This window comes from Rhinopithecus roxellana, chromosome 19 (assembly GCF_007565055.1).
Source record: "Rhinopithecus roxellana isolate Shanxi Qingling chromosome 19, ASM756505v1, whole genome shotgun sequence".
Classification (NCBI taxonomy): domain Eukaryota; kingdom Metazoa; phylum Chordata; class Mammalia; order Primates; family Cercopithecidae; genus Rhinopithecus; species Rhinopithecus roxellana.
The window spans coordinates 6,126,675-6,194,922 of NC_044567.1; the positions used below are offsets into that span (position 1 = coordinate 6,126,675).

Here is a 68,248-nt window from a genome sequence, read left to right on the forward strand (position 1 = left end):
GCAGTGGCTCATTCCTGTAATCCAGCACTCTGGGAAGCCAAGGCAGGAGGATCACTTAAGGCCAGGGGTGCAAGACCAGCTTGGGCAACATAGCAAGATTCCTGTCTCTATTTTAAAAAATGAGATAGATTTTATACATTCTGTTATTGAACAGTCTTCAACATATGCAACATATGGTGCTAATAAAACAAGGTGCAGAACAGTGTTTTGATTTTTTCTTTTTTAAGAAAAAGAATATGTGCTGGGCTCAGTTGCTCACATCTGTAATCTTGTCACTTTGGAAGGCCAAGGCAGGAGGATCACTTGAGCCCAAGAGTTGGAGACTAGCCTGGGCAACATAGCAAGACTCTATCTCTACACAAGAAAAAAGAAAAGGAATATTCATATTCATATACATGTATATTTGTTGGGTTTTTCTTTTCTTTTTTTTTAGACAGAGTTCTGCTCTTGCTGCCCAGGCTGGAGTGCAATGGCGCAATCTTGGCTCACGGCAACCTCCGCCTCCCAGGTTCAAGCGATTCTCCTGCCTCAGCCTCCCGAGTAGCTGGTATTACAGGCACGCACCAATACACCTGGTTAATTTTGTATTTTTACTAGGGACGGGGTTTCTCCATGTTGGTCAGGCTGGTCTGGAACTCCAGACCTCAGGTGATCCACCCACCTTGGCCTCCCAAAGTGCTGGGATTACAGGCATGAGCCACCACGCCCAGCCTTCCTTCAGGTCCTTCCTAATCTGTGGCCTCACTGTTCTCCCACTCTGCCTGATTCAGCCCTCAGTCTCAGTGCCAGGGCTGAAGCCACACTGACTCCACCTCTAGCAGAACCTAGGACTCTCCCATGCTTCAGGAGCCACTTGGGGAGGCTGGGTCTGTTCTCAAAGATGACATGGGTTGCCATCTTTACAATGTCATGAACTGTGGCTTTATGTTAATAGAAACTAGTTATTCTGGGGAAGGAAGATTACATCCTGTCTCCCTTTTCTCTCTTTTCATTAAAAAATTAGTAAATGTGGCCGGGCGCAGTGGCTCAGGCCTATAATCTCAGCACTTTGGGAGGCAGAGGTGGGTGGATTACTTGAGGCCAGGAGTTTGAGGAGACCAACCTGGCCAACATGGCGAAACTCCGTCTCTACTAAAAACACAAAAATCAAAGATGCCATGGGTTGCCATCTTTACAATGTCATGAACTGTGGCTTTATGTTAATAGAAACTAGTTATTTCATCATCAAGGTGGTGATGCACATCTGTAGTTCCAGCTACTCGGGAGGCTGAGGCAGGAGAATCACTTGAACCTAGGAGGCAGAGGTTGTAGTGAGCCGAGATCATGCCACTACACTCCAGCCTGGGCAACAGAGCCAGACTCCATCTCAAAAAAAAAGAAAGAAAGCAAGGAAGGGAAGGGGAAAGGAAAGGGAAAGGGGAAGGGGAAGGGGAAGAAAAGAAAATAGAAAGGAGAGCTAGGGAATGGAAGTAGGGAGAAGTGGAAGTAGGAAGGTGGAGTCACCTTTAATCTCACATTGGACAGAAGGAACTATCTCCTATGCATTGTCAAAGAATATCATCATGACCCTTTAGGGTGTCTACAGTAGCTTTTGAGATTTTAATTTCAATGCACTCTCACTGGTGCTCACAGAACCCTCGTAAGGAAGAAATAAACAGCAAAGCTGAGTCCAAAGATGCTACTTGAAGTCATTCAACTTCAGCCTTAATAGCTCACCCTGAAGCCATAGGAGCTTAAGGGGAGATTGGTTTGTTTCTCAAAATGGAAAATCTTTACTGTTTCTTCTGACAATATACAAGAGTTATTTTTTTTCAAGCAATATGGAAAAACAGAAAAGTCCTTATAAATTTACTCCCCAGAGATAAATTATCAACATGGCATTTCAGATTTAGGCTACCATGGTCTTGACTGCATGCAACAGAAAAGGACTGGGTACATTAAACAAGAAAAGAGATTTATTGGAGGGATGTGAGATAGCTCAGAGCACCAGAGGGAGGCTAGAAAAGCAAACTCAGGAAGATGGGCAAAGCCCAAGGGGAACTGGGCAGCCAGGACCTCAGGCAAGGTAAGGATCCTGGGCCGTGTGGTTAGAATGCCAGTTCTGCTGCCAATGGGCATGGCCTGGCTGCCCCCACTGCCCCTGGGACACTGGGTGTCACAGCCACCACTAGCAGCAGAACGAGTTCTAAAATGCCCTTGCTTGTGGGCATCAGTCTCTGGATTTTAAGTCTAATTGGCCAAGCTACGTCTCATTCTGACTGCTGGAGAGTGAGTATATCTACCTCGGGGCACAGCTGCTGTCACCCAGATCCACACAGTGTTGGCGCCCTCAAGAAAGGAAGTCAGATGTCACAAGTCAAATAAATGGTAAATGTTCATTACACACATGTATAACTTTTCTGTTTGTTTATAAGTCATGGGATATTATACATATTACTATATTTTGTTAGTGTATATTATATATGAATTAGATATTAGTATATATTAATGATGTATTTTATTTTTATATAATTGTTATATAAAATTAATAATATATACATTATTATGCACACTAATTGGTACAACACTATTATACATACAAATTGGTAAGTAGATTTTACCTACTATTATTATATTGTTATACAAATTGGTATGTACACATACTAATTGGTAAGTCGATTTTATCATTATTATACATAATAATTGGCAAGTAGTTTTGTTTGGGCCTGTATATCTTTTTATATCATTACAATAAGTTATTCCCTAAATTCTTGCACAATATTTATTGTGTAGATATTATTAACCAATTTTCACTTGGACGTTTATTTTCTGTTTTTTACTATTATTAAACAACACAGCTGAGAACATCCTGGAACATATGTCTTGGCACTTGCCTTGGTGTTTGAGTAGGTTAGTCTCAAAGGTGAAACTGCTGAGTCAAACGGCGTGTAAAAATTAGATGTAGCCAGATCGACCTGAAGAAACATCCGTTTACATAGACGCTCACTAAAATATGGGAGTCCAGAGGGGAGTGTCTTTTTCACCGATCTGATTTAATCCTAAAGTTAAGGATAATCGCCCAGCAAGGAAGGGTATCTGGGTGTTATCCCAGCAGTCCCACCTGGTGGTTTTTAATTAGGCACACAAGCAAGCAGAGGCGAAACTTTGGAACGCTTTTCCTTGAGAGCTCTAGCCACGTGAAACAGTAGGACTCGCACCGACGCGGTCAGACTGCGGGCGCAATTTCAAAGTCTCCGTTCGCGCGTCCCTGAGGCGCCTGGGGTTTATGGGGTTTGAACCGTTAGTCCCCCACATGCCAGTCCGCTTCCCTTCCCGCTTGGCCAAAACACCTCTTCTAAGGTACCCCTAACGTAAATAAACAAACAACCCAGGCTCCGTGCGCCGTGCCTCCTGCCCTGGAACTGGGGTTGGAGCAGGCTTTCCCTGGACCCAGTCCGGCCCCACATAGCCAATCCTGCCAGCCTGCTGCCTTTCCGACCTCCCAGTCCCCGGAGGAGCGCAGGAAGACAGGATAACCCCAGGACCAGAAACGCCTGGAACGCGAAGGACGCCGAAGCCCTCGCCGCGCAGCCCGTGGGGCCTCGGCCCAGGGTCCAGTCTGGCAAACGCGGACACGGCTGCCTCTCTGGGAAGACCGCCCAGAGCTCTCCTGGCTTGAGGAGACTCGCGGCCGCCTAAAGCAGCCAGCAGGTCCCATGGTGTAATGGTTAGCACTCTGGACTTTGAATCCAGCGATCCGAGTTCAAATCTCGGTGGGACCTCATCATCCCTTTTTGGTCCCACAATTCCTGTTTTGGGGACGGCTTCCGGCAGCGGCCACCTCAGGTTGTGTGGGTAGCCCCAGTGACCTGCCAGACAGCGGCTTAGGGTCCCTCCTCTTCGCTCAAGATTTTTTCATTTCAGGGCCGTCCTGACGGTGTCAGTGCGCACGCGCGAGAGTCGGGCAGAAAAATGTGTTGATGGGAGAGCAAACGCGACTTTACCCTGGAGGGAAACTTCCGAAAGAACTCGAAGGATCTGGAGGATGCTGCTTCGGGTGGGGCATAGATGCTGCTTCCGCCGGTCTAGGAGGTCCCAGGTGGCCGAGGGTGCCGGCATGTTTCTTATTGGCTACTGAGCAAGCGCGATACGTTACTGCTGCCTGAGCCGCCAACGAAGTGTCTCGACAGAACCAAGGGGCGGGGAAATGGCGCCTGCGGGACTCCAATTGGTCACGAACAATAACGAGGCTGCGGTCCCCAGAGGGGACTGGGGTTTTCTTGGGGTCTGGCATGCACCCTAGTGTGTTTGTGTTGGTTGTCCGGTGCTCAGTGACGTCGTCTGTGTCTGTCCGTCATAAAACAGTCCCTTAGGCTGTATGCGGTGGCTCACGCCTGTAATCCCAGCACTTTGAGAGGCCAGGAGTTCGAGACCAGCCTGGCCAAGATGGTGAACCCTCGTCTCAACTAAAAATACAAAAATTAGCTGGGCGTGGTGACGCGCGCCTGTAATCTCAGCTACTGGGGAGGTTGAGGCAGGAGAATGGCTTGAACCCGGGAAGTGGAGGTTGCAGTGAGCCGAGATCGCGCCAGTGAATTCCAGCCTGGGAGACAGAGCGAGACTTCATCTCAGAAAAAAAGAAAAAAAAACAAAAACGAAAGAAAGAAAACAGTCCCTTAGATGCTGCAGCTGCTGAAAGAGGAAAGGAGGGAGAGACAGAGAGAAAGAGAAGGTGGGGTGGGGGGAGAGAGAGAGAGAGAAAAAGAAAGAAAAGAAAAAAAAAGAAAAAAGAAAAGAAAAACAGCCCCTTGACTAAGGGACCGGTTCTTCAGCCCGCCAGGGCGTCTTAAGTGGGTCCTCAGCCGGACTGAGCGCGTCTCTCTGGGCGAATCTGTCCAGGATCCGTGTTTAGGGTGCTGAGCAGGCACACGTGCTTTGCGAGGAAGGGCATAACTTTAGGATTGTATGAGAGAGACGTGCGTGAAGCAGCCAGCTTCTTTGGATCAGCATCTGAGTTTTGAGAGGTGCCTGCCCCTCTAGGATAAGTGACAAGGGAGCCCGCTGACACATTTATGATCTCCCTACATGGTGATTGGCACTGTGGTTATACGTTCCCGCCGCTTGGGAGGATGCCACAGAAACAGAGAGGATCCTCATGCTGCTCTCCCACTTCTCCCCTGAGCACCCGTCCTCCCCACCCCACCCCACACGCTCCCTAAACGGTTGAATGGATCTGTGTGTATGAGCAATCCCAGCCTCAAAAATACCTAGCCATGAGAGATAGGAGGATTTGCTCCACCAGACCGTAAAGCTTATAATCAACTGCAAGCTATAGAAATTGAGGTAGTTCGGTACTGGTGCAAGGATGGGAAAACAAGCCAACGGAACAGAATAGGGAACCCAGGTTCAGCCTCATAGGTATCTGGACAATTGATTTATGACAAAGGTGGCACAACAGAGGAGTGGGGAAAAGAACTTACTTTTCCTTTCATTCTTTCTCTCTTTCTTCTCTTCCTCTTCCTCCCCCTCCTCCTACTCCCCATTCCCCCTCTCCTCCTCCTCCTTCTCTTTTTTTCTTCTTTTTGACAGGGTCTTGCTCTGTCGTCCAGGCTGGAGTGCAGTGGCACGATCACAACTTACTGCAACCTCGAACTCCTGGACTCCGATGATCCTCCCCCCTCAGCCTCCTAAGTAGCTGGAACGACAGGCACGTGCCACCATGCCCAGTTAGGACCTACTTTTTGATAAATTGTTCTGGGACAATTGAGTGTCCATATGGAAAAATATAAAATCGAATTCCTCCCTAACTTATATTAAACAGAGCAATAAGACCAGGTGCAGTGGCTTACGCCTGTAATCCCAGCACTTGGGGAGGCCGAGGCGGGTGGGTCACGAGGTCAGGAGCTCAAGACCAGCCTGGCCAACATAGTGAAACCCCCATCTCTACTAAAAATACAAAAATTAGCAGGGCATGGTGGCGCGTGCCTGTAATCCCAGCTACTTGGGAGGCTGAGGCAGGAGAATCACTTGAACCCAGGAGGTGGAGGTTGCAGGGAGCCGAGACTGTGCCACTGCACTCCAGCCTGGCAACAGAGTGAGACTCCGTCTCAAAAAAAATAAAAATAAAATAAAAAATAAACAGAGCAATAAATTCCATGTGAATTGTAGACTTCAGTGTGAAGAAAAAACAGTAAAGCTTCTGGAAGACAACACAGGAGACTATCTTCTCGACCTCAAGGTAAGGAACGTCTTCCCAAAAAAGACACAAAAGTTTCTAAAATGTTGATATACTTCACCATATCTATGTGATACTGTATGTTCTCCTTGTCAAAAGACCCTAATAAAGTGACAAGGTCAGCCACAGAATAGGAAAAGATATTTGGGTTTTTTTGTTTGTTTTGTTTTTTGAGATAGAATCTCACTTTGCCCCCAGGCTTGAGTGCAGTGGTGTGATCTCGGCTCACTGCAGCCTCAACCTCCCAGGTTCAAGCGATTCTCCTGCCTCAGCCTCCCGAGTAGCTGGGATTACAGGCCTCCAGCTGATTTTTGTACTTTTAGTAGAGACGGGGTTTGGCATGTTGGCCAGGCTGGTCTCGAACTCCTGACCTCAGGTGATCCACCCGCCTCGGCCTCCCAAAGTGTTGGGATTACAGTTGTGAGCCACTGCGCCCGGCCTAATTTTTGTATCTTTAGTAGAGACAGGGTTACACCATGTTGCCCAGACTGGTATCGAACTCCTGAGCTCAAGCGATCTGCCCACCTCGGCCTCCCAAAGTGCTGGGATTACAGGCGTGAGCTACCTCGCCCAGCCAGGAAAAGACATTTTTAATGCATAATTGACAAATAACTTAAATATAGATTACAATAGAAAAATCCAGCCAGGAGTGGTGGCTCACACCTGTAATCCCAACACTTTGGGAGGCTGAGGCAGGCATTACTTGAGCCCAGGAGTTGGAGACCAGCCTGAGCAATATGACAAAAACATATATTTACTAAAAATACACAAATTGGCTGAGTGTGGTGGTGCACACCTGTGGTCCCAGCTACTCAGGAGGCTGTGGCAGGAGGATGGCTTGAGCCCTTGGGGTCAAAGCTTCAGTGAGCCGTGATTGCGCCACTGCACTCCAACCGTGGTGACAGAGCAAGATCCTGTGTCAAAAATAAAATAAAGTAGGGGAAATACACAGTTTGGGTTTAAAAAAGAAGAAGAAGAAGAAGAAAAATCCTAAAAATCAATAAGAAAATACAATCTAATAGAAAAATAAAAGGCTTGAACTGGGCACTTCACTGAGAAAGGAAACTGAAAATAACTGATATACATATGAAAAGATGCAAGAGATCATTAGTCATCATGCAAATGCAAATTAAAAACTCAATCAGATACCACTACACACTCACCAGAATGCCAATGCTGATGTTAAGAATATGGAATAATATGAACCTTCGTAGGAGTGTAAATTGGTGGAAGACAGTTTGACATTACTAAACTTGGAGATGCTAGACCCTATGCTTTAGCAATTTCACTCTTGCCCATATATTCACAGAAATGTGTGCATATGTGCACCTAGAGACATATATAAGAATGTTAGGCTGGGCAAGGTGGTACATGCCTGCAATTCTAGCACTTTGGGAGGCCGAGGCAGGAGGATCACTTGAGGCCAGGAGTTTGAGACCAGCTTGGGCAACATAGTGAGACCCCATCTCTGTTTTAAATAAAAGAAAAGTTTGCCCACCAAGGGGAAGTCAAGATAAAGATTCTCTACTTTGGGCCAGTCAAACCACATCTGGAGGCTTGAGATCAATTCTAGGTATCACACAAAGACATTGGTAAATTTCATCCTGCCACTAACTGGCTGTGTAATTTGGGTAAGCAATTTAAGTGTCCTGAGCCTCATATGCAAAAGGATAATAATAGTACCTTTTGCATAGAGTGTTGTGAGAATTAGTAAAATAGAAATGAAAAGTCCTTATATCTATATCTGATCCATAATATAGTCAAGAATGGTAACTGCTAGAGAAACAACTAGAATAGTGAAGTCTATGGAAGCTCAGATACTTGAGAAACACAAATACTTATACCAGGAGGAAAACGAAACTTAGAGGTCACAAGATAGCTTTCTTAGTTTATTTGCCTATTTGTTCCTAGTCTGGATCACAACAGAGGTGGAGAATTAGAACTCATGGGTGGAAGCTAGAAGGGCAAAGAGGATGAACGTTCTAACAACTTGAGCTGTCCATTGGCAGAACGCTGTAATCACCCAGGGGGTTCTTCCTGCCCACTGCACAGACCAAACCAATTCACCAAGACCTCAGCATTGCATTAAAGAAAGAGTTCAACTGACATGAGGTCTGCCACGTGGGAGATGGAGTTATTTTATTTTATTTTTTTAGACAGAGTCTCATTCTGTCATCTAGGCTGGAGTGCAGTGGTGTGATCTTGGCTCACTGCAATCTCTGCCTCCTGGGTTCAAGCGATTCTCCTGCCTCAGCCTCCCAAGTAGCTGGGACTACAGGCATGCACCACCACACCCGGCTAATTTTTGTATTTTTAGTAGAGATGGAGTTTTGCCATGTTGGCTAGGCTGGTCTTGAACTCCTGACCTCAGGTAATCCGTCCGCCTCGACCTTCCAAAGTGCTGGGATTACTTACAGGCGTGAGCCACTGTGCCCAGCTTGGAGATGGAGTTATTACTCAAATCAGTCTCCCTGAAGGCTCACAAATTGGGGTTTTTACGAACAATTTGATGAGCAGGGGGCTAGGAATGGGCACTGCTGAATGGTTAGGGATTAAATCACAGGGGTGTGGAAAATGGTCCTTCTGTGCTGCATCTGCCTCTTGGTGGGGCCACAGGCCCAGCTGAGTCATGAATCACTGATCTAGGTGGGGTCTGTCAGTTGCCAGAATGCATCTCAAAAGACCAAGCCTAGGTTTTACAGTGGTGATGTTATCTACAGGGCAGGCAAATCACAAATCTTGTGACCTCTGACCACATGACCTCTGAGCAGTAAAGGATTATAGAAACTACGCCTACATTTTTGGTCCCTGAGCAAGGAGGAGGTTAGTTTTAGGGAGGGACCATTATCGTCCTTGCTTTCAAGTTAAACTATAAACCAAATTCCTCCCATGTTTAGTTTGGCCTTTGTGCAGGAATGAGCCGAAGACAGCCGTCTGTGAGGCTAGGAGCAAGATGGAGTTGGCCATGTCAGATTTCTTTTACTGTCAGAATCTTTGCAAAGGTGGTTTCAACAGGCTTGAGAAATACTGAGCTGCTGGTGCCTGAAGTCTTCCAGAGAGGCTCAAAGCTGTGTGTCAGTTGTGAGTGTAGGAAGATTTCTGCACTCAGATGGAGATTGGGCTCCACAAAAGGTACCCTGCCTTCCTCTCTGAGGCTTGGTTCGTCTGTGAATCCTCATTCCCAATTTAGGACTTTACTCACCATGAGCTTTTTCATTATTTCTCCATGACTTTCACCATTTTTTGTTTGTTTGTACTAAGACTCTCAGTAAGATATCTGTTTTTCATCAGAAACCAGTATACACATACACACATGCACAAAACTGAAATAAAGGTTTAAGAAATAATATGTACTCCACTCCCACTGCTTCACTTGACTAACCTTGTAAAAGCAAACAAACAAAAAATAGTAAATTAAACAAAAATAATATTTGACTTGGTGTGATGGCTCACACCACTTTGTGGGAGCTGAGGTGGGAGGATCACTTGAGCCCAGGAATTTGAGACCAGCCTGGGCAATGTAGTGAGACCTCACCTTTACAAAAAATTTTAAAATTAGCCAATTTGGTGGCATGTGCTCCTCTAGTCACGGTGACTGAGGAGGCTGAAGGAAGAGGATCACTTGAGCCCCATAGGTTGAAGCTGCAGTTAGCTGTCATCAGGCCACTGCACTCCAACCCGGGTGACACAGCAAGACCCTGTCTCAAACAAATAAAAAGAAATAATATTTACCCTTACACACGTAAAAGTACCCTCTATTTTTTCTTTTCTTTCCTTTTTTTTTTTTTCTTTTGAGACAAGGTCTCACTCTGTTGCCCAGGCTGGAGTTCAGTGTCGCGATCAAATGATCCTCCTACCTCAGCCTCTCCAGGAGCTGGGGCTACAGGTGTGAGTCACCACACCTGGCTAATTTTTGTATTTTTAGTAGAGACAGGGTTTCACCATGTTGGCCAGGCTGGTCTCGAACTCCTGACCTCAGGTGATCCGTCTGTCTCGGTCTCCCAAAGTGCTGGGATTACAGGCATGAGCCACCACACCTAGCCTCTGATATTTTCTATGTAGTTTATATTTTTTAAACTGGTCACAATCGACTAACTTGATTCTAGAACCCATAGTTGGTAAAACAGTTAGACACTCACTACCATCCCAGCTGGCCTTCTCCTAGCTCCAGCTTCTCTGAGACCTCCTTTACATTTCCATCTCTTTCTATGTCTAGTAGCGTAGGAAGAACCTCTCTTTCTCCTCACAGCAGTCTGAAAGCCTCTTCCAATGGTTTTATTCTGGTGAAGGGGCCCAGGGCATAGCACACTGTAGCCCCAAATTTCTGGGTTCAGGTGATCCTCCTGCCTCAGCCTTCTGAGCAGCTAGGACTACAGGTGCAGACCACTGTGTCCTGTGTAAGCCTATAAGTTATAAAATACATACAGTCTTTTTTTTTTTTTTGAGACAGGATCTCACTCCAGTGCCCAGGCTGGAGTGTAGTGATGTGATCACAGCTCACTGCAGCCTTGACCACCTGGGTTCAAGCGACCCTCCCACCTCAGCCTCCCAAGTAGCTGGGACCACAGGCATGTGCCACCACATCTAGCTAATTTTTGTATTTTTTGTAGAGATGGGATTTTGCCATGTTGCCCAGGCTGGTCTTGAGCTCCTGGGCTTAAGCGATCTGCCAGTCCTGGCCTCCGAAAGTGCTGGGATTGCAGGTGTGAGCCACTGCGCCTGGCCCACACATAGTCTTTTAACACCTATCATGCTCTTGGTGCTAGAAATACAAAATTTAAAAAAGGCTTAGCTGGCTAAGCAGTGGCTCACGCCTGTTATCCCAGCTCTTTGGGAGGCCAAGGTCAATGGATCACTTGAGGTCAGGAGTTTGAGAACAGCCTGGCCAACATGGTGAAACCCCATCACTATTAAAAATACAAAAATTAGCTGGGTGTGGTGGTGCATGCCTATAATCCCAGCTACTCAGGAGGCTGAGGCAGGAGAATTGCTTGAACCTGGGAGGCGGACGTTGCAGTGAGCTGAGGTCGTGCCACGGCACTCCAGCCTGGGCGACAGAGTGAGACTATCTCAACAAACAAACAAACAAACAAAAAGACTTGCTCCATGCCCTCAAGGAGTTTGAAATCTTGACCAACAAATCAAAGACTAAAGTACAGTGTAAAATGAAAAGCAAGGCTCAGGAGTATATGTGGATGAAATGTAAGTGAAATACAGGTGTAGGTAAGGTATAAAAAGAAATCCAGACGAAAGCTCGGAATAGCATGGGAGTGCTACCATTTGTGTAAAAAGGGGAGAACATTTATATGGCTTGTGTGTGCATAAAATATCTCTGCAAGGCTGCACGAGAAACTGGAACATTGATTTCTCCAGGAATGAAACCAGAGAGAGAAAAGGAGGGAGAGACTGTTCACTGTACCCTTTTACACCTCTTGAATTTTGAACTCCCTAATTTTTCATTACTTCTTCATTCAGTCACAAAGTCTCTAGGGACTCAAGAAGCCAGAGAAAGCTTAAAGTGATGTTTAAACCTAGTTGTGACTTACTATCCAGATTAGCTAGATGAAGAAGCAGCAGCAGGCTGGGGGGATGTTTCAAGCCCTGCATAAACTGGTCAAGGAATAAAAGAAGCTCCATATTGATGCGTGGAGCCTAGGGGGCCAGGGTAGGGGTTGGGGGTGAGTAGGAGGCAGAGCTGAGGCCCCAGAGGTATAAGGGCCCCTCATGTGGAAGGGCCTTGGTGGCTTTGGTGCCCAGGAGTCTAGATTTGGTCTCACGGGAGGTGGAGAGTGAAGAAGGGCCTTAAGCAAGGGAGCTGCAGAGAACCCACTAGCAGCCGAGGGCAGAGTGGGCTGCAGCCAGGCTAGGAAGGTGGGGAGTTTCGCAGGAGACTGTGGAATCATCAGGGTAAAAGGTGACCAAGCTTTAACTGAGGACCAGGCAGAGGCAGTAAAGCGATAAACAGATGAACATGTGAGAGCTTTAGAGGGTGGCTCCATCAGGAATTAGCTTGCTTAGGAATTAGTGTGATTAGATGGGCTGCTGGTGCGGAGGAGCAGGGGAGCGGCAAGGCCGTTCGTACATGGTTCTTCTTCCTTCTCTCTCCTCTCCCGGCTTCCCTGGTCCCTGTTTCCTCAGTTCTGATGCTGCAGGCGATGAGTCCCCCACCTCTCCCATTTCCGTGGTCTGGTAGAGAATAAGAAAATCAGAGGGGCTAAGGGGACGATGAGTAACTGCTCCAAAGTCACCTCCCTGCCCCTCTCCTACCCCAGCTTCTGTCAGAAATGAGGGAGGAGGGAGAGGAGGGCAGGGAGCAAGATATTTTTGGTGCTTAATTCAAACCCTGCCTGCAACTCTGCCCCTGCATGAATATCCTACCTCTTCCACAGACCAGGGCCTCTGTCTCCCTACACAGGACCAGCCATAGAATGTGTGGAGCCCAGTGTAAAATGAAAATGTGTAGGTCTTGTTAAAAAATTATTAAGAATTTCAAGATGAGGACAGCAGAGTGTTAAATCTAGCATGCGCCCTTCTAAGCAGGAGACCCTGTGTGACAGTAGAGGTCGAATGCCTATAAAGCTGGTTCTGTCCCCAGGCCTCAAGGTCAAGTAGGGAATTGTGTGTGGGCGGGGGTGGGGGGGGGATGGGGGGGTGTGGTGTTGGGAGGCAAGAGGCTGTAACTTACTTTTCCAGAGGTACTAAGGTCATGGTGGGGTAATCCCTGTCCCCACCTCACTCCTTGCTGGCTTCATGGGTAAGATCCGGAAGGCCCAAGGGTGGGTGGGGCGGGGCTGTCTAACCTACTAGGAAGGATTTCTAGCTGCTGCCAGCTCCAGGAGCTGAGGCCACATTAGCCAGTCCGCTGTTCCCCCTCCCCGCCTTGTAAGGCCGAGGAATCCCATCCTGGGAGTCTCTGGTGCAGTGTGGAAGGAGGGTGATATAGAATTGGAAACTTGAGAATGATTCAGTTCCATGTTACTTAACCAGGAAATCAAGGCGTTCAAGAGCATTCCCTTTCGCTTACTCCCTTTTCCTGGCTTGGCATCTTTTTACTGCTCAGGACCATTGGAATCTCAATTATGTGGTTTCTGCCAACAGCCTCACACGTCTGACCCTCTGTGCTTGGTCTTCTTCACACTCCTCTTTACCCACCCCAGCCTGAGTTTCTGGAGTTCCTCCAAACTCTATTCTTGACCCTCCTTCTCTCAATCCACACAGTCCTCTTGGTCAATCTCGCCCACTTTTGTTGTATCAGCTACTACCTCTCAGTGATCCTCAACAGGTGTGCAAAGGGAGGAGGAGAAGCCTATGGAGTCACGTGGGATCACCTGGTGGGGAGGGCTTTCCAACTGGTGACACCACCATTCACCTAGTCATCCACAGAGGAAACCAGAAGTCATCCTTGATAATTTCTTCTCCATCCTTCCAACATTCAATCAATCTCTAGGTCCTGAAAATTCTACTTCTTCACTACCTCTCCAGTTCATCTCCTCTCCATTCTTACCCTTCCTCCCCAATTCAGTTCCTAATCACTTTGGGTGGCTGGATCATAGTGATTCTCCTTTCTCTGGAAACTGACGTTCTGAGGGTGGCCCTGAAAGTCAGCAGAGAAAGGAATTTCTTCCTCTCTGATTCTTGGGAAGCAATTAAGGTCTGATTCAGATGATCAAGATCTTGGAGTATAAGTGAATTGAAGACAAGGAGATCTGGGGAGAGCTTTGTGGCTGGACCTCTTTGGGTGAACCTGGAAACTGAAAATCCATGTCACAAACAGGTTTACCAGAAGGCTCCCTGCAAAAGAGACTTTTCACAAGCCATAGACAGGGACCAAGGGGCTGTCTAGAGCTCATGAAACAAAGCAGACAGAGAAGCAGGAATAGAGGCTATGCCTGGGTGGAACAGCATGGACTTCTCTTCATCAAGGCCAGTGTAGCTCCACTACTGCCCAATGAGCTGGCAACGGTGAAACCCTGAGCCCCTCATACAGTACCAGACCTCAAGGCAACCATCCAGTTCTCTGGTGGCAGGTCAATGGAAGGGACACAGAATTGTCCTCACTGGAATAGGCACTTATTCAGGAATTGAGTTTGCATTCCCTGCCAACACCACCATCTATGGACTCGTGGGATGTCTTCTAGGCAGCTATGGTGTCCTAGACCAGGCTAGCTCGAACCAAGAAGCTCTTCCCAGCAAAAGAAGTAAGGCATTAAATGCAATGTGGGTCCTGTAACAGAAAAATGGCATTAATGAAAAAGCTAGGAAAATACAAATAAAGTCTGGAGTTCAGTTAACAGTGTTACACAAATGCTAATTTTTAATTTTAAAAGTACCATGGTTATGAAGATGTTAACATTAGGGGAACCTGGGTTAAGGGAACTCTCAGTACTAACTTGGCAACTCCTCTGTAAATCTAAAATTCTTCAAAATAAAACTACCAAAGAAACAAAAAGAAATAAGGTTGGGGCTAATGTCAACAGGATTTGCTGATCTCACCATGTGTCTGTTATCTAGAAGCAAGTGGCTTTACAGAGTGATAGGCTGTTCTAGTAAAGACCCAGGGTGGTGCCAGGTAGGTGGACACCACTTTGCAAAGACTAAGTGATGTCAGAAAGGTTGCTGGCTGTGCTGTGAATGAAACCAGAAACAACTTACAATGTTTTCCCTTCGTGACTAAAAAATTCAAGGATCTCTAGGCTAGAGGAGGGAAAGGATGGCTCAGATGGCATCAATGACCCACTCTCAGAATGATCATTCTTGTTCTCCTAATCAACAGTGTGAAGGTCTGGGCATGCGAGAAAGGAATGCTACGCACTGGGCGCAGTGGCGCACACCTGTAATCCCAGCACTTTGGGAAGCCACGGCAGTCAGATCACCTGAAGTCGGGAGTTCGAGACCAGCCTGACCAACATGGAGAAACCCCACCTCTACTAAAAATACAAAATTAGCCGGGCATGGTGGTGCATGCCTGTTATCCCAACTACTTGGGAAAACTGAGGCAGGAGAATCACTTGAACCCAGGAGGTGGAGGCTGCAGTGAGCCAAGATCAGGCCATTGTACACCAGCCTGGGCAACAAGAGCAAAACTCTGTCTCAGAAAAAAAGAAGAAAAAAAGAAAAAGAAAGAAAGAAGGAAAGAAGGAAGCAAGGAAGGAAGGAAAGAAAAAGAAAGAGAGAAAGAGAAAGAAAGAGAATGAAAGAAAGAAAGAGAAAGAGAGAGAAGGAGGGAGGGAGGGAAGGAAGGAAGCCACAGGGCACAATGTCATAATCCCTTTATAAGCTGAGATTTCTACCCTGCCATTTGAGGCTCCCTATGGCATTAGGAAGAGACAGAAAAGGGGGTCAGAGTGTCAGGCTGATGATTGACCCTAAGATTCAGGGAGTCCTATGATTGTTACCACACCCTGTGGTGGCCAGGAAAGGTACAGGAGGAACCAGAGAACACCTGGGGCACATTGTGCCCTGTGGAATGGTGGGCTGAAGAAACTGCTACTCTAATCAGAGTCCCACCAAGGGTTCAAGAGCCTCAGGAACAGAGATTAGAGTTGTCGCTCTGGATCCAGAACCCCAACCAGTGAGAGCCTGCCTGAAGACAGGAGAATAAGGAATGGGCAGGTGGAAGAAGGAAGCTGTAGCCACATGGCCAATGGCCGCATGACTGGCGCTCCTATCTTTTTTCCCTTCCTTACTGTTGGAGTCCTATGGAATATTTACCTTTCCCTGTTTTTTTGAAGGAAGAATTACTGTCTTTAATGTTTTCTCTTTCTCATTCCTCATCTTTTCCTTCTCTTGAGCAGACTATATGGAGAGTGGTTGAATTGACACCAGCTTGCAGAATGGTGAGATGGAGTCAGGATGGAATTGGGAATTGGAGATCCTGGATTTTGACCACAGAGGCCCTGTGACCTCACCCTTGGCATTTGGGCTGTGACCAGCTGGGGAAGGGAGGCTGCAGCTGTAGTATGTAGGATGACTATTAGATTAGGTTTATTTTCAGAGACTTGCTTTCATTTCTATCTAGTAAACCCTACAAGCCAGAAACTTGGATGCCATCCTTGACAACTCATTCTCTTTCACTCATAACTCAAAGAAATGTCAAGATCTGAAAACTTGATTTCCCAAAGAACTCATCAACTTACCTACTGCCCCCAAGACTTACAGCCACTGCCCTAATTCAGGTCTTCCTCACCTCACCCCTGATGGAACAATCACCTCCTTAACTGCCTCTCTGCCTTCACTCTTTCCCTGTTCAATCTTGTCAAAAGCAAATTTCCAGCCAGGCTTGGTAGCTCACGCCTATAATCTCAGCACTTTGGGAGACCAAGGCAGGAGAATTGCTTGAGGCCAGGAGTTCAAGATCAGCCTGTGCAATATAGTGAGACCCTGCCGCTACAAAAAAATTTAAAAATTAGCCAAGCGTGGTGGCACACACCTGTAGTCCCAGCTACTTGGGAGGCTGGTGTGGGAGGATTGCTTGAGCCCAGGAGGCAGAGGCTGCAGTGAGCCATGATTGTGCCCCTGCACTCCAACCTGGGCGACAGAGCAAGACTTTGTCACCCTCCCTACCAGAAAAGCAAATTTCCTTCTAACATTACCAAGTCACTCCCAGCAAATAAGTTTGTTTAGTTCAGCAAGCCAGACCCCACAAGTCACCTCCAAGCCCTCTCTAGCACAGATCCTACGGATCTAGACCTCTTGACATTCCCACTCCAACATGATTGGTGCTCCCATTCAAACCATGGTCCTTTCTCATATCATGCCTCTGTTTATACTGGCCCACCAGAAGTGCCATCCATCCACCCATTGACAACTTAACCCTTTAGAACTCAGCTCGAGATATCATCTCCTTCTAAAGACCTTTCCTGTCTTTCTTCCAAGGACTCAACGCACCCCTTCAGCAAGATTAGGTAGCCCTCCTATGGGATTCCATCATATCCCTCGCAGACCTCTCTGATGTTGCACTGAGCTCATTGTATCATGAGTGCTGGTTTGTCTGCAGCTCCTTCAGTCCTTTCCGTGCCGGCAAGGCCCAGGAATTGGTCTGATCCATCACTACATTCCCAGTCCTTAGCAGGATCCAGCCTCCCTTCTGCTAACTAGAATCTGCCTAAATACCTTCCTAGGCTTCCTATTGCCCTTAGGATGAAGAACAAAGTTCCTAACTGAGTTCACCGAAAGGTCCTTCAAGACTTGACCTCAATCTCCTTCTCTAGCCTCATGCTTTTCCAGCCCCCATTCTGCGCCCCTCGACAGCATTTACATTGACATTTCTCGTTGCCCTGAATGTCTTTCTGCTGTGTGTTCCTACACGGCCCTTGACTCTCCCCATTGTAGCGTTTATGGACTTATTGTAAATTGTTTCATGTCTTCTCCACTAAATTCCATGAAAATAGGAGCCATGTTCGTCTTGCTCACTCTTCCATCCATAGTGCCCAGCACTAATAGACTACTTGACAATATTAAATAAATCATGAAATCATAACTTCACAAACTCCTGTTGTCATCAGGCCATCTGGGGTGATCTAAATGACTAGGAACAGGATCACAGGGTAGGACATGATATGGGGGGACAGGACCGCCCCAACCCTGGCCCCCAGCCTAAACTAATCTGGTGTGGAAATGCTTTCTTCCTAGGAAGAGAGTGGAGGGAAAAGACGGAGGGGTTCTAAGGTGGTGTAAATGCTTCCTAAGGACTGCCCTCTGGGGTCTCGTGGTATCTCAGGCTCCTCACACCCCACCACCCCTGGGGCCAACCGCTTGGCCAGCCACACTGTCCTCAGAGTGTTCCCAGCAAAGTCAGCAGAGACCCAGCAGATGGAGGAAATAATGGGAGAAAAGAGTGGAAAGTGGGAGTGGGGAATGGGTTCACAATGCATTTGTTCAGGGATCTTTACTCATTCTGTGATGAAGAGAAGGTGACACCTCATTGGCTCACTGGGGGTCTAGGAGACTTGGGCTCAGCTGAAGAGGGACAGACACTCAGGGTGGGGCTCCGTGCCATCAGCTTATCAGACAGCCGCCTTTCTCTTTGAAGGGGTTCTTGTCCTCAGGGATCCCTTTGAGAAAAGGGTCGTTTCCTGCTTGGGCCTCCACATACTCCTTGATTTCCTTTCCCGCTTTGGAAATCTGTGAGAACACAAAAAATGTTTTAGGTCCTTGTTACTTTCTCTGGATCCATGATTTGGTCAGTGCTGGAAAAACAGGCTTCTGGGCAGGGCAGAGACAGAGGCCAAAGAGGAGAAAGACAGGGGACAGACAGGTGTTCGGGGGTGTGAGTTCCTCAATCTGACCCACAACACTGACCTTGACCTTCATGGGCTGCTTGGCCAGAGCCAGCCCAGACGCAGGGCTGGACACGCTGAGCTCTCCAAGGCCCTGAGGCTCTCTCTTGTGCTGAGGGAGGCTGGCGCCTTCACGGAGTCAACCCCAGCCTTTCTCTGCATCCTACCCCATCCCAGAGGTACCTCCTGCTGCTTCTGCGGCCCTGGAACAGTCCCACCACCCTTTCCGGTCACTTCCTCCTTCCTGGGGCTCATTAGGAACAGGAAGGGAAGAGCAGGGATGGGGCGAGGAGGCTCACCGGAATTCTTGTGTTTTTCACTTCCTTCTTTAGCTGCTCCACCTCCATCTTCAACAGATCCTTCTCGCTGAGATCCTGGGCCATCCTGCCCTAGACAGACCCAATCCTGGAAAGGATTCAGCAGCCAGGATCATAAATCTCATCAGCTCTTCCAGCTCCCTCCACACCTCAACTTCTAGCATCTCCCCTGCCATATCCCTCAGTTCAGGCCCCTCATCATTCAACAGATATTCACTCCATCCTTGCACGCCCTGCCTCTTCAAGAGTCTGGGCTCAGGAGGGGAGGAAGCTCCCAGTCTGATGGGAAAGGGACAATTTTTGCCTTTGGATTGACTGTCTACGGAGGAAATCTGGATTGTCTGTCTACAGAGCCATCTGTCTGTCTATCTACAGAGGAAACAGAGAAGAAAGGAGAAGGAGTTTCTTTCAGAGAGGAAGATCTGGGAAGCAATATTATTGTTTCATATAGTGACTCAGAGTTTTCCTCTTTCTCTCCAAGTCCAGCAAGGGAGAGTATACAATAATGTTCAAGAGAAGGGGGTCTTGGCCAGGCATGGTGGCTCACCCCTATAATCCCAGCACTTTGAGAGGCCGAGGTGGGAGGATCGCTTGAGCCCAGGAGTTCAAGATCAGCCTGGCCAACATGGCGAAACCTCATCTCTATAAAAGATAGAAAAATTAGCCAGGGTTGGTGGTGAGTACCTGTAATCCCAGGTACTCAGAAGGCTGAGGTACGAGAATCTCTTGAACCCAGGAGGCGAAAGTTGCAGTGAGCTGAGATCACTGTACTCCAGCCTGGGTGACAGAGTGCAACTGTCTCAAAAAATAAAAAAAGATCCCGGGTGCAGTGGCTCGTGCCTGTAATCCCAGCACTTTGGGAGGCCAAGACAGGCAGATCACCTGAGGTTGAAGGTTTGAGACCAGCCTCGCCAACATGGTGAAACCCCATCTCTACTAAAAACACAACAAATAGGCAGGCGTGGTGGCAGGCACCTGCAATCCCAGCTACTCAGGAGGCTGAGGCAGAAGAATTGCTTGAACCCAGAAGACGGAGGTTGCAGTGAGCCAAGATGACACCGCTGCACTCCAGCTTAGGCAACAAGAGTGAGACTCTATCTCAAAAAAAAAAAAAAAGAGAGACGAGGGGGTCTGGAGCTTGCCAGACTCCAACTCTGATCCCAGCTCTGCTGCTTCCTTACTGCTTCCTTAGTGTGGCCTTAGGGAAGTCACTCAACCTCTTTGAGTATTAGTTTCCCCAGCTGCAGATGGGTATTAAAAAAACCTACCACATGCGGCTGGGCGCGGTGGCTCCAGCCTGTAATCCCAGCACTTTGGGAGGCCAAGACGGACGGATCACGAGGTCAGGAAATTGAGACCATCCTGGCTAACACGGTGAAACCCCGTCTCTACTAAAAAATACAAAAAACTAGCCGGGGGAGGTGGCAGGCGCCTGTAGTCCCAGCTACTCGGGAGGCTGAGGCAGGAGAATGGCATAAACCCGGGAGGCGCAGCTTGCAGTGAGCTGAGATCTGGCCACTGCACTCCAGCCTGGGCGACAGAGCGAGACTCCGTCTCAAAAAAAAAAAAAAAAAAACCTACCACATGCAGTTATTGTGGGTACTAAGAAAATAATGTCTACAAAATATTATAATATACTACCTGGCACATAATGAACACTTAGTACACTTATTATCACTAATAATGCTATTGTTATTATTATCACTGCAGGGTTATCAGGAAGGCCTGCCTGGTGCCTAGCCCCAGTGATACTAAGAGTAGATCCCAGCCCAGTGCAACCTCAGCACCTCTCACCTGCCACAGAAGAGCACGCTTTCCAAGTCACTTGTCCTGGACTCAGGTAAGATAGTGTTTGAGCCTCCTAGTTCTTCATCAGCTGAAAATCTTCAGATAAAGCAGATGGCCTGGAAACCAAAATCTCTGATGCCTAAGCTGATCATAGGCTCAAAGTTCTAAGCCCATCACCCGCCTGAGCCTTCAAGCCCTCACTGCTGCAGAGCAGAGACAGACATTCTCCCCACAAAAACAAACTCAAAAACAGAAGCCACCTTTTCACCACCTTGTCCTGTGTTAGCCTCACTCTTTTGGTGACCTCACTAGCTTAGAGCCTGCAGCGCTTCTATTTCCCCACCTCCACATCGCAGCCCCACCTGCCCCCCTTTGCTTGCTTTCTCCTCCTTCCCTTCCCACCTCTGAGCATGCTCTGAGGCTGTCCTTCCTCCTGCGGCAAGTCCTAGACCAGCCCCTAACCTCCCTAAGCAAGGTGCCTTGTGCGCCCATTGGAACCCCACTGTTTCACCTTACAAAGTTCTGCTAGCTCACTCTTCATCCACTCATTCAATAAATATGTACTTGCTCACCATGCTGTGCCACTTAGTACTTGGGGCATGGCAACCTCTAATGCCTCTGTTCAAGCTTCTTTGCTGCCACACCTCCCTCTGAGTCCTGAATGTGGGTTCCTGAGCACAGGACCCACATCCTGTTTTTTTCCTTGCTCTCCCTCCAGGACCACCCAAGGGCTATGCCATTTAACAGACATTGAGCTCCTGCTCTGGCTGACACCCATCCAATGACAAGAGACCCGCTGAAGGAGCAAAAGTTAAGGGACCAATATGGTCGGTGGGAGGTCCTCTTATTCTCCTGTCTCTAGGATGACAGGCTTGGTGGTAGGAGGGGCAGAGAGGAGGCCCGCGGTTCATCCTAACTTCCCTGCTCCAGGACCCAGTCCAACTCTCAGCTGGGAGCTCTAAGAGTTTGAAATCAGGACAGGATCCTGGAGGTCGTCTGGTCCAACTGTCCTGTTAATGCATGAACTACAGCCCATACCTCCTAGGCAGGCTCAGTGCTCTGTCCACCGCTGCTTCCTAAAATCAATAAGTTGATCTGGAATTTGAACCTGGTGCTTCTCAAATCCAAGTCCTTCCTGTTGTCTAATCTGAGTTCCTCACATTACACTTGGTCAATTTCATCTTGTCCTGCCTTCATCAGCACAGAGCATGTAGGGCAGATCTTCATCCCACGCAACCCTTCACAGGCTTGCTAACACCCCTCTGGGACCTCTCTGGTCGTGTCTTCCCGGTGTCCAACCCTGACCCCTCTTGCTGCCACATCGGCTGTTTTCTATTTTTGCTGTGCTGCCGTCCCACAGTCCTCTCCGGTATGACCAGTCTCCATATCCTATCCACCCTCCACTCCCCTGTCCCTTGGTGACTCATCCCCGAGCTTCCCAAGGAAGCCCCCACCCTCTGCCCTTTCCTCCCGCCTTCCATGAGTGGAAAATCCACCTCCACCCCCTATAGCAGGCCAGCCCCCTTCCTCCCCAGTCTCCCACCCCATCCCCCCACCGACCAGTTTCCTCTCCAGGACCAGGGAGCAATCACAGCTGCCCCGACCTTGGCTTCCTCTGCTGGGTGGGATTGGGGGCTGGGCCCCCAAATGGGCCCCTGGCTTCCCCCTTCCTCTAGGGCAGGGGACAGAGAGGCACAGGCTCGGGGAGCAGGACTGACTTCCTCTTGTCCCGGAATGAGCATGCCTGCCCTTTGCAAGCAGGTTTGGGTCTCACGCAGAGGAAACCAAAAGCAGTAAGAGGGAGGGAAGGCAGAGCAACCAATCAAGGGCAGGGTGAGACTCAAAACGAGCGGGCTCCCTGGGGAGCCAGACAGAGGCTGGGGGTGATGGCGGAGCTACAGCAGCTGCAGGAGTTTGAGATCCCCATGGGCCGGGAGGCTCTGAGGGGCAACCACAGTGCCCTGCTGCGGGTTGCTGACTACTGCGAGGACAACTATGTGCAGGTAGGTAGAGTGGGCGGAGGACTGACACCCCAGCCCCCGGAGAGGGGACCCTGAGCCCAGCCCCAAGTGGGGCCCTGGGAGCCATCCTGACAGTGCTTGTCTTGGGCCTTGGCTGAGAAATCCTCTCACTCCAGACTTCAGCTTCATCCCAGACCCCAATACTTAACCCTGACCCCATACTACCCAAGCCCTCGCTGTGCCCTTTCTGTCTCGCCTCAGAGATGTCTGGGACAGACAGTGCGATTCCATCCTATTCTCAGGCATCACTGCAGGTTCATCCTTCTGAGTCCCCCCAGGTCGATCCAGAGACCCAAAGCCTCCGTCCTCACGCAGATGCTAGCGATCATTCTATTTCCAGGCCGGCTCTGGGTGAGGCTTCAGAAGAACTTCCCAAACAGCACAGTGAACCTGAGATGGATCCTGAGTTTGGGAAAGGAGAGTGGGGATAAGGCAGAGTAGGCTGGGCTAAAGAGAGGGGATCTCATGCAGAGGGAGGGGGATGGCCCACATGACTGCTGGGAGCAGGCTACTAGCAAAAGATAGGGAGGTGGCATTGTAGAACAGTTTTTAAATTGTATGGTTGTCCTGGGGCTGAGAGCATAGATTCCTGGATTCAGGGAGGAGAGGCAAGGCAACTTAGCCGTGATGGAAATCACTTGTTATTTCATTAATCTGTACAACTACCTTGTGAGACACGTATTATAATTCCTATTTTATACATATGGAAACAGTAGCTCAGGGAGGTGAGGTGACTTGTCCAAGGCCGCACAGCTCCAAACAGCAGAGCCAGGCATTTATTTTTGCTCTTGTTGCCCAGGCTGGAGTGCAATGGCTCGATCTCGACTCACTACAACCTCCGCCTGCTGGGTTCAAGAGATTCTCCTGCCTCAGCCTCCTGAGTAGCTGGAATTACAGGCATGCACCACCATGCCTGGCTAATTTTATATTTTTAGTAGAGACAGGGTTTTGCCATGTTGGTCAGGCTGGTCTTGAACTCCTGACACCTCAGGTGATCCACCCGCCTCGGCCTCCCAAAGTTCTGGGATTACAGGAGTGAGCTACCATGCCCGGCTAGTCTTTTTTTTTTTTTTTTTTTTTTTTAGAGACAGGGTCTCATCTGTCACTCAGGCTGGAGTGCTATGGCATGATCGTAGCTCACATAGCTTCACTGCAGCCTTGAACTCCTAGGCTCAAGCAATCCTCCCACCTCAGCCTTCTGAGTAGCTAGGACTACAGGCGCATGCCACCATGCCTGGCTACGTTTTTTTATTTTGTTTTGTAAAGACAGGGTCTCAATATGTAGCCCAGGCTGGTCTTGAACTCCTGGCCTCAAGTGATCTGCCCACCTTGGCCTCCCAAAGTTCTGGGATTACAGGCGTAAGCCACCACATTTGGGCTTACCTGACTTCTGACGCCAAGCCCTTTCCTCTCCATCTTTCTGCCTCCCTACACGCTATGTGACTTTACGACAGTTTATTTGCACTCTCTGTACCCGGTTTCCTCTGCTCCCTGAAGAGCTGCAGGCTAACCTTGTTACCCCTTGGGCAAAACTTTAATTTTCTAACCTGTACTAACCGAACTATGAGAACAGGCATAGAGACCTCGTAGCATAGTAAGAATGTTGAAAAAAGAAATAAATGAGGAACAAGTGCTCATGGGAAATGACAGATTAAAGAGAGTCAGTGATGACAGCAGTTAAAACTCTCTGGACCCTTCCTTTGGGCCAGGCATGTTACCAGCATGGCCTCCCTTCATCCTCATCTGAAGTCCAGTGAGGCGAGTCCCATTCTCACTTCACAATGAGGAAGCTGAGGTTTGGAAAGGTTAAGTCACTTTCCCAGAGGTCTCCTAGCTAGTGTCAGAGCCCGAATTCAAACCCAGAAATCTGATTCCAGAGCCCACTCCCTATGCCACTAACTGAAAATGCTACTCTGGGTATCATTTCGGTCTGTATAGATGTTGAATGACCACCTGCAGATGAGACAGAATGAGGCTTGCAAACCAGCGCATTCTCCTAGCACAGAAAGGCATGTTCCCTCTATGGACAAGGATCCAAGCAGTCCTTTCCATTCCTTCCATAACTTCTGCACACCTCAAAGAGCTTCCGCAGGGCTCTCATTTGCACACACAGTGTTCACACACAATTTGGGGTCACAAAGACCTAAGTCCAGTTTCCAGCTCTGCCACCTACCAACTACAGGAACTGTGGCAAGTTCCTCCTCTGATTCTCGTGCCTGCCTTCAGGGGTGGCTCCATGGGTTCAATATAAAAATGTATCAAAGCATTTAGCCTAGTGCCACCTCCTTCAGAAGAGCAGGATAAATGGCAGCTCTTACCATGACTGTCATCATCATTATCATTCATTGGAAGGATGGATAATAAGAATCAGTTCTAGGGAGGAGAAGCTGTCCTTGCAAAAATACGTGGGGCGTGAGAAGCCTTGACCCAACTTGGAATCCTTGGATTCCTGCTTCTTTCATGCAGAACAATAACTACTAGAACACACAACCTGTTACCTTTCCTGGCCTTTCTGAGGATCTTTGTCTAGGCAAATGCCTAGGAAGGTTCTGGATCTCAGAACTGCTGTTACCTAAGGCCTGATTCCCCTACCCTCCATCCCCATCTGCAGCCCCTCTCTCCCCACACCACCCAGATGCTAGGAAACCCATGGGGAATTAGGGAAGGCAGACCAGGGTCACCTGCAGAGTTCTCCGCCAGGGTTGACTGACTTTACAGACAGGGTAATTTGCATGACGAACAAGCACTCAGCTGCAGAGATGGATCTCAGATGCTTGTCCCCGCAGACCTAACTTTGGGCCAGGAGCAAAGCCAGGGGTCAGTAAGTGTTCAGGCTCCAGGTGCCCAGAGCTGGGCCCAAGCAGACACTTTTCCTGTTTGGGCCAACAATTCCACATGTCAGTTTGGGGAGGAAACTATACAGGAGAAGGCAGGCAAGCTAAGAAATCTGGGTGGAGATGGAGGAGTAGTCACTGCTCAGTTCTGGGCCTGTTTCCTCATTTGGTAAAGGAAGGTCCTGAACTAAATCAAGACCTGCTATCCTGTCTGGTTTTAATATCCTGGGTTGATTTCTTTGCCTTTTCAAGATTCTTGGTGACATATGCTGAGAAGATGTAAGTTTTGTTGCATACGCTGATGAGATGTAAATAAACATGCAAATGAGCATCTCTTTCCTGCTGTTGGAAAAGAAAGACAGGGAGGAGACAGCCACCGCATGGGCTTCCGGGGAGGTTCTGGCTCAGGCTCCATTAGAGGCTCCCAGGTGTCTCTCAGACCTTGCTCTGAGAGTTTGTAGGTCTGCTCTCCATTGACAGGCCCTGAGGGGCACCTGAGGGCTCAAGCAAGGGGACCCCAGTGTGTACCCTTGCCTGTTGGCCCACTGGCTCTACCCCAGATTCACCCTGGACTTGCCCCCTACCTGTGTTAGAAAGGTACAGGCTAGAGTATGGCAACTCCATGACCCAACAAGAGATGAGGAAGCTGCCTGGGGAACCAAAAGACCAGAGGTTTTGCCCTAGCCCCCACTGCCTGATCTGGGACCAAAAAAAAATTTCTTGGCCGGGCACGGTGGCTCACGCCTATAATCCCAGCACTTTGGGAGGCCAAGGTGGGCAGATCACCTGAGGTCGGGAGTTTGAGATTAGCCTGAACAACATGGAGAAACCCCATCTCTACTAAAAATACAAAAAATTAGCTGGGTGTGGTGGTGCATGCCTGTAATCCCAGCTACTCGCGAGGCTGAGGCAGGAGAATCGCTTGAGCCTGGGAGGCGGAGGTTGCAGTGAGCTGAGATCGTGCCATTACACTCCAGCCTGGGCAACAAGAGCGAAACTCCATCTCAAAAAACAAACGAACAAACAAAAAAACTTCTTGCCTTCAGCCACTGCCTGCTTACCCCTCCTGCACTGACTGGCAGTGTGACCCTGGCCAGTGCCTGGCACAGTGCCTAGAATACAATGACAATGTGCCCAGAGAATGTTTGGGATCCCATTCGATCTGCTAATTAACTCACAAGTGCATATTTATGAAGAATCTTTTGCCTGTTGGGTGTGATTCCATGACGGGATATAGGATGAAACAGACAAGCTCCCTGTTCTCATGACACTTCTATTTAAGGAAGGGTGGGTAGATAATGAAAAAAAAATACATAGATAATGTTTGATAGTGCTAAATGCCATGAAGAAAAGAGAACAAGGTAAATATGATAAAGAGGCAGTGAAGGCGTGGGCTGAGGGAAATCTTAGTGTGGTGAAGGAAGGTGTCTCTGGGAAACTGAGGCCTGCTAATAAGGATTCTGAAAATAAGTACAGCATGTGTCAAGGCCCAGAGGCAGAAACAGTTCAGCTTGTTCAGGAACAGAAACCCAATGGCCAATGTGGCTGGAGGGGAGAGTGGGAGAGGGGGAGTGATGAAGAGAAAGGCAGGAGCCAGACCTGGAGGGGCTATACGTAGGCCACGGTTGGAAGCTTGAATTTTATCCTCAGGGTATTAGAAAGCTATTAGAGGGAATGAATGAATAAAGTCCCTCTGTTCTGGGCCTCAGTTTCCTTATTTGAGTTCCCAAACACCAATCTGCAGACTGGAGCTAAACAAAGAGTCACATGGAAAGCTTTTTTTTGGTTTGTTTTTGAGACAGGGTCTCACTCTGTCACCCAGGCTGGAGAGAAGTGATGTGATTTTGGCTCACTGCAACCTCCGCCTCCTGGGTTCAAATGATTCTTATGCCTCAGCCTCCTGAGTAGCTGGGATTACAGGCACGCACCACCATGCCTGGCTGATTTTTGTATTTTTAGTAGAGACGAGATTTTGCCATTGTAGCCAGGCTGGTCTCAAACTCCCGACCTCAAGTGATTTGCCTGCCTGGGCCTCCCAAAGTAGTGGGATTATAGGCAGTGAGCCACCGCGCCTGACATGGTTTGTTGTGTTTAAGAACGTCGACTGGGCGCGGTGGCTCACGCCTGTAATCCCAGCACTTCAGGAGGCCGAGGCGGGCAAATCACCTGAGGTCGAGAATTTGAGACCACCAGCCTGATCAACATGGAGAAACCCTGTCTCTACTTAAAAAAAAATACAAAATAAGCCGAGCATGGTGGTGCATGCCTACAATTCCAACTACTTGGGTGGCTGAGGCAGGAGAATCGTTTGAACCCGGAAGGCGGAGGTTGCGGTGAGCCGAGATCGCACCACTGCACTCCAGCCTGGGCAACAAGAGCGAAACTCCGTCTCAGAAAAAAAAAAAAAAATAGAATGTCTGCTCTAGCCAGTGTTGCCTTCCTCTTTCCTTTCTACTATTCACCCCCACTCCAACCCCTAAAAGGACAGCCTGTTACTTAAATCTTCAGGAGGGTCGTACCATCATCTGTACTCAGTCCTCAGCTTGACTATTTGAGAATGGATATCTTTCCCTCCCTTTGCATCTGTTCCGCAAGGCTGCAGATTCACTTTTTTTAAAGTGAATTTAAAGTGATGTTGTAGCTAGTCCCTCTTGCTACAACATAATTCTGCTGAGAGCCACCTCAAACATCTAAGGGTTGTGGCTCTGTCCCAATCCAGCGCCTATTTTCCCTAAATCCTCTCCCATCCCACCCCAGCCAGCCAAGGACCCAGTGGAAGATGCTGGCCCTTAGGCCGGGGCTGTGTGTATTTCAGGCCACAGACAAGCGGAAGGCGCTGGAGGAGACCATGGCCTTCACTACCCAGGCACTGGCCAGTGTGGCCTACCAGGTGGGCAACCTGGCCGGGCACACACTGCGCATGTTGGACCTGCAGGGGGCCGCCCTGCGGCAGGTGGAAGCCCGTGTAAGCATGCTGGGCCAGGTAAGGGGCGTGGGGCGTGGGAAGGCATCTTGCGCCAGGCCTCAACTCTTCAGCCCGACTCAGACATTTTCTACGTCAAAAGTTCCTTCCTGCTTTCCCCCATGTCCAAATGCCCAACTCTACAGCAGAAGGTTGGCACTTTCCAAGCTTTTTGGACCTCCTTATCTCTGTGGCTATGCTACAAATTCCCCGAAGGCAGAGCTTTTTCTTTCTTGGAATTCTATCCTGGACATTAGAAAGTGGTATCTACCAATCAGAGCAGCGGCACATACAGGAAAGAAGCAAATAAACCCTGTTTGCATCTAAATACAAGCAGTGCCTTAATAAATATCCTAGACCCAGGGTGCTAGCTTGACAAGGTCATCTTCAGCCCTGGAAGCACTGCCAACACCATACAGTATACACCCTCCACCCCGCCACAGTGTTCTAGCGCACACACCCTCCTTCCTTCCTGGATCCTTGACCGAGGAATTGCCCCATAAAGCACATGCACAGACCCAGCCACACATTCAGCCTGGCCTGTGCATCACCCACATGTTCAGTGGGTGGGGTGTGTCTTTTCCTCTCCCCCCACAGACCAGAGTTCCCACCCTTTCGAACTGTAGGCTTTCTCCACGGAACATTCTGAGAGGAAGTCAATTCACTTATTTGTCCCCCAAAGCTGATCAAGCCACCATTCTCTGCCACCTCCATATTCTCCCCCTCTGCTCCCAAGCCAGCCCAGTGCTTGTCTCTTCCCGGCATCCCCAGGGATGTTGTGTTTTCTCTTTTCCTCCTGTTCCTGCTCAGCTAATAATAACCCTTACTCTCTTTCCACCAGGAAGTTTCTCCAAAGTGGCTTCATCCTTTCCTGCCACTTTTCCCAATTGCTATGTAGCCTGGTGGGGGAGCAGGGGGAGGGGAAGGGCCCTCTTTTTCTAGACCTCGTTGCCTCCCATGGTGCCTCCCCCAGCCCAGAGTCTATCTTCTTCCTCCTTAGGGGAAGGGCAGTGGACACAGACCACCCCTCTCTGTCACCTTGAACCCTGTCATGCAGATGGTGAACATGCACATGGAGAAGGTGGCCCGAAGGGAGATCGGCACCTTAGCCACTGTCCAGCGGCTGCCCCCGGGCCAGAAGGTCATTGCCCCAGAGAGCCTACCCCCTCTCACACCCTACTGCAGGAGACCCCTCAACTTTGGCTGCCTGGATGACATTGGCCATGGGATCAAGGTAGACAGAGGACCCTCTTCTTTCCCTCCAACCCACCCTCTCATGCCTTGTGGCCCCTTTCCCTCCAGACCCCCAGTTCTCCTGCACATTTTGTCCCAACTTGCCACTCCTTTCTTTCCCCGCTCCCTGAAGCCACCACTCTGAGCTCTTCTCCCTCTCCCTAGATTTTGTAATCCCTCCCTCCAAAACTGGTCTGTACCGTCCTCAGAGGATCTGCTGAGTGTGAGATCCTGAGCACCCCTCGCCCCCCCGCCCCGCCCCTGTGGGCACCGGGCATGTGGGAAGGGGAAGAGGGGGAAGGGAGGATGTCAGGGTGTGCATGAGAATGGCTCCCAGCCACATGAGAACAGCAACTTCCTCTGTCTGGGGGTTTGAGGTCACTGCACTGAGCAGTCACCCCACAGCTGCTTTGGTGAGAAGAAGCGGGGATGCAGCCACACAAAGGGGACTTGGTGAAGAGAGGGGAGCATGGCGCTGGCGTCTTCTCAGCCCATGTCCTTCTGCGAGGTCGGAGAGGGCATGCACTCACACCGGTCCCGTCTTCAATTCCTGTCTCCACACCTTGACATTTCTGTATTGAAATGAACCCCTTGATATCCTGAACTTATCAGCCCCCCTTAAAGGGGAAACCACACTCTCCCCTTCAACCACCACCAGGCCTCCTCCCCACCAGTAAGGTCTCTGTTGTCCAACTTATATTCTTTTTTTTTTTTTTTTTTTGAGATGGAGTTTCACTCTTGTTGTCCAGGTTGGATTGCAATGGCGCGATCTTGGCTCACTGCAACCTCCACCTCCTGGGTTCAAGTGATTCTCCTGCCTCAGCCTCCCGAGTAGCTGGGATTACAGGTGCCCACCACCATGCCCAGCTATTTTTTTTTTTTGTATTTTTAGTAGAGATGGAGTTTCTCCATGTTGGCCAGGCTGGTTTTGAACTCCTGAACTCAGGTGGTCTGCTTGCCTCAGCCACCCAAAGTGCTGGGATTATAGGTGTGAACCACCGCTCCCAGCCCAACTTACATTCTTTGTGCTTCAGCTCAAATCCCTTTCGTCTTGCCCCTAGTGAAGCCTATGAGGTAACACTGTCCCCACCCCTTGGGGAAGTCCCATTGGTAACAGAAGTTCCCTCTTTCATGTGGGTGTGCGCCCTGTCATTTGCGCATCCCCTCTAAGTGGCCTGGGTCGTGCTCCTCTCTGCCCTAACTCCCCAAAGCCAATTCCACAAATCTTCGAAAATGACAGGTGGGACACTTCTAAGTGTGATGTGTCCTCTCCTTTCCCCACCGCCTCCTCAGCCCAATCAAAGTTAGGGACCACTAAGCCAGGGCCTCAGCTTCCTGGGCTCTGAGATGGTCTGGGGGAGGGACAGGGGTGCTGGGCCCACTCAACCCGCTGTGGCTGTGCAGAGGAAGTGGCTGTCGGCTTTGGTAGAATTGAGTCCCAGAACCCAGGCAATGACAAGGGGGTAGGGTGGGGGAAGTGTAGGAGAGGGGCCTGAGAAGTGGAAGTGGGAACTGGCTATGCTGGGCTCTCCCTCCCGGTTCTCGTCCGCCCCTCCTCCATTTCCTCTTGGGGATGAGGGTGGGGAGCGGCCTCTCACCCCAAATGTCAGCCCTACCTCCCGCTCCCTGGCAGGACCTCAGCACGCAGCTGTCAAGGACAGGCACCCTGTCTCGAAAGAGCGTCAAGGCCCCTGCCACACCCGCCTCCGCCACGTTGGGGTGAGACCTCGCCGCGACGCCAACTAGCCTAGCCCTACCCCGTGCGACCCTGAAACTCTCCTCCCCCAGCCTCGCCACCCACCCCTGGCGCCCGGGTGCTCAGGCCGTCATGCTGGATGCCTGGCGCCAAACCTCTCCCTCGGCCACCTGCCTTTCCTGCTCACACCCGACCCCTGCTGGCCAGAAGCCTTCCTCCTTCCTCCTAATACCTACTCCCCGCCCCCCGCCAGGAGACCACCCCGGATTCCCGAGCCAGTGCACCTCCCGGTCGTGCCCGACGGCAGACTCTCCGCTGCCTCCTCCGCCTCTTCCCTGGCCTCGGCAGGGTGAGACCTACAAGCCCCCGTGGGAGGGTGAGGGGTGGGAGGTGGCTTTCGAGAGGGGCCTCCTGCCAGTGGTCATAGTGACTCCTGGGCTTGAAAGGACCCAGTTAGTCCTGGGTCACACGTGCAGAGCTGGGTTCAGGATTGGAGGGGTGGGGCCAGCTGGGGATGCTGCATTAGGAAAGGCGTGTCGCCAACCGGGCCGAGCCCTGCTTTCTCTGGTGTTCAGCAGCGCCGAAGGTGTCGGTGGGGCCTCCATGCCCAAGGGGCAGGCAGCAACTCCAGCCCCACCTCTTCCCAACTCCTTGGACCCACCTCCTCCACCAGCAACCGTCGAGGTGTTCCAGCGGCCTCCCCCGCTAGAGGAGTTGTCCCCACCCCCACTGGGTAAGGAGCTCCGCCCCCTTCTCCTTCCCAACGGTGGGGTCGCTTTTCCGCCTCCTGCCACTCCCCAGCCCACCTCTCTTGGATCTGCCCCGGCCAGCCTCAGTGAATGCCTCCTCCATGGAGCGCAGCACGGGAGCGAAAGGAGGCGGAGGAAGTTAACTAACATAACTTAGCGCCTGCTGTATACCAGACCCTGTGTTCGAAGCTTCTCATCCATTTTCTTATTTAAACTTAATCCTGGCCGGGCGCGATGGCTCATGCCTGTAAACCCAGCACTTTGGGAGGCCGAGGCAGGCGGATTACCTGAGGTCGGGAGTTCGAGACCAGCCTGACCAAAATGGAGAAACCTGGGCTCTACTAAAAATTAGCCGGGCGTGATGGCACATGCGTGTAATTCCAGCTACTTGGGAGACAGAGGCAGGAGAATCGCTTGAACCCGGTAGGCAGAGGTTGCGGTGAGTGGAGATCCGGCCATTGCACTCCAGCCTGGGCAACAAGAGTGAAACTCCGTCTCAAAAATAATAATAATAAACTTAATCCTAAGGGCCAGGCGGGGTGGCTAACGGCCATAATCCCAGCACTTTGGGGGGCTGTGGAGGGCAGATCACTTGAGGTCAAGAGTTTGAGACCAACCTGGCCAACACGGCTAAAAATACAAAAATTAGCCTGGCTGGTGGCGCATGCCTGTAATTCCAGCTACTCAGGAGGCTGAGGCAGGAGGATCACTTGAACCCAGGAGGCAGAGGCTGCAGTGAGCTGAGATCACCCCACTGCACTCCAATCTGGGTGACAGAGCGAGATTCCCTTTCAAAAAAATAAAATAAAACAAAATAAACTTAATCATGAGAGGGTCTTTAGCACTCTTCCTTAATAGATGAAGACACTGAAGCTGAGGTTCAGTGACTTGCCCAAGAGCCACCCAGCTAATAAGAGGTAGAGTCTGACTGTCCTCTACTGCTGGATCTTTCAGGGTTTACTGAGCACTTACTATGTGCTAGTAGCACTATGGGAGGACCAGGACAGCAGAGGGCTGGAGGAAGATTGCATGAGATGGGTGCATTCTTTTTCTTTTCTTTTCTTTTGAGATGGAGTCTCACTCTGTCATCCAGGTTGGATGGAGTGCATTGGCAAGATCTCAGCTCACTGCAACCTCCACCTCCTGGGTTAAGCCATCCTCCTGCCTCAGTCTCCTGAGTAGTTGGAATTACAGGCGTGTGCCACTACGTCCAGCTAATTTCTGTATTTTTAGTAGAGACGGGGTTTCACATGTTGGCCAGGCTGGTCTCGAACTCCTGACCTCAGGTGATCTGCTCACCTTGGCCTCCCAACGCGCCTCGAGCAGCTCTCTCTGGGGCCCAGCTCGAGCAGATCCCTGACACACTGAAGGAGCTTCTTGTGCCACACTTACAGCCTTTCTGCTTTTCCCCCAAGATGAAGAGCTGCCCCTGCCACTGGACCTGCCTCCTCCTCCACCCCTGGATGGAGATGAATTGGGGCTACCTCCACCCCCACCAGGCTTTGGGCCTGATGAGCCCAGCTGGGTGCCTGCCTCATACTTGGAGAAAGGTACCTGACTTCTGGGACTGAGGGGCACCGGATCCCACTTCCCAGCTTCTGCGTCTGTTGCCCTGACCCCCATTCTCCTCCCTCTGCAAAGGTGTGAATCTATCCCCCGGGCTCCCCACACAATTTTTCTGATGAACTGAGTTCAGAACAGAACTGGGGAGAGGGCAGCTGGCTTGGTATTAAATATTAACTAAGCTGGGGAGGGGTCCTGAAGGCTTGGAAGCCCCTCAAGATGGTCCCTAGAGTCTAGTACTTGAGACCCTGCATCCCCATGGCATTGGGGGGGGGAGGGCAAGAGGCATATCTCACAGCACCCTTTTCTCTTGCCCTGCAGTGGTGACACTGTACCCATACACCGGCCAGAAGGACAATGAACTCTCCTTCTCTGAGGGCACTGTCATCTGTGTCACTCGCCGCTACTCCGATGGCTGGTGCGAGGGCATCAGCTCAGAGGGGACTGGATTCTTCCCCGGGAACTATGTGGAGCCCAGCTGCTGACAGCCCAGGGCTCTCTGGGCAGCTGATGTCTGCACTGAGTGGGTTTCATGAGCCCCAGGCCAAAACCAGCTCCAGTCACGGCTGGACTGGGTCTGCCCAGCTCTTGGGCTCCCTCCTCCCATCGTGGAGGCAAGGGGTCCTGGGGAGAGAGAACTTACCCAGAGGCCTGTTGCAGATGGGGAAGAGCTGGAAACCAAGAAGTTTGTCAACAGAGGACCCCTACTCCATGCAGGGCAGAGTCTCCTGCTGCAAGTTCCAACTTTGAATAAAATGGATGACATCCTGTGACCGCCCCACGGAGATAAGGGGCCAGGAGGGATTGAAAGGCATCCCAGTTCTAAGGCTGCTGCTAATTACAGCCCCCAACCTTCAACCCCCCAGCTGCCCCAGAAGCAGCATCTCCCCGTTCCCTCAGTACCCACAAAGTGCAGCCCACATTGGACCCCAGACATCCCTCTGCAGCCATTGACTGCAACTTGTTCTTTTGCCCATTTCTTGCTGTGTGTGTGATGTGTTCATATGTGGCTGGGCACTTGCCCAAGAGTGGGAACCATCTCCCTGACTTAAGCGGGGCTCTCCGAGAGCACCTCACTCTCAACTCAGACTGACGCGCCAGAGATCTCAGTCATTTCTTCCCCCTTTACCTCCTTTATAGTTGTAAAACACCAGAGGAAGGAGGGGCTTGGGTTTCGCTGGTTCTGCTTAAAAACATCATGGCTTTCTGTTCCATGGGGGTGGGGAGGGGAATGCATGGAGGGCCCAGCCTGCAAGGGTGACTTTGGTGAAGTGCCTGGTCTCTTGCTGCATAGATGAGGCTGGGGTGCAAGGAGACACCGTCACACGCTGCGAGGTTATTGGCTGGCAGGACCTGGGCCGGACGGTGCGCTACCTCGTACCACCACCAGGAGGCGATTGTTCCCTCTGGCTTTTCCGTTGGGGGTGCTAGAAAGGAGTGCGGGGGTCGGGAGGCAAGAGGGTGTAGACAGCACAGAAATAGTGTGGGGTCGCGTAGGGTGAAGCAAGATCGCAAAGGCCTAGGGCCATAGGTGGAGACCCTCTTCTGTCCGTGGGGAGTCCTTGTGGCCAGGAGAATTTCAGGATCCTGGGTTCCCTCCACAGCAGACTGGAGGCGGGGGCGGTCACGCAGCCCGAGGCAACAGTTACAGCGGCGGGAGATGTTCCTTCTCTCACCTGCCAGGGAGCCCCTTCCTCCCAGTTGGTAGGACCAGGAAACACTGCTGCCTTCCAAGGTTTGCGCGCCACCCCCGCGATGGGTCAGACTCCAGAACTCAACCGTGCGCAGTGGAGCGGGGGAGGCGGCCGAGGTGGGTTAACTGCATAGATAGGGACGGCTCTGAACCCCCTTCCCCAAGCCCCTAAAGACGAGATTCCAGAAATTCCCAGAGGGACATAGCAAAGCCAAAGGGAAAAGGGAGTAGTAAAACTAACTTTGTCTTTCCCGAATCCCCCTTCCCCGCCCCCTCCGCCGTTGGCCGGGGTGCCCCCCTGCAGGCGGCCAGACTCAGCACGACTTCAGCACCTGTTGCAGGTGGAGGCGCACGTCGGCGGCCGTTTCCCAGGGCACCACGCTGGCACGGAACGAGCTGGGCTCGGCCTTCTGGGCCTCCTGAATGAGGCGGTGCATGGGGTAGCCGCGGCGTGGGAAGGCCACGTCGCCGCCCGCCAGCAGCCCCATGGGGCAGAAGTCGTTGGCGCCGTCGCCCACGTAGAAGAGGCGCTCGAAGTGCACGCCGTCGTGGGCCCGTTCGCGCAGGTAGTCGCTGAGCACCTTGTGCTTGCACATGTTGGCGGGGCATCGCGTGCAGCTGTGTGTGTGGAACGGCCGCAGAGCCAGCAGTCCCCGCGCATCCGGCCCCGATGGGTTGCTGAGGATACGGCGGAACAGGCTGTGGTGGCCGGTGGCGCGCAGCGCGCTCTCCACGCCAAAGGTGTTGGCATCGGAGATGAGAATCACCTCGAAGCAGGCGCCCTGTTTAGCCACAAACTGCAGCAGGTCGCCCATGCCTGGCGACAAAGGGATGGCTTCGTAGATGGCACGCAGGTCCCGCGGTCGCACACCCTGCTCGCCCAGGTACTTGAAGACGCGCTGCATGTACTCGTTGTAGAAGCCCTCGCGGTAGGTGGCTCGCAGGCTCTCCGGGAGCCGCTGGCCCGGCGCGGCGCGCACAATGGAATCGTCGCTGTTTTCGTCCACGATAGTCTCGTCGAAGTCGAAGGTCAGGAGGAAGCGCGGCGCGCCCTGCGCAGCCATCCCGCCGTCCTGGGAGCAGGGGGGAGAGCAGCAGGAGGAGGAGGAGGAGGGAGCAAGCGAGAGGGGGCGCGGCAGGAGCCCGCCCGGGAGAGGCTGGTTAGCGGGCCACGGCCAGAGGCGCTGGCACATCCAAGACCTGAGGAGGACCCAAGTCTGGTTAAGCTGGGAGGAGTACCCAATGCCACCACCTCTATCCCCAGCCTTCCCTGACTACCCCAGTGGCACCTCTTAGTTAACTGCACCGGGGTTTATGCCCAGAGGGCTTCCTGGCACCTGTTTTCGGTACTCTCATCAGGGGCCAATGGGGCTTAACAAGGGTCAAAAGAAGGGAAGAGCAGCTTCCAAGGATCACCACTTTGGGGAAGTTTCTGGACTGGACTGTTTTGGAGACTTCCAGTGGCCCCTGTTGTTGGTGTGGATCAAGAGAGGGTGGTGGGAACTCTCCCCTTCCTCATTCCCTGAGGCAGAGTCAAGGGAAACCACCCATCCACCCAACTGGACCAGCTTCCCCATTCAACTTTTGGGCTGTGGGGAATCTATGGCTCTCTGGGAGCTGCTTCCAGCCCAATGGCACTGGACAGGGGTCTAGGGATGGGGCACAGCTTCTCCAGGGACTTTGAGGGCCCTGTGCTGACAGCTCATCACTAATCACTTGCCAATTCCCCAGGAGGAACGTGTCAGCGGGTGGGGTTTCTGCCAGAGTCCGAAGCAAGCGGGCAGCAGGAGAAGCAGTGGGGCTTGGGGAGGTAAGAGCCTCCCGCACCAGGCCACGACATACCTGGGAGACAGGTAAGGGAGAAGAGAGAGAGCAGCAGTGGCTGAAAAGGCAGAGGAGTGGGAAGGGCCAGGTAGTGGGGACTTGAGGGGTGTGGAAGAGAGGGCTGAGAGGAAATCATGCTAGGGGATCTTGGAGACAGACTGCTGGACAGGAAGACAGAGTAGGGGCAGGGATAGGGGAGTTCCAGGAAGTGGAGACCTTGGGCCAGAGTCATGTTGGAGGGGAGGGTGGTAGGCAGCAAGGGAGAGGACAGAGGACAACAGGGGACATGTCAGGGCACAAGGAAAGGCAAGCAATGGAGGCAGCAAGAGCCCTCAGCAGCAAGTCTCCATCACCTTTGCCTGCCAGTGTGTGAGAGGCGCAGAGGGGCAGTAGGCAGGTGACGTGCAGCTTCCAGATCCCCACACACTGCTTTTCTCCCACCCAGCTCCCACCCCAGTTAATTGAGATGGGATTGTTCCTCTTTCTGGTTTCTTCCTAAACCTCTCTCTCATATTCCTGGGGTGCTTATGGCCTGGCACAGCTTGTGAAACAGAAGCCCAAGCTCCTCATTTCAGAGCTGGGATTTCGATTGGCTATCTGCCACCCCAACCAAGCTGTCCCTTCCACCTCATCCCGAGAGTCACCCTATGGTCTCATCAACATGCCGTGGGCATTTCAGTGGCCTAGGATCCTTCAAATTGCAGATATAAAGCATCAGGACCCCACACCTGGGATGGAAGCTTCTAGGAAATCATGAAGCTCCAGTAGAGATGAGGGTAAACCTAAAATGGGCTGGATAGCCCTATGGAAGGCCCTATGGAAAGGTGATGGAAAACTGGGGGCTGAGGCCTCATCCTAGGAGACCCCCAGAGGGACCCACTTACCCTAGATAGGCAGCGGAGGCCAGAAACTGGAAAACAGCCACTCATTGTTGGTGCATTACCGTGGGCACCACCTGTAGGGACTCTGTTGGCCTCCAGCCGTCGTCAGACGTTCCTGACAACCACAAAAGTTCATTTGAGGGTGCCCAGTCAGCTGCCTTTGCTTCCACCAGGAATACCCACCTGGCCCTGATCCTTCTGCTGAGCCACAGGAGGCACTCCCAGGGTCTTAGCAAAAACAACCCCTCAAATAGGCCCAGCACCTACAACTCTAGAGAGGTTTCAGATGGTATCGGAGACCCAGAGAAGTTAACTGACTTTCCAAAAAGTCACCCACTCTAAATGGCAGACCGATCTCAAACCCACATCTGAGCCTGAGTCCAGTGTTTTTTCTCTAGTATCATCATTGTCCCTTAAATGTGTTTGACACATCATAGTTTACAAACCACCTTTACTCATATTCTCTCACTACTCATCAGTCATAAATTCAGCCAATGAGAAGGGCTCAGAGAGGTTAACTAACCAGCCACGCTGTTTACATGGGGCATAGACTGCTTCTTGAACGCTTGACCGCAGCTTTGCCTTCCTCGTGCCCTCAAAAAGGAAGATGACCAAAGCTTACTATACCATAGCTGGGGTCTGGGACCCCCAGTCAGGTCTCACAGGTGATCTGGGAATGGCCTCCCTGGTGCTCTCAGGGGTCCGGTGGTCAGACAGGAGAGTCAGGTTGAAATCTCGGCTAGACTTTGGTGTGGCTTTGGGGACTGGGTTTAACCTCTTGGGGACTTCACTAAGAGAGCAGCAAAGGATACCACCTACAACTTCCAGTGCCTCTCTACTCTCCCACCTGTGCTCCTGGGGTTGAGTGAGACCAGAGGCATTTGGGACAAGATTTGGAAAGATACAGAGAGCCAGGAGACAAGACCTGGAGAGGAGCTAAGGTCTGGCTGGCTGCTGCCCTCTGCTGGTGACAATGGTGACTGTAAACCCCTCTGTCAAGGTGACACTCTTCCCTGACTATCCAGGAGGGAGAAGCAATTGCCCCAGGACAGAGACAGGGACATCCCAGGAGCAGGGCACAGGCTCTAGCACTATCCATCTTGTAGTACCCCCTCCCTCACAACACCTGGACCACACATGTATTAAATCCTTCTGCAGGGATGGAATGCAGCTCTCAGTTTTTTCCAAGAACTTCTAATCTAGGAATTGGGAGAGGTGGTCAAAGCTGAATGAAGCAGTGGGCAAAGAGAGGGTGAGGGATGGGAGAGAAGAGAGGTTAAGGAAGAGGTGGGAGAGAAGGGGAGGGTTGCATGAGGGACAAGGAAATGGCATGGGTTGGAGCTGTCCCCAGTCCTATCTGGAGGGACTTCCAACCTTCCAGATTCCCAGCTGATATCACATGTCCAACCTCAGCCAGGCGATTTATAAGAGAAAGGTCAGGGATGCCACTCCCCTTGTAAAAGCAAACAGGACAGGCACATGCAGCACGTGGAGAAGCAAGGGGCAGATACAAAGATTCCAAAGGGGCACCAGCAGCTACCCAGGGACCAGCTTTCATCTCATAGAGAAGGGTCTCATTACTTTGCCCTCTTTCTTTCTTTCTTTCTTTCTTTCTTTCTTTCTTTCTTTCTTTCTTTCTTTCTTTCTTTCTTTCTTTCTTTCTTTCTTTCTTTCTTTCTTTCTCTCTCTCTCTCTCTCTCTCTCTCTCTCTCTCTCTCTCTCTCTCTCTCTTTCTTTCTTTCTTCTTTTTCTTTTCCTTCCTTCTCTCCTTCCTTCCTTCCTTCCTACCTTCTTTCCTTCCTTCCTTCCTTTGTTCTATTCTATTGACCATTAATTATGGTCAAAACTTCTCATTTTTTCAGCCAGGCAGGGTGGCTTAAGCCTGTAATCCCAACACTTTGGGAGGCCGAGGCAGGCAGATCACTTAAGTCCAGGAGTTTGAGACCAGACTGGGTGACATGGCAAAATCCTGTCTCTTTAAAAACAAAAATGAGGTGGGAATGGTGGCTTGTGCCCATAGTCCCAGATACTTGGGAGGCTGAGGCACGAGGATCACTTGAACCCAGGAGACAGAGGTTGTAGTGAGCTGTGATGGTACCACTGCACTCCAGCCTGGGTGACAGAGGGAATAACCCCATCCCCAAAACACACACACACACACACACACACACACACACACACACAAATTCCTCATATGTCATCATAAAAGACAGTTACATTTTTCTGCTAATAATAGTATCTAGGGGATTCAGTTAAACACTTATTGTTTGGTGAGTTGCCTTTGTTTCTTTTAGTCTCCAAGGCAGAAAGTCAGGCATCTTGGGTTTCTTCCCCTGAAAACTGAGAAGACCATGCCGTGACACCTCGTCCCCACCCCACAGGAGTCAGAGGGACCCCTTCCCCTGTTGGAATTTGGCTCCTGTGATGTTCCAAAAGGTCTCTCACCTCTGACACCTTTGTTCTGAGTCATCAAATCCTTTTGTGGTCACCAAACAGAGTCCCTCAGAGTAGGGGGCAGGATCTGAGCTTCTCTAACAGGCTAGAGAAGGGAGAAGGGTTTCTAGGGGGTTGCAGGGAATCCATATTCTAGTCCCACCTAAAAGTAGTGCCTACCTCCTTAATTCTGCACCGAGTCAGATTCCTGCCTGCTTCTCCTGCCTTTCACACAAATGCTCTTAGATTAAATATGTGGGAAGGGGGTGGGGAGGGAAACAGGCCCCTCTCTGATACAGGCCCTAAGTTTGAAATTCCCTTCTTACTGGGTGGATGGAGTTCCTAGAAAAGTTTTGGGATAGTTTTCCACAGGAAATGTGCAGAATGAGGATGGGGAGGCGAGGACTCCAGAAAGACCACAGTAACAAGCCCTCTCTGTCCAAAAACAAGTCTCCTTGTATCAGTCACTAGAAATCAGATCCAAAAACTAAGCTAGAATTTCCTCCCTCTCCCGGACAGTGCTCCCAAACATGACCATCTTCCTTGCTCACCACGCCTGAACAGCAGATAGGAAAAACAGAGGCCCAGAGAGGTCAAGCTAACATCCTGGGAGTCACACAGCATCGGAACCGAGATTAGAACTCAGGAGTCTCTGGCGCCTCTTGGGAAAATTGCAGCTGGAGCTCCCCCTTGGCCCTGGAGACTCCCGTGGGCTGAGAGCTTGCGGTCCTGACCAGCTGGCGGTGGTGGCCCTGCGCCCTGGTGCCAGTGAGGCGTCTGGGTCTAGCAGTCACCTCTGGGCACTGCCTGGCTGGGAGGACATTCTGGGAGGGGATCTTAGGGGCAGGGGCAGGGAGGTGGCAGCTGCCGGTAGGGTTGGGGGAGAGATATTTTTAGAGGTGACTAGGAAGCCAGCACTCTGGCGCACCCCCAGCTGGCGGGCGCTGGGCTCCAATGCGGGCGGGGGGTGCGCGGCTGGGGAGGGGTATTGTGGGTGGCAGGGAGCAAGGGGACACCAATTCCTTGGCTTTGCCAGAGTCAGGGACGGAGGGATACCCCAGCACTATGTTCCTGGGTAGGAGAGAGAAGGGCACTCACCCCTGAGCTCCAGAACTCCCCCACTGCCACGCGCGTGAAGGAGCGCCTTCAAACTCCACAGCCCCCACCCCGCGCCGGGACCCCAGCCCTCCCCTATCTCCCGGAGCCCAGGACTCACGTGGGGGCGGCGGCGGCAGAGGTCTGTCCCGGCTGAGTTTGGTGTGTAAGAAGTGGGGAAGGGGGCTAGCTGAGGTATTGGGGCGCCGGATGGAGCAAGGGGTGCTTACGGGAATTGGAGGGGACGCGGTGTCTTATCCACCCCCGGATTTCTGGGCTCCGGCTCACGAGTCCCTCCAGTCCCGAGGGACTGAGGACGATGTGCGTCTGAGCCGTCCCCTCCACTTGCCCCCCATCCCCCCGGGCAGCCGCCGCGTCCCCTTTAAATGCCCGGGAGCCGGAGCCGGAGCCGGAGCCGCGGCCGGCGCTGCGGCTGCTGCAGCAGCGGAGCCCACCGCAGTCCCCACACGTCACAAGCGACTGTCCAATCACAGAGGCGTCGGCGCACATCAAAGGGGCGGGCCGCCCGAGGCCACGCCTCCCTCCTCCCCCGGAGGCACCCGGAGCGCCAGCCAAGGTGGGATTGGGCGCTCGGGGAAAGGGTAGCAGGGTGGCGATGGAGCGCTGCCCTTCCGAGGTGCTTGGGTGGGGGCACCCTCACTAGAGCGGCTGTGGATATACGCTAAATCCCTGCCCACACACTCCAAATTGCCAGGGCTGTGGACTTTCTCATCCGCCGCCTCCAGGGCTGTGGACTTTCTCATCCGCCGCCTCCAGGGCTCCGGTTCCTGAGATTTGCAGAAGTGCACCTCCACCTCCTGCCCATTCCGCTCTCGGGTCCTAAACCCAGCGGCGCAGCGTCCTGGCCCGGCTCTCGGGACCCTTTCCCCAGGTTATAGGTTACTGAGGGTTGCGGGGGGTAGCGGGGGAGTGACTCCCCCTCCTCCGCCCGTAAAGTTGGTGGAGGGGGTGGTGACAGACAGTTTGCCCCTTTTGCAAATGGCACTATAAATGAAAAACGCACTTTCTCCCCTTTTTCCTAAGAGTCTGTGTCTCCCCAACCCTAATCTCCTCCTTTTGGCCCTCCCAGCCTGCTAGTGAGGAGAAGGAGAAGATTGTGTTTAGAGAGGAAAGACGTGAAACTGGTATTTACTGAGAACATATGATGAATTGGGCATTCGGGTTAGGTCGCTGCGTTTATGGCCGAATGTTCACAACACTCGATAAATTATTTGCCTAGCCGTTCAAACCTGGACACACCTGACTCCAATGGGTCACAAAGAGGTATGTAGGTGGGGAGAATGCACTTTGGAAGGCCAAGGTGGGAGGGTCGCTTGAGCCTCGGAGTTCGAGACCAGCCTGGACAACATAGGGAGACCCCATCTCTACAAAAAATTAAGAAATTAGCTGGGCATTGTGGCATGCACCTGTAGTCTCAGCTCTACTTGGGAGGCTGAGGTGGGAGGATTGCTTGAGCCTGGAAGGTCAAGGCTGCAGTAAACTGTGATCACACCACCACACTCTAGCCTAGGTGAAAGAGTGAGACCCTGTCTCAAAACAAACAACAACAACAACAACAACAACAAAAGTGAGCTTGTCTGGGGTCACCCAGGTGGTAGGGCTGGGGTATGAACCTGGTTGCCTTATTCATCACCCCACACTGTCCCTCTCATTGTCTGTCATCCCTCCTCTCCTGTAAGCAACGTGAGGACCATGTTTGTCTTATTGATATACCCCGATCCCCTAGCATAGACAGCCTGGCTGGTACACAGTGGGCCTTGGATGTTTGTTGAGTGAGGCCAGGTGCAGTGGCTTATGCCTGTAATCTCAGCACTTTGGGAGGCCGAGGCAGGTGGATCATTAGAGATGAGGAGTTTGGGACCAGCCTGGCCAACATGATGAAACCCCATGGCTACTAAAAATACAAAAAGAAAAAAAAAGAAAAAAAGAAAAAGCCAGGCATGGTGGCATGCAATCATAATCCCAGCTACTCGGTACTCGGGAGGCTGAGGCAGGAGAATCACTTGAACCCAGGAGGCAGAGGTTGCAGTGAGCCGAAATCATGCCACTGCACTCCAGCCTAGACGACAGAGCAACACTCCATCTAAAAAAAAAAAAAAAAAAAAAAAACAAAAGAAGATGTTGAATGAAACAAGTCCCCTGCTGTATTTAGCTCCAGGTTAGTACTCCATTTGTGCTCCTTTACTTTTTCTTCACAATAACAGATTGTTCCAGTGTTATTCCATTTTATTTTATTTTATTTTATTTTATTTTATTTATTTATTTTGAGAAACAGTCTCTCTGTGTCACCCAGGCTGGAGTGCAGTGGTGTGATCTCGGCTCACTGCAACCTCTGCCTCCTGGGTTCAAGCGATTCTCCTGCCTCAGCCTCCCAAGCAGCTGGGATTATGGGTACCTGCCCCCATGCCCAGCTAATTTTTGTGTTTTTAATAGAGACGGGGTTTTACCATGTTTGCCAGGCTGGTCTCGAACTCCTGACCTCAGGTGATCAACTCTCCTCGGCCTCCCAAAGTGTTGGGATGTTGGGATTACAGGTGTGAGCCACCATGCCCAGCCCTGTCCATCCCCACTTTTTTTTTCTTTTTTGAGACGGAGTTTCACTCTTGTTGCCCAGGCTGGAGTGCAATGGCACAATCTCCAGCTCACCACGACCTCCGCCTCCCGGGTTCAAATGATTCTTCTGCCTCAGCCTCCCGGTAGCTGGGATTACAGACATGTGCCACCATACCCGGTTAATTTTGTGTTTTTAGTAGAGACAGGGTTTCTCCATGTTGGTCAGGGTGGTCTCAAACTCCCAGCCTCAGGTGATCCACCCACCTTGGCTTCCCAAAGTGCTGGGATTACAGGCGTGAGCCACCATGCCCAGCCTATCCATCCCCATTTTATAAAGAAATTGAGACTCAGAGATAAAAAGGACTTTTTCAAGGTCACACAAGTGCCCTGGAGGCAACTGATTCCAATCCTAACCTTTTGAGGCAATTAGCAGCAGTTTCAACCTGGTTTCCTAATTCACTGATGGGGTTAGGGAGGGTAGGCAGATGACTTCCTGTGGCCACTGGTGGTTTCAAGTTTTTACTGCCGAGTTCTGCCTTCAGCCAGGTGGTGGGAGTGCCAAAGCTCGTGGGTGCTATCTACAAACCACCTTTATGAAAAAGCTGTAGAAACTCCTAAAAGCCAGCCGGATGCGGTGGCTCATGCCTACAATTCCAGCACTTTGGGAGGCCAAGGTGGGTGGATCTCGAGGTCGGGAGTTCAAGACCAGCCTGGCCAACATGATGAACCCTTGTCTCTACTAAAAATACAAAAATTAACTGGGTGTGGTGGTGTGCGCCTATAATCCCAGCTATTTGGGAGGCTGAGGCAGAAGAATTGCTTGAACCTGGGAGGCGAAGGTTGCAGTGAGCAGAGATCATGCAGTCAGGCCTCTGAGCCCAAGCTAAGCCATCATATCCCAGTGACCTGCATGTAGACATGCAAATGGCCTGAAGCAACTGAAGATCCACAGAAGTGAAAATAGATTACCCGATGACATTCCATTCCATTGTGCTTTGTTTCTACCCCACCCTAACTGATCAATGTTCTTTATAATCTCCCCCACCCGTAAGAATTTTCTTTGTAATTCTCCCCACCCTTGAGAATGTACTTTGTGAGATCCACCCCCTGCCCCCAAAACATTGTTCTTAACTCCACTGCCTATCCCAAAACCTGTAAGAACTCATGATAGCCGGGCGCGGTGGCTCAAGCCTGTAATCCCAGCACTTTGGGAGGCTGAGATGGGCGGATCACGAGGTCAGGAGATTGAGCCATCCTGGCTAACACGGTGAAACCCCGTCTCTACTAAAAAATACAGAAAACTAGCCGGGCGAGGTGGCGGGCGCCTGTAGTCCCAGCTATTCGGGAGGCTGAGGCAGGAGAATGGCGTGAACCCGGGAGGCGGAGCTTGCAGTGAGCTGAGATCCGGCCACTGCACTCCAGCCTGGGCGACAGAGCGAGACTCCGTCTCAAAAAAAAAAAAAAAAAACTCATGATAATCCCACCACCCTTGCTGACTGCTTTTTCGGACTCAGCCCACCTGCACCCTGGTAAAATAAACAGCCTTGTTGATCACACAAAGCCTGTTTGGGGGTCTCTTCACATGGATGCATGAGACATTTGGTCCCGAAAAAGAACTATCAAGCCGATTCCCCAGGTGTGCCTAGGCGAGATTACATGGTTTCCTGCCTAGTTGAAGGGCTTAAAAAGGCATCTTACAAAGCTGTTAATTATGACAAACAAAACTACCCAAGGTAAAGAACCCAGCCCAGTTCATGGCCCGTTTGGCAACAACCCATAGACACTTTACCACCCTAGACCCAGAGGGGCCAGAAGGCTGCCTTATTCTTAATATGCATTTTATCACCCAGTCAACTCCTGACATTAGAAAAAAACTCCAAAAGTTAATTTCCAGCCCTCAAACCCCACAACAGGACTCAATTAACCTTGCCTTCAAGGTGTACAATAATAGAGTAGAGGCAACGTATTTCTGAGTTGCAATTACTTGCCTCCACTGTGAGAGAAACCCCAGCCACATCTCCAGCACACAAGAACTTCCAAACGCCTGAACCGCAGCGGCCAGGTGTTCCTTCAGGACCTCCTTCCCCAGGATCTTGCTTCAAGTGCCAGAAATCTGACCACTGGGCCAAGGAATGCCCACAGCCCGGGATTCCTTCTAAGCCATGTCCCATCTGTGCGGGAACTCACTGGAAATTGGACTGTCCAACTGGCCCAAGGCTCTGACTGATTCCTTCCCAGATCTTCTCGGCTTAGCAGCTGAAGACTGACACTGCCCGATCGCCTCGGAAGCCTCCTGGACCATCACAGATGCTTTGGGTAGCTCTTACAGTAGAGGGTAAGTCCATCCCCTTCTTAATTAATACAGAGGTACCCACTCCATTACCTTCTTTTCAAAGTCCTTTTTCCTTTGCCTCCATAACTGTTGTGGGTATTGACGGCCAGGCTTCTAAACCTCTTAAAACTCCCCGACTCTGGTGCCAACTTAGACAATACTCTTTTAAGCACTCCTTTTTAGTTATCCCCACCTGCCCAGCTCCCTTATTAGGTCGAGACATTTTAACTAAATTATCTGCTTCCCTGACTATTCCTGGGCTACAGCCACACCTCATTGCCACCTTTTCCCCCAGTTCAAAGCCTCCTTCACATCCTCTCCTTGTATGTCCCCACCTTAATCCACAAGTATAGGATACCTCTAGTCCCTCCTTGGTGACAAATGATGCACCCCTTACCATCCCCTTAAAACCTAATCACACTTACCCTGCTCAACGCCAGTATCCCATCCCACAGCACGCTTTAAAAGGATTAAAGCCTGTTATCACTTGCCTGTTAAAGCATGGCCTTTTAAAGCCTGTAAACTCTCCTTATAATTCCCCCGTTTTACCTGTCCAAAAACCGGACAAGCCTTACAGGTTAGTTCAGGATCTGTGCCTTATCAACCAAATTGTCTTGCCTATCCACCCCATGGTGCCAAAGCCATCCTATCCTCTGCTATCCTCAATACCTCCCTCCACAACCCCTCTGTAACCCATTATTCTGTTCTGGATCTCAAACATGCTTTCTTTACTGTTCCTTGCACCCTTCATCCCAACCTCGCTTTGCTTTCACTTGGACTAACCCTGACACCCATCAGGCTCAGCAAATTACCTGGGCTGTACTGCCACAAGGCTTCACAGATAGCCCCCATTACTTCAGTCAAGCCCAAATTTCTTCCTCATCCATTACCTATTTCGGCATAATTCTTTATGAAAACAGACATGCTTTCCCTGCTGATCGTGTCTGGCTAATCTCCCAAACCCCTTCCTTCCTAGGCATGGTTAGGTACGTCCACCTTTGGATACCTAGTTTTACCATCCTGACTAAACCATTATGTAAACTCACAAAACCATACCTAGCCGACCCCATAGATCCTAAATCCTTTCGCCACTCCTCTTTCCGTTCCTTAAAAACAGCCCTAGAAGCTGCCCCCACACTAGCTCTCCCTAACTCATCCCAACCCTTTTCATTACACACAGCCAAAGTGCAGGGCTGTGCGGTTTGAGTTCTTACACAAAAGCCAGTACCGCGCCCTGCAGCCTTTCTGTCCAACAACTTGACCTTACTGTTTTAGCCTAGCCCTCATGTTTGTGTGTAGTGGCTGCTGCCGCCCTAGTACTTTCAGAGGCCCTCAAAATCACAAACTATGCTCAACTCACTCTCTACAGTTCTCATAACTTCCAAAATCTGTTTTCTTCCTCACACCTGACGCATATACTTTCTGTTCCCCGGCTCCTTCAGCTATACTCACTCTTTGTTGAGTCTCGCACAATTACCATTGTTCCTGGCCCAGACTTCAGTCTGGCCTCCCACATTATTCTGGCTACCACACCTGACCCCCATGACTGTATCTCTCCAATCCACCTGACATTCACCCCGTTTCCCCATATTTCTTTCTTTCCTGTTCCTCACCCTGATCACATGTGGTTTACTGATGGCAGTTCCACCAGGCTTAATCGCCACACACCAGCAAAGGCAGGCTATGCTATAGTATCTTCCACATCTATCGTTGAGGCTACTGCTCTGCCCCCTTCCACTACCTCTCAGGAAGCCAAACTCATTGCCTTAATTCGGGCCCTCACTCTTGCAAAGGGACTACGCGTCAATATTTATACTGACCCCATATCCTCCACCACCGTGCTGTTTTATGGGCTGAAAGGTTTCCTCACTACGCAAGGGTCCTCTGTCATTAATGCCTCTTTAATAAAAACTCTTCTCCAGGCTGCTTTGCTTCCAAAGGAAGTTGGAGTCATACACTGCAAGGGCCATCAAAACGCATCAGATCCCATCGCTCAGGGCAATGCTTATGCTGATAAGGTAGCTAAAAAAGCAGCTAGCCTTCCAACTTCTGTCCCTCAACGGCAGTTTTTCTCCTTCTCATCTGGTCACTCCCACCTACTTCCCCACTGAAACTTCCACTTATCAATCTCTTCCCACACAAGGTGAATGGTTCTTAGACCAAGGAAAATATCTCCTTCCAGCCTCACAGGCCCATTCTATTCTATTGTCATTTCATAACCTCTTGCATGTAGGTTACAAGCCGCTAGCCCACCTCTTAGAACCTCTCATTTCCTTTCCATTGTGGAAATCTATCCTCAAGGAACTCACTTCTCAGTGTTCCATCTGCTGTTCTACTACTCCTCAGGGATTGTTCACGCCCCCTCCCTTCCCTACACATCAAGGTCGGGGATTTGCCCCTGCCCAGGTCTGGCAAATTGACTTTACTCACGTGCCTCGAGTCAGGAAACTAAAATACCTCTTGGTCTAGGTAGACACTTTCACTGGATGGGTAGAGGCCTTTCCCACGGGGTCTGAGAAGGCCACCGAGCTCATTTCTTCCCTTTTGTCAGACATAATTCCTCGGTTTGGCCTTCCCACCTCAGTTTCTTAGGTTCTTGGTATTCAGTGGCGCCTGGTTTTACCTCAAACTGCCACGCTTAAGTCTCTCTTTAAGTGGATAGAAGATCTTCAGTGACAAAGTACACTCCAATACTTTCACCCTGATGAAGTCCTATACTTTACTTTTATACTTACTCTTATTCTCGTTCCTGTTCTTATGCCACCCTCTACCTCTCCCCAGCTATCTCCACCACACTATCAATCCCAGTCACTCTCTCCCAGCCGTTTCTAATTCTTCTTTAACAAACAATTGCTGGCTTTGCATTTCTCTTTCCTCCAAAACCACCAAGGCCTCGACTTACAAACTGCTGAAAAAAAGAGGACTCTGTATATTTTAAAATGAAGAGTGCTGTTTTTACCTAAACTAATCTGGCATGGTATATGACAACATAAAAAAACTCAAGGATAGAGCTTAAACTTCTGCCAACCAAGCAAGTAATGACGCTGAACCCCCTTCAACACTCTGTAATTGGAGGTCCTGGGTACTCCCAGTTCTTGGTCCTTTAATACCTGTTTTTCTCCTTCTTTTATTCTGACCTTGTGTCTTTCATTTAGTTTCTCAATTCATAGAAAACCGCGTCCAGTCCATAACCAGTAATTCTATACGACAAATGCTCCTTCTAGCAACCCCACAATATCACCCCTTACCCCAAAACCTTTCTTCAGTTGAATCTCTCCCACTGTAGGTTCCCACACCGCCCCTAATCCTGCTGGAAGCAGCCCTGAGAAACATCACCCATTATCTCTCCATACCACCCCCAAACTTTTTCGCCACCTCAACACTTCACCACCATTTTGTTTTATTTTTCTTATTAATATAAGAAGACAGGAATGTCAGGCCTCTGAGCCCAAGCTAAGCCATCATATCCCAGTGACCTGCACGTAGACATTCAGATGGCCTGAAGCAACTGAAGATCCACAGAAGTGAAAATAGATTACCCGATGACATTCCATTCCATTGTGATTTGTTTCTACCCCACCCTAACTGATCAATGTTCTTTATAATCTCCCCCACCCGTAAGAATTTTCTTTGTAATTCTCCCCACCCTTGAGAATGTACTTTGTGAGATCCACCCCATGCCCACAAAACATTGCTCTTAACTCCACTGCCTATCCCAAAACCTGTAAGAACTCAGGATAATCCCACCACCCTTGCTGACTCCTTTTTTGGACTCAGCCCACCTGGACCCTGGTGAAATAAACAGCTTTGTTGCTCACACAAAGCCTGTTTGGGGGTCTCTTCACATGGATGCATGAGACATGCCACTGCTCTCCAGTCTGGGCAACAGAGCAACACTCTGTTCCAGGGGGGAAAAAAAAAAAAAACCTCCTAAATGCCAAAAGCATCAGGACACAATCCTATCTCTCTTTCAGCTTTCTTTCTTTTTTTTTTTTGGAGACGGAATCTCGCTCTGTCGCCCAGGCTGAAGTGTAGTGGCGTGATCTTGGCTCACTGCAAGCTCCACCTCCCGGGTTCATGCCATTCTCCTGCCTCAGCCTCCCGAGTAGCTGGGACTACAGGCGCCCGCCACCACACCCGGCTAATTTTTTTGTATTTTTTAGTAGAGACGGGGTTTCACCATGTTAGCCAGGATGGTCTCGATCTCCTGACCTTGTGATCCACCCGCCTTGGCCTCCCAAAGTGCTGGGATTACCACCCAGCACTGAGCCACCTCGCCCGGCCCTTTTCAGCTTTCTTTACTTTCCCTTTTCCTTGTACCAGTGAGTTGGATGATCAGTCATGTATGTACCTAAATATGGGGATAGAAAGGGAATGGGAAACCCATCCCCCATTCAGTTAAGACCTCTGCCCAGCACATGGGCTGCAGATCCTCTTCTCGTGTGAGTTTCACCTTAGGACTCAAGTCAGCCAATCTGGCAGAGCTAGTGAACAGGAGTCATCTTAGGTGACAGTGTAACCGCCCAAGGGGTTTGCCTTGTCCGCTGCCTAGGATAGCCGATTTATCAAGACAGGGTAATTATAATAGAGAAAGATTAATTCACGCAGAGCCAGCTGTGCCGGAGACTGGAGTTTTATTATTACTCAAATCAGTCTTCCTCAAAACTCTTTTATTATTGCTCAAATCCGTCTCCCCGAACACTCAGGGATCAGAATTTTTCAGGATAATTTGGTGGGTAGGGGCCAGTGAATCGGGAGTTCTGATTGGTTGGCACAGGGATGAACTCATGGGGAGTGGAAGTTGTTCTCTTCTGCTGAGTCAGTTCCTGGGTGGGGGCCACAGAACTGGTTGGCAGGTCCAGATGGGGCCCTCTGGTTGTTAGAAATGCAAAAACCTGAAAAGACATCTCAAAAGGCTGATCTTAGATTCACAATAGTGATGTTACCTTCAAGAGTAATTTAGGGAAGTTGCAAATCTCATAACCTCCGGAATAATGGCTGGTAATATTTAGAATTCCAGCCCCTTTCATCTTGACTTGGTGACTGGTGGTCTTTCGTTAGTTTTACCAGAACAGTTTAGCCTTTTGGGAAGGGCTATTATATAAACTACACACTAAATTTCTTTCCAAAGCTAGTTCGGCCTATGCTTAGGAATGAACAAGGACAGTTTAGAGGTTAGAAACAAGATGCGGTCAATTAGGTCTGATAACTTTTGCTATCATAATTTTCTCAGTTACGATTTTTGCAAAGGTGGTTTCAATAGGGCTCACTTGAGTTCCTGGTGAACCCTGACTCAGGCTGCCAGGGACAGCTCAATCCACCTGGTCTTCACAAAGAGGGTGTGTCACTTGCCCAAGGTTTCAGTGCTAGAGCCAAAGAGGCCAAGAGTCCAAGAATGTGGCCTCGTGCTCTCCAATAGGCCTCCTTCCTGGTGGTGGGAAATGCAAAGGTGAGAGGGAGGGGCAGATGGGCATGAGTTCAACCCGCACACTCCACCTGGAAAGGATGAACGAGTTTTGGGAATCGACTAGGTGCCAGGCACATGATCCCCCCACCACCCTGGAAATGGGGTCTCAGTGCAGCATTCCCATCTTCACACATGAAAAAAGCAGAAGCTCTGGGGCATTAAGAAAGCGCCTTGTGGGGAGCGGAGAGGAGGGGCCAAGGTTGAAAACCCATGTATTGGGTACTGTGTGCTCACTTCCTGAGTGACAGGTTTAGTCATACGCCAAACCTCAGCATAACACAATATAGCTTTGTGTTGTTGTTTGTTGTTGTTTTTGAGACGGAGTCTCGCTATGTTGCCAGGCTGGAGTGCAGTGGGGTGATCTCGGCTCCCTGTATACCTTTATAATCTGCATGTGTATCCCTGGAATCTAAAATAAAAGCTGAAAGACAAACACAAAACAAACAAACAAAAAAAAAACAAAGAAAGCGTCTTGCCCAACGGCTCCGTGTAGCAAGTGGTGGTCAGGCTGGATGGTGCAGTTCTGCACTGTTCTATCTGCCCCCAGAAAGCAAAAGGACAGGGCCCTCAGTGATCTGAGGACTGATGAGGGTGGGCTTAGGAGGAAGAGGCCACCGAGGGTGTCCTCGTGCTGGCAATTCTGTAAGATGTGCTGCAGGGCATTCTGCGACTAAAGCCTTGTGCTGGGGGTTAGTGACCAGGGCTGACTAGACCCCTTTCTTGGCTTCATGGTTCCTTTCCAAGACAACAAAAAGTACTGCATGCTCAGCACTAACAGGCTCCACTTACTTCATTCTCACATCAGCCCTGTAATCTACTCATTCTCCCATTTTACAGATGAGAAACAGGAGGAACAGGATGTATGTAATTTGCCCAAGGTCACAGAGCCAAGAGGTGGCTGAAGCCAGATTTGAACCGAGGCATTCAGCTAAGAAACTGCATTCTTTTTTTTTTTTTTTTTTTTTTGAGAAGGAGTCTCGCTCTGTCACCCAGGCTGGAGTGCAGTGGCCAGATCTCAGCTCACTGCAAACTCCGCCTCCCGGGTTTACGCCATTCTCCTGCCTCAGCCTCCCGAGTAGCTGGGACTACAGGCACCCGCCACCTCGCCCGGCTAGTTTTTTGTATTTTTTTAGTAGAGACGGGGTTTCACCGTGTTAGGCAGGATGGTCTCGATCTCCTGACCTCGTGATCCGCCCGCCTCGGCCTCCCAAAGTGCTGGGATTACAGGCTTGAGCCACCGCGCCCGGCCGAAACTGCATTCTTTTTTTTTTTTTTTTTGAGGCGGAGTCTCGCTCTGTCGCCCGGACTGGAGTGCAGTGGCCAGATCTCAGCTCACTGCAAGCTCCGCCTCCCGAGTTTACGCCATTCTCCTGCCTCAGCCTCCCGAGTAGCTGGGACTACAGGCGCCCGCCACTTCGCCCGGCTAGTTTTTGTATTTTTAGTAGAGACGGGGTTTCACCGTGTTAGCCAGGATGGTCTCGATCTCCTGACCTCGTGATCCGCCCGCCTCGGCCTCCCAAAGTGCTGGGATTACAGGCTTGAGCCACCGCGCCCGTCCCGAAACTGTATTCTTAAGCAAAACATCACAACATCACAAGACCTGCCCTAAAGAAAGTGTTCCTGCCTCCTAGGAGGCAAGGTGATGCCCTGGGGGAAAGGAAGGAGGAGAAAGGCTTGTGTTCTTAAATTAAGTATTTTCTTTAGGGATCGCACCTTTTCACCGACTAAGGTTGAGAATTCCTTGAGTTGTGGCTTAGAGAACAGTCTGACTTGCAATCAGGATAGCTGAGTTTGAACTTGTGTGACTTGAAACAAGCTCTTTTGTTTGGTTTATTTATTTATTTATTTATTTATTTATTTATTTATTTAGACAGAGTTCTCATTCTGTCACCCAGGCTGGAGTGGAGTGGCGTGATCCTGGCTCACTGCAACCTCCGCCTCCCAGGTTCAAGCCATTCTTATGTCTCAGCCTCCTGAGTAGCTGGGATTACAGGGGTGCACCACCACACCCAGCTAATTTTTGTATATATATATATTTTTTTTGTAGAGACGAGGTATCACCATGTTGGCCAGGCTGGTCTTGAACCCCTGAACTAAGGTGATCTGCCTGACTCGGCCTCCCAAAGTGCTGGGATTACAGGCATGAGCCACCGCGCCCAGCCATAGACAAGTTGCTTCCCTTTGGACCTCATCTCCCTACTTGGGCAGAAGCTTGTCAAGATCTGACCGGTTTTGAGGATCCTCTGTGATTTAAAGAGACTAGAGAGGGAGTCCTGGTTGGCTTCCCCTGCTCCACAGCATAGTAGAAGTGAAACTGCCTCCAAGAACCCTCATTTCCAAACCAGAGCTAACCCCAGCCTTCTCTCTCCTCACAGCCCTGGAAGAGGTCCAAAGGGCAGGGCCAGAGCAAGGACAGGGGCTAGAGGGATCTCAGGCAGTACAGGAGGAGCTGGGGGCAGAAACATGTCTGCTCCCCTCTCTGCACAGGCAGCAGCCTGCCTGGTCGCCTGGGTCCCCAGCCCAAGGACGGCTTGGTAATAAACACTTTTGAAATATTCCGGCCTGAGTCCTTGAGTTCACTCAAAGGCGCAGAAACCTGTCTGCTTTCCCTGTGGCACTCGGGCATTCCCCACATCTGCCTCCCACCCGCTTCCCTCTAGAGAAAGGCTTAGTTTTATTTTCCAAACTCGGGCTGTGAATCGGTCCTCCAAAGTCTAGTAACTGGCTCCCATATCACCCTGTGGCTCCGGCTAGCCTGCTAAACCTGAGTTTTGAATTGACCTTTAATTGTTCTAAATGGGCTACCCCACCCCACCCCATCCTGGGAAGATTCTGGCAGTGATATAGATCAAGGCTTAGATCTTTTTTCTTTTTTTTTTTTTTGAGATGGAGTCTCGCTCTTGTCCCCCAGGCGGGAGAGCAGTGGCATGATCTTGGCTCACTGCAACCTCTGCCTCCTGGACTCAAGCGATTCTCCTGCCTCAGCCTCCTGAGTAGCTAGGATTATAGGCGCCTGCCAGCACGCCTAGCTAGTTTTTTTATTTTTAGTAGAGACGGGATTTCACCATGTTGGCCAGGCTTGTCTCAAACTCCTGACCTCAAGTGATCCGCCCACCTCGGCCTCCCAAAGTGCTGGGATTACAGGTGTGAGCCACTGCACCCAGCCAAGGCTCAGATCTTTGGAGCCAGATCCTGCAGGTAGTGGTGGACAGTCTATATTCTCCTGCTCTCCCAGGCATCCCTACAACATGGCATTCATTTGTTTGTGCTCTCATTCATTCAATGAATATAATGAAGTTAACTGCATCCAACCCTGGGAGATAATGATATTGAACAAGACATAGATCCTGCCCTCTAGAAGCCTGTTTTTTTTTTTTTTTTTTTTTTTGACAGGATCTCACTCTGTTGCCCAGGCTGGAGTTCAGAGGTGCGTGCAGTCATGTCTTACTGCAGCCTTGAAAGACTCAAGCTATTCTCACACCTCAGCCTCCCGAGTAGCTGGGACTACGGGTGTACGTCACTATGACAAAAATTTGTTTGTATTTTTTGTAGAGATGGGGTTTCACCATGTTGCCTAGGATGATCTTGAACTCCCGAGCTCAAGTGATCCTCCTACCTTGGCCTCCCAAAGTGCTGAGATTACAGGTGTGAGCCACCTTGCCTGGCCTCAGAAGCTTATAGTCTAGAGAAGAGACCTGGCAAGCAAACAGCCCTTCCCAAACAAGTGTCAGGGAAGAACAACTGGCAGATCTGCTGTGCCCACCAAGGGAATTCTGTCCTGTCTCATCCTTTTCTTTTTTTTTTTTTTTTGAGACAGAATCTCACTCTGTCTCCCAGGCTGGAGTGCAATGGCACAATCTTGGCTCACTGCAATCTCCGCCTCCCGGGTTCAAGCAATTCTCATTCCTCACCTTCCCGAGTAGCTGGGATTACAGGCGTCCACCATCATGCCCAGCTAATTTTTGTATTTTTAGTAGAGACGGGGGTTTCACCATGTTGGCCAGGCTGGTCTCTAACTCCTGACCTTAAGTGATCCGCCCGCCTTGGCCTCCCAAAGTGCTGGGATTATAGGCGTGAGCCACTGCACCTGGCTTGTCCCATCCACTTCTTGTTATTGGTTGCTGTGGGTGGCCCCTCCTCTCACCCCTCCACCTGCCCTTGGCAGCTTAGAGATGATACCCCATCTACATCCCTCTTTCCTTGCCTTCCCCAGTCCCAGGCCCCTCTCCCTACAACAGACTCACCCTGACAGAGCTGTCCACTGTCCTCCTCACTTAGCAGCAATAATGGGGGGAACATGGCAAGGGGAACAGGACAGAGAAGTGAATAAACAAATGAACCCACTTTCTGCCACCCAGCAGATACCCACGACAGGTGAAGGAGAGAAAGCAGTCCCACAGACACCCCTCTCTGCCGGAAAGTCCTTTCTATCTGACTCCAGTCCCACTTGCTGGAGGAGTTCCCCTCATTTCGTTTCTGAGACAGCCTCCTTCTGTGTAACAACTATTCAGAGACTTGAAATCTGCCTCTCTGGTTTCTTCTGTCTTTGCAAATGTCACATTAAAGAGAACAAGGTAATTTGGTCTTTGCCTGCTTCATGTTAATTCTCTAACCATGTCTGTGTCCCAGTCTCCCTCACTCTGCCCTTTAACCACACACACCTTCTTTCCAATTTTATTTTATTTTTTTTTGAGACTGACTGTTGCTCTGTTGCCCAGGCTGGAGTGCAGTGGTGCGATCTCGGCTCACTGCAAACTCCGCCTCCTGGGTTCAAGCGATTCTCCTGCCTCAGCCTCTCGAGTAGCTGGGATTACAGGCACCCATGACCATGCCTGGCTAATTTCTGTATTTTTAGTAGAGACAGGGTTTTATCATGTTGGCCAGGCAGGTCTCAAACTCCTGACCTCAAGTGATCCACCCACCTCGGCCTCCCAAAGTGCTGGTATTACAAGCGTGAGCCACCGTGCCCAACCTCTTTCCTAGTTTCAAAAGAAAACCACGGGCCCTTTGCACGTGCTATAGCCTCTGCCCAGGGTACTTCCCAGCCCATCCATGGTTCCTCACTGAGCTCAGGGCTGAGCTACAAGGAAGCTTGTCCTGCTTTCCCCATCCCTCCCAACCCCAAGATCAGGAGCTCCCAAATTACACAGCTCCATAGCACCTTGCATTTCTCCTGGGTGATTAATTAATGTCTTTCTCCTGTCAGCTTCGAGAGGACAGGGATCACAGTAGCTTTGTTCCCATAGTGCCTAGCATAGGCCTTGGCCCATAGTCGCTGCACAAATAAATATTTGTTGCTTGAATGTCTGTAGGGTTCTCAATCTAGTCAACTTGTATAGGCTGTTGTCTTAGACCTGGAATGAGACCAAAGCAAGCTGGCCCAACCTTGGTTGTGTCCTAATTTGGCCATCTGACTATGAATATGCTAACAAATGACGGGCTTAGCATCCAGCATTTCCATTCCTTCCCCAGAGCAAGCTCCTCTACCAGCAATCCTCCCAGCCCTAAGGCAGGTCTGTGTTGATGGGGGCTAGAGGCCAGATGACTGGTTGATCTGATCACTCAATTCCTTCTGCCTAACTTCAGAAGCTTCTTCCAAAATACTCGAGACCTTTTTTGGGGAGGGATTTTTTTTTTTTTTTTTAAGATAGAGTCTTGCGCTGTCGCCCAGGCTGGAGTGCAGTGGCACGATCTGCTCACTGCAACCTCTGCCTCCTGGGCTCAAGCTATTCTCCTGCCTCAGCCTCCTAAGTAGCTGGGACTACAGATGCATGACACCACACCCGACTATTTTATTATTATTATTATTATTATTATTTGTATGTTTAGTAGAGACAGGGTTTCACCATGTTGGCCATGGCTGGTCTTGAAATCCTCACCTCAACTCTGCTCCCGGCAGAGACCTTTATGTTTTTAATGGGTTGTGTAGCCCACAAAACACTCTTTGCCATTCACACTATTTTTCTGATGAGGAAAATGAGACTGAGGGAGATGAGGTGACAAGTCCAAGGTCGTACAGTTAGGAAGGTAGCTAAGGCAACACTTGAAGTCTTGTGAAGCCAGCGGTTTTCTGAAGGGGATGTGCCAACCAGCAAAGATTCTCAGATTCTGGGCTTTTTGGCAGTTGTTTGATTCTTTTTTTCCATTCATTCATTCATTCATTCACTAATTTGTGTAGGACATATGCGCTCCAGTCATTGCCTTCAGGGAGGTCAAAGTCTCAGTCTCAGGCTGGCATTTTGAATCCAAGGTCTGGTAATGGCCTGAAATGATTTTATATGGGTATATATATTTATTTGTTTGTTTTATTATTATTATTTTTTGATAAGGAACCTCACTCTGTCACCCCGGCTGGAGTGCAGTGGCACAATCTTGGCTCACTGCAACCTCTGCCTCCCGGGTTCAAGCAATTCTTCTGCCTCAGCCTCCCGAGTAGCTGGGATTACAGGCTTCTGCCACCGCACCCAGGTAATTTTTGTATTTTTAGTAGAGACTGGTTTTACCATCTTGGCCAGGCTGGTCTTGAACTCCTGACCTCTTGATCCACCCGCCTAGGCCTCCCAAAGTGCTGGGATTACAGGCATGAGCCACCACGCCCAGCTGATTATATATATATTTTAGTGTTTATGTACGTATGTGCATTTTTCTTGCAAACTTTCTTTTTTCTTTTTTAATTGCTTGGCAGAACATTGAACTTGCAAACTTTCAGAGGGTTCCATGACACCCAGTCCCCTGACCTCCCTTCATTGCAAAAAGGTTAAGAACTGCTGGTATAACACATGCTATGCAGTGTAAACAGATGGCAGCCCATGTGCTCATCAGTATTTCCTGCCTGTTTGGGTGACTGAGGCCCCGTCATGTGACCATCTCTGGCCCAAGTGAGATAACCTGGGTGTCTGCACCACGGGACCCATCCACGGCACTGCTGACCTGTGACAATTCCTCTCAGAAGATCAAACACATAGAAATGCACACACACACACACTGACTCCAACACCCCCAGATCCACAACTGCTCCTGAATCCAGGGAGACCCTGTAACCGTCTAATGGTTCACCTCGCCCGTTGCCTAGACAGAGCCAATTCCTCAAGACAGGGAAATTGCAATAAAGAAAGAGTGATTTACACACAGTTATGAGGGAGGCCGGAGTTTCTTTATTACTCAAATCAGTCTCCTTGAGCATTTGGGGAGTAGAGTTTTTAACAACAACTTTTGGGGGGTCGGGGAAGGGGGAAGCCAGTGAGCCAGGAGTGCTGATGGGTCAGTGATGGAATCATAGGCAGTCAAAGCTGTCTTCTCGCTCTTAGTCAGTTCCCCCATGAGGGCCACAAGATCCGATGAGCCCGTTTATTGACCTGGGTGGTGCCAGCTGATCCATCAAGTGCAGGGTCTGCAAAGTATCTCAAGCACTGATCTTAGGAACAGTTTAGGGAGGGTTAGAACTTTGTAACCTCCAGCTGCATGACTCCTAAACCATCATTTCTAATCTTGTGGCTAATGTTAGTCCTACAAAGGTAATCTAGTCCCCAAGCAAGAAGGAGGTCTGCTTTGGGAAAGGGCTGTTATCATCTTTGATTTCAGTTATAAACTATAAACTGAGTTTCTCCCAAAGTTAATTCAGCCTATGCCCCGGAATGAACAAGGACAGCTTGGAGGTTAGAAGCAAGATGGAGGTGGCTGGTTGCGGTGGCTCACGCCTGTAATCCCAGCACTTCCGGAGGCTGAGGCGGGTGGATCACTTCAGGTGGGGAGTTCGAGACCAGCCTGACCAACATGGAGAAACCCCGTCTCTACTAAAAATACAAAATTAGCCAGGATTGCACCATTGCACTCCAGTCTGGACAACAAGAGCAAAACTCTGTCTCAAGAAAAAAAAAAGAAGCAAGATGGAATCCATTGAGTCGATTAAGTTAGATCTCCTTTACTGTTTCAGTCATAATTTTTTTTTTGTTGTTGTTGAGACGGAGTCTCGCTCTGTCGCCCAGGCTGGAGTGCAGTGGCCGGATCTCAGCTCACTGCAAGCTCCGCCTCCCGGGTTTACGCCATTCTCCTGCCTCAGCCTCCCGAGTAGCTGGGACTACAGGCGCCCGCCACCTCGCCCAGCTAGTTTTTTGTATTTTTAGTAGAGACGGGGTTTCACCGTGTTAGCCAGGATGGTCTCGATCTCCTGACCTCGTGATCCGCCCGTCTCGGCCTCCCAAAGTGCTGGGATTACAGGCTTGAGCCACCGCGCCCGGCTCAGTCATAATTTTCAAAGGCGCTTTCAATCCCTTGATCTTTCTCTTTCTCTGCAGTGTTAGTGACACACAAAGCATTACCCATGATGGCTACACACACACACACACACACACACACACACACACACACACACACACATATATATATATTTTTTAGCCAGAGTCTTGCTGTGTTACCCAGGCTGGAGTGCAGTAGCATGATCTCGGCTCACTGCAATCTCCACCTTCTGGGTCAAGGGTTTCTCTTGCCTCAGCCTTCTGAGTAGCTGGGCCTATAGGTGTGTCCCACCACACCTGGCTCATTTTTGTATTTTTAGTAGAGATGAGATTTCACAGGCTGGTTTTGAACTCCTGACCTCAAGTGATCTGCCTGCCTTGGCCTCCCAAAGTGCTGGGATTACAGACATGAGCCACTGTACCTGGCCCGTGATGGCTACATATTGAAGGCTTGTGTGTGTCAGATCCAATGATCCTTACACCTTCATGTCTTATTTTTTCTATTTTTTTTAAATTAAAAGTGTTCATAGTAGTACTAACTCGCTCTCAAGTTTCTAAATGTTTTGTATGCTTTTTAAATTTGTTTTTCTTTTGAGACAGAGTCTCGCTCTGTCGCCCAGGTTGGAGTGCAGTGGTGCAATGTTGGCTCACTGCAACCTCTGCCTCCTGGGTTGAAGCAATTCTCCCATTTCAGCCTCTGAGTAGCTGGGACTATAGGTGAGCGCCATCATGCCCAGCTGATTTGTTTTTGAATTTTTAGTAGAGATGGGTTTCCTCATGTTAGCCAGGCTGGTCTGTAACTCCTGGCCTCAAGTAATTCACCTGTCTTGGCTTCCCAAAGTGCTGGGATTACCCGCATGAATCACCAAGGTTGGGCTCTCATGTTATATATATATATATATATATTTTAGATGGAGTTTTGCTCTTGTTGCCCAGGCTGGAGTGCTAATGGCACAATCTCAGCTCACTGTACCCTCCACCTCCCGGGTTCAAGCTATTCTCCCGCCTTAGCCTCCCAAGTAGCTGGCAATTACAGGTGTGTGCCACCACGCCTGGCTATTTTTGTATTTTTAGTGGAGACGGGGTTTCACCATGTTGGTCAGGCTGGTCTTGAACTCCTGACCTCAGGTGATCTGCCCACCTCAGCCTCCCAAAGGGCTGGGATGACAGGCGTGAGCCACCACGCCCAGCCCCTTCATGTCTTTTAATCCCCACAACAGGCCTGTGAGTTTTGGAACTTGCCCCAGTCACATGGCTGGGAAGAGATGGAGGTGAATGGTAAGAGAGCATTGTGGGGTTCAGTGGGGGTGTGAAGAAACCTGAATGTGTTTCAGATCCTTCAGGGACAGACCCAACTATTCACTGTGCCAAAATCATTCCTGTCTTCATTCTTTCATTCTACTGCTATTTCTTGTTTTTGTTTTTGTTTTTGTTTTGTTGTGTTTTGTTTTTGAGACAAAGTCTTGCTCTGTCGCCCAGGCTGGAGTGCAATGACGCGATCTCAGCTCACTGCAGCCTCTGCCTCCTGGGTTCAAGCGATTCTCCTGCCTCAGCTTCCGAGTAGCTGGGATTACAGGTGCGCGCCACCACGCCTGGCTAATTTTTTGTATTTTTAGTAGAGATGGGGTTTCACCATGTTGGCCAGGCTGGTCTTAAACTTCTGACCCCAAGTGATCCGCCCGCCTCGGCCTCCCAAAGTGCTGGGATTACAGGCGTGAGCCACCGTGCCCTGCAATGTTTCTTGAGAATCTTCTATGTGCCAGGTGTGTGTAGGGGACTGTGGTGAACAGCTTCCAAGATGGCCTGATGCTGCCCACCTCCTGATGTCTGCATCCTTGCGTAGTCCCCTGCTGGCAGGACCGGGAAGCAAAGGACCATTACTTCCAACGTTAGGTTATGAGAGACTGCGGCTTCTGTCTTGGATGCTGTCTCACTCTCTTGCCCTCCCTCTTCTTTGGTTGCCTGCTCTGGGGGAAACAAGCTGCCACGGTGTGTTTGCAGCCCTATAGAGAGGCCCACATGGGAAGGAGCCAAAGCCCCTGCCAATAGCCAGTGAGGAACTTGGGCCTGCCAACCACCACATGAGTGAGCCTGGACACAGCCTGATCAGGCTCCAGCCCTGGTCAGGTCAACATGTGAGCCTGGACACAGCCAGGTCAACCCTCCAGCCCTGATCAGGCCTTGAGATGACTGCAACCTCATGAGGACCCTGCCTGCAGAAACTGTGGGAGATAATAAATGCTTAGTGTTGTAGGCTGCTAAGTTTTGAGGGTAATTTGTTACATAGAAATAGAAAACTAGCCAGGTATGGTGGCTCATGCCTGTGAGTCCCCAAATCCCAGCACTTTGAGAGACTGAGGCTAGAGGATCACTTAAGCCCAGGAGCTCGAGACCAGCTTGGGCAACACAGTGAGACCCTCCATCTCTGTAAAAAAGTTTTTTAAAAATTAGGAGTGCAGGCCGGGCACAGTGGCTCACGACTGTAACCCCAGCCTTTGGGAGGCCGAGGCGGGCGGATCACCTGAGGTCAGGAGGTTGAGACCAGCCTGGCCAACATGGTGAAACCTCATCTCTACTGAAAATACAAAATTTAGCTGGGTGTGGTGACAGGCGCCTGTAATCCCAGCTACCTGGGAGGCTGAGGCAGGAGAATCACTTGAACCCAGGAGGTAGAGATCGCGCCACTGCACTCTAGCCTGGGCGACAAGAGCAAAACTCTGTCTCAAAAAAAGGAAAGAAAAGAAAAAAAAAAACTAAATCAGGGATATATCAGTAAACAAAATTGACAGGGCTTATGGAGGAGGCAGACAGTGAACACAAGAAGTAAGTTAAAAAAAAACCCAGCAGGGCACGGTGGCTTGCGCCTGTAATCCCAGCACTTTGGGAGGCTGAGGTGGACAGATCACCTGAGGTCAGGAGTTTGAGACCAACCTGACCAACATGGAGAAACCCCGTCTCTACTAAAAATACAAAATTAGCCAGGTGTGGTGGTGCATGCCTGTACACTGGAAACTGAGGCAGAAGAATCGCTTGAAAAGGAGGCCGAGGTTGCGGTGAGCCAAGATCGCGCCATTGCACTCCAGCCTGGGCAATGAAAGCAAAACTCCATCTCAAGAAAACAAAACACAACAAAACCCTTGGCCGGGCATCGTGGCTCACGCCTGTAATCCCAGCACTTAGGGAGGCTGAGGCGGGAAGGTCAGGAGTTCAAGATCAGCCTGGCCAACATGGTAAAACCCCATCTCTACTAAAAATACAAAAATTAGCATACAAAAATTAGCCAGGCGTTATGGCAGGCATCTGTAATCCCAGCTACTCGGGAGACTGAGGCAGAAGAATTGCTTCAACCCGGGAGGTGGAGGTTGCAGTGAGCTGAGATCGTGCCACTTCACTCCAGCCTGGGCAACAGAGCAAGACTCCATCTCGCAAAAAAAAAAGAAAAAGAAAAAAAAACCCTACAAAAACCCCAGTGTTTTAGAGAGCAGTAAGTGTTTTGGAGAAAATTAAAGCAGGGAAATGAGGTAGACATGAGGGAGGCTTTATTTATTTATTTATTTATTATTTATTTATTTATTTATTTTTGAGACAGGGTCTTACTTTGTCACCCAGGCTGCAGTGCAGTGGCTCAATCTTGGCTCACTGCACCCTCCACCTCACAGGCTTAAGCCATCCTCTCCTGCCTCAGCCCCCCAAGTATCTGGGACTACAGGCACACGCCACCACGCTGAGTTAATTTTTTATTTATTTTTATTTTTATTTTTTGAGATGGAATCTTACTCAGTTGCCCAGGCTAGAGTGCAGTGGTGCCATCTTGGCTCACTGCAACCTCTGCCTCCTAGGTTCAAGTGATTCTCCTGCCTCAGCCTCCTGAGTAGCTGGCACCACAGAAATTGTAGTTTGCATGCAGGAGTACTGACATTTCAGAGGTCTTCCAACAGTTATTGGGATAACTGGTAAACAATTTAACTCCAGCTGAGTGGCTGTAGTTGTAGGTTGTTATTTCTGTTTTCCCTCTTTGGAGCAAACAAAATACAAAGCGTGTCTCCACAGCACAGCAGAAAATGCCAAAATAAGGACCTGACCTGTTCATTTTGGCTTGTCTTCCCTCCTGGTAACAGACTTGTTGCTTGTATGTGACCCACGGCCTGAGGATGCCCTCTTCCTATGCCCTTCTCCCCCTCAACCTAAGGATGCCTGCTTTGTCCTAGAGCGCATCCTCAGAACCTGCTGGGGCTCCCCGCCAGCAGACTCATGGCCATAGCAACCATATTGACCAGATCAAGATGGACAGATGGTGCAGCAAGCCTGAAGTTATACTTAGAGGACGAAGGAACATCTGGACTTTCCTAGAAAATGGAAGGCATGGCCGAGTGCTGTGGCTTACGCCTGTAATCCCAGCACTTTGGGAGGCCGAGGCGGGCGGATCACTTGAGGTCAGGAGTTCAAGACCAGCCTGACCAAATGGCGAGACCCTGTCTCTACTAAAAATACAAAAATTAGCCGGGCGTGGTGGCACGTGACTGTAATCCCAGCTACATGGGAGGCTGAGTCAGGAGAATCACTTGAACCCAGGAGGCAGAGGTTGCAGTGAGCCGAGATTGTACCACTGCACTCTAGCCTGAGTGACAGAGAGAGACTCTGCCTCAAAAAAAAAAGAAAGAAAGAAAGAAAAGAGGCCGGGCGCGGTGGCTCACGCCTGTAATCCCAGCACTTTGGGAGGCCAAGGCGGGCGGATCACAAGGTCAGGAGATCAAGACCTTCCTGGCTAACACTGTGAAACCCCGTCTCTACTAAAAAATACAAAAAATTAGCCAGGCATGGTGGCGGGCGCCTGTAGTCCCAGCTACTTGGGAGGCTGAGGCAGGAGAATGGCATGAACCCAGAAGGCAGAGCGTGCAGTGAGCCAAGATCACACTACTGCACTCCAGCCTGGGCAACAGAGTGAGACTCCGTCTCAAAAAAAAAAAAAGAAAAGAAAAGAAAAGAAAATGGAAGGCACAAAGTAGTCAAATAGCCCCCAAGATACCCACACATCCTGGAGGGCCAGAGGAGTCATTCATGTATTCATTTGCACATTATTCCAACAAATATATTTGGAAAACCTACTGTGTGCCAGGACTGGGCTAGGGACTGAAAAATAACAGTAAGAGGAAGTTTCAGCCCTGGGAGCACTTACAGCTGGCAGCAGGTAGACCAGTGCACAGGCAAGGGCGTAGTGCTTCTGGTGAACTCAGGAGGGACACCCATCCCAGTCCAAAGGGAGGAACAGGGAGGGAGTGTCTGTGATGTCACAGGAGGGTTCCATGAGCAATGACTTATAAGCTGAGACCTGCAGGATGAACAGGAGTTATGTGAAGAGGAGAACAAAGTCCAGGCAGGGACTGGGGAAGCTTGTGCCAAGGCACTGAGGTGAGAGAAGTGGTAGAAAAGGCAGAGCATGGAGGGTCTTTTGAGCTTCATCCATAAGGACTGTGGGGAAACACTGAAGGTCTGGAGTCAGGGAGTGACACAATCTTATTTGCATTTTATTTTACTTTGATTTTGATTTTTTGAGTCGGAGTCTTCCTCTGTCGCCCAAGCTGGAGTGTGGTAGTAGCAGGATCTCAGCTCACTGAAGCCTCCGCCTCCTGGGTTCAAGTGATCCTCCTGCCTCAGCCTCCCAAGTAGCCGAGATTACAGGTGCCTGCCACCACGCCGGGCTAATTTGTTTGTATTTTTAGTAGAGATGGGGTTTCACCATATTGCCCAGGCTGCTCTTGAACTCCTGACCTCAAGTGATCCACCCACCTCGGCCTCCTAAAGTGCTAGGTTACAGGTGTGAGCCACCGCACCTGGCCTATGTTTTATTTTATTTTTGAGACACGGTCTAGCTCTGTTGCCCAAGCTGGAGTGCAGTGGCACGATCTCAACCCACTGCAGCCTTGACCTCCCTGGCTCAAGCAGTCCTTTCCCCTCAGCCTCCCAAGTAGCTAGGTCTAATTGGTCACCATATCCAGCTAATTTTTAATTTTTTTTTGTAGAGATGGAGTCTTGCTATGTTGCACAGGCTGGTCTTGAGCTCCTGGTCTCAAGAGATGCTCTCCCCTCAGCCTCCTCAGGCACATTTGCATTTTAGGAACATCACTTTTGTTGCTATTATTGATACCCTCAACACAGAGACACACACATACATTTTGTAGCCTGTGGCTGAACATGCATGGCTGAGGCAAGTGCCTTTAGGAGACCACAGCCCTGGCTGACCCAGTCCCCAGGGTGTTGGGGGGAAAATGACAGCTTATCCTCTTCTCTGCACCCCACCCCATCCAGCAGACTTCAGGGTCAGGTTCTGAGGGCTGCTATATTGGGCTTTGGTGGGTGAGGGCTTTATCCCACCTCTGTCCGCCGCACTGGGTGAGCTTCTCCCTGGGATGGAGGGATTCTTTGTATCTCCAGGGTGGCAGGGCCTCCTCCCCAGAGCCACAGCACCCAAGATAACAGGGCAGCCCGGGAGCTGTTTATGAAAAGGCAGCCGCGGAGGGGTGGGCAGGGCCCTGGGGAACAGGGACTGCTGCCACAGATAGCAATTGGGGCGGGGAAGGCTGTCTAAATTACAGCTCCCAGAATAGAGGGGCCCAGAGGGTGTGGCGGGGCGCCCTACCAAAGAAGCCCTGGCAGCCTGCCAGCCACGTCCGGGCTCCAGGCCCTGCCGCAGGCAGAGGCAGGATGACCACATGCTGGGTGCGGCCCCGGGAGATGCCATTCATCTGCCAGGGCCACCGGGCAGCTTCAAGGTGGGGTTAGGCAGTGGCAGGGAAGTTCTTGGGGGCTGGGACAGAACCAGCCTAGTGTGAGTTTCGAGAAGGGTTGAGGGTGGTGAGGGGAGGACTAGGATGAGGGATGACTGACATCTTGCCTACCCCCAGAGGAGACTCTCCATTACACGCCTCTGTGGATATTTCATACAAGTGTGAAATACTCTGAAAATAACAAGAATGACAGCATACAAATAGCCGTGTGTCAGGCAGCACTCTAAACAGTAACATACATCGCTTCAGTTCACCCTCCCAGATCCCATGACCTAGTTATTATCATCCCCATTTTATAGATGTAGAAACAGAGGCACCAAGAGTTCAAGTACCTGCCAAGGAGAATTGGTGAGTGGTAATCCTAGGACTTGAACCTGGGTATGTCTGACTCTAGAGCCTAGACTCAGTCAGGCAATCTATTTGGAGCCCTTCTCCTCCCTGGGGCTCAGTTTTCTCATCTCTCACATGGGATCATAGTCTGTTGCTCTGTACCAGCCTCCCAAGAGCTGTGTTGGAATCACATGGGGACAGGTGTGATGTGCTGGGAAGTGCTTCAAGCCTGAAGGCCTGCCTGAGCTGTGTGACTTATCCGCTCTTAGCCTGTTTCCTTGCTCACAAAATGGAGATAATTGGCCAGGTGCGGTGGCTCACGCCTGTCCTCCCAGCACTTTGGGAGGCTGAGGCGGGAGGATTGCTTGAGCCTAGGAGTTTGAGACCAGCCTGGGCAATATGGCGAGACCCTATCTCTACCAAAAATTTAAAAAATTAGCCAGGTGTGGTGGTGCGTGCCTGTAGTCCCAGAAGGCTGAGGCAGGAGGATCTCTTGAGGTCTAGGCTGCAGTGAGCTGAGGTTGCACCACTGCACTCCAGCCTGGGCAACAGAGCAAGACCCTGTCTCTAAAATAAACAAAAGCTCCAGCCTGGGCAACAGAGCAAGACCCTGTCTCTAAAAAAAAGAAAAAAAAAAAGCGGGGGAGGGGGTATGATGCTAGATCCCTCACACATTCCTTTGATAATCTGATGAGATTATCAGCTGGGTTCGGTGACTCACACTTGTAATCCCAGCACTTTGGGAGGCTGAGGTGGGTGGATCACTTGAGGTCAGGAGTTTCAGACCAGCCTGGCCAACATGGTAAAAATCTCATCTCTAGTAAAAATACAAAAATTAGCAGGGTGTGATGGCGTGCACGCCTATAATCCCAGTGACTTGGGAGGCTGAGGCAGGAGAATTGCTTGAATCCGGGGAGGTGGAGGTTGCAGTGAGCCAAGATTACG

The 68,248-nt window shown here is 50.3% G+C and overlaps 4 protein-coding genes, 1 long non-coding RNA gene and 1 other non-coding gene across 19 annotated transcripts in view; 4 read left to right on the forward strand and 2 right to left on the reverse strand.

Moving 5' to 3' along the window:
* Positions 1 to 3,689: 3,689 nt before the first annotated feature.
* TRNAQ-UUG lies at positions 3,690 to 3,761 on the forward strand. Its single transcript has one exon. It is a non-coding gene; the product is annotated as a tRNA-Gln (tRNA).
* A 12,135-nt stretch (positions 3,762 to 15,896) lies between these two features.
* On the reverse strand, positions 15,897 to 22,334 carry GNGT2 (G protein subunit gamma transducin 2). Of its 5 annotated transcripts, none has more exons than XM_010359878.2 (4): positions 22,158 to 22,334; positions 20,604 to 20,713; positions 18,792 to 18,897; positions 15,897 to 18,337 (listed from the first exon to the last, which is right to left on the reverse strand). In XM_010359878.2, the coding sequence occupies exons 3-4, from the start codon at positions 18,873 to 18,875 to the stop codon at positions 18,212 to 18,214; spliced, it is 210 nt and encodes a 69-aa protein (XP_010358180.1). In that variant the 5' UTR covers positions 18,876 to 18,897; positions 20,604 to 20,713; positions 22,158 to 22,334; the 3' UTR covers positions 15,897 to 18,211. The 5 variants fall into 5 exon arrangements, with proteins under 5 accessions (XP_010358180.1, XP_030779029.1, XP_010358186.1 ...); XM_030923169.1 differs by having other exon boundaries at positions 22,202 to 22,328; XM_010359884.2 differs by lacking the exon at positions 22,158 to 22,334 and adding an exon at positions 21,636 to 21,946.
* ABI3 (ABI family member 3) lies at positions 21,985 to 34,633 on the forward strand. Of its 3 annotated transcripts, XM_030923160.1 has the most exons (9): positions 22,341 to 22,600; positions 28,268 to 28,435; positions 29,472 to 29,648; positions 31,281 to 31,366; positions 31,597 to 31,692; positions 31,919 to 32,076; positions 33,508 to 33,642; positions 33,977 to 34,178; positions 34,316 to 34,633. In XM_030923160.1, exons 1-8 carry the CDS (start codon positions 22,484 to 22,486, stop codon positions 34,138 to 34,140), a joined length of 1,101 nt encoding a protein of 366 aa, XP_030779020.1. In that variant the 5' UTR covers positions 22,341 to 22,483; the 3' UTR covers positions 34,141 to 34,178; positions 34,316 to 34,633. The 3 variants fall into 3 exon arrangements, with proteins under 3 accessions (XP_010358157.2, XP_030779020.1, XP_030779021.1); XM_010359855.2 differs by having other exon boundaries at positions 21,985 to 22,600; positions 28,268 to 28,417; positions 33,977 to 34,633; XM_030923161.1 differs by having other exon boundaries at positions 31,922 to 32,076; positions 33,977 to 34,633.
* Positions 34,634 to 34,768: 135 nt separating this feature from the next.
* On the reverse strand, positions 34,769 to 42,016 carry PHOSPHO1 (phosphoethanolamine/phosphocholine phosphatase 1). 6 transcript variants are annotated; one of them, XM_030923164.1, is made up of 4 exons: positions 41,703 to 41,839; positions 40,499 to 40,592; positions 38,057 to 38,168; positions 34,769 to 36,421 (listed from the first exon to the last, which is right to left on the reverse strand). In XM_030923164.1, the coding sequence occupies exons 3-4, from the start codon at positions 38,099 to 38,101 to the stop codon at positions 35,663 to 35,665; spliced, it is 804 nt and encodes a 267-aa protein (XP_030779024.1). In that variant the 5' UTR covers positions 38,102 to 38,168; positions 40,499 to 40,592; positions 41,703 to 41,839; the 3' UTR covers positions 34,769 to 35,662. The 6 variants fall into 6 exon arrangements, with proteins under 6 accessions (XP_030779024.1, XP_030779022.1, XP_010358207.1 ...); XM_030923162.1 differs by having other exon boundaries at positions 34,769 to 36,548; XM_010359905.2 differs by lacking the exon at positions 40,499 to 40,592 and having other exon boundaries at positions 41,703 to 42,016.
* On the forward strand, positions 41,763 to 42,962 carry LOC115894793 (homeobox protein ARX-like). Of its 3 annotated transcripts, none has more exons than XM_030923168.1 (2): positions 41,763 to 42,158; positions 42,626 to 42,962. In XM_030923168.1, exons 1-2 carry the CDS (start codon positions 41,792 to 41,794, stop codon positions 42,646 to 42,648), a joined length of 390 nt encoding a protein of 129 aa, XP_030779028.1. In that variant the 5' UTR covers positions 41,763 to 41,791; the 3' UTR covers positions 42,649 to 42,962. The 3 variants fall into 3 exon arrangements, with proteins under 3 accessions (XP_030779028.1, XP_030779027.1, XP_030779026.1); XM_030923167.1 differs by lacking the exon at positions 42,626 to 42,962 and adding an exon at positions 42,297 to 42,615; XM_030923166.1 differs by lacking the exon at positions 42,626 to 42,962 and adding an exon at positions 42,328 to 42,615.
* A 22,577-nt stretch (positions 42,963 to 65,539) lies between these two features.
* The window catches only part of LOC115894904, an 11,337-nt gene continuing 8,628 nt past the window's right edge, over positions 65,540 to 68,248 (forward strand). Inside the window, exon 1 of the long non-coding RNA XR_004055138.1 lies at positions 65,540 to 65,597. This is a non-coding gene — a long non-coding RNA (uncharacterized LOC115894904). The remainder of the gene's footprint in view (positions 65,598 to 68,248) is intronic.

Bases quoted from the DNA above. Each gene is read 5' to 3' on its own strand.
- LOC115894793 (XM_030923166.1), top strand. From the start codon at position 41,792: ATGGAGCAAGGGGTGCTTACGGGAATTGGAGGGGACGCGGTGTCTTAT. The intron at 42,159-42,327 runs GTGGGATTGGGC...CGCCGCCTCCAG, and splicing joins CACCCGGAGCGCCAGCCAAG to GGCTGTGGACTTTCTCATCC.
- ABI3 (XM_030923160.1), top strand. From the start codon at position 22,484: ATGGCGGAGCTACAGCAGCTGCAGGAGTTTGAGATCCCCATGGGCCGG. The intron at 28,436-29,471 runs GTAAGGGGCGTG...CCTGTCATGCAG, and splicing joins GTGTAAGCATGCTGGGCCAG to ATGGTGAACATGCACATGGA. The intron at 29,649-31,280 runs GTAGACAGAGGA...GCTCCCTGGCAG, and splicing joins ACATTGGCCATGGGATCAAG to GACCTCAGCACGCAGCTGTC.
- GNGT2 (XM_010359878.2), bottom strand. From the start codon at position 18,875: ATGGCCCAGGATCTCAGCGAGAAGGATCTGTTGAAGATGGAGGTGGAG. The intron at 18,338-18,791 runs GTGAGCCTCCTC...GTGTTCTCACAG, and splicing joins TGAAAAACACAAGAATTCCG to ATTTCCAAAGCGGGAAAGGA.
- PHOSPHO1 (XM_010359890.2), bottom strand. From the start codon at position 36,541: ATGTGCCAGCGCCTCTGGCCGTGGCCCGCTAACCAGCCTCTCCCGGGC.